The sequence below is a fragment of the Aegilops tauschii genome, chromosome 3, assembly GCF_002575655.3.
Source record: "Aegilops tauschii subsp. strangulata cultivar AL8/78 chromosome 3, Aet v6.0, whole genome shotgun sequence".
Taxonomy (NCBI): domain Eukaryota; kingdom Viridiplantae; phylum Streptophyta; class Magnoliopsida; order Poales; family Poaceae; genus Aegilops; species Aegilops tauschii.
In genome coordinates this window covers 600453821-600525909 of record NC_053037.3, presented here as the reverse complement: position 1 = coordinate 600525909, position 72089 = coordinate 600453821, and the positions used below count along the sequence as shown (strand labels likewise).

General features: G+C 44.2%; 2 protein-coding genes across 4 annotated transcripts; one reads left to right on the top strand and one right to left on the bottom strand.

Moving 5' to 3' along the window:
• Window positions 1-30085: 30085 nt before the first annotated feature.
• LOC120976090 (cell number regulator 11-like) lies at window positions 30086-36108 on the bottom strand. Its single transcript, XM_040402913.1, has 4 exons — window positions 35556-36108; window positions 35324-35430; window positions 35067-35202; window positions 30086-30282 (listed from the first exon to the last, which is right to left on the bottom strand). Exons 1-4 carry the CDS (start codon window positions 35698-35700, stop codon window positions 30086-30088), a joined length of 585 nt encoding a protein of 194 aa, XP_040258847.1. The 5' UTR covers window positions 35701-36108.
• A 14935-nt stretch (window positions 36109-51043) lies between these two features.
• LOC109779191 (uncharacterized) lies at window positions 51044-60998 on the top strand. Of its 3 annotated transcripts, none has more exons than XM_073511261.1 (7): window positions 51044-51553; window positions 51649-51735; window positions 51854-51897; window positions 51965-52011; window positions 52326-52407; window positions 53251-53353; window positions 55141-60998. In XM_073511261.1, exon 7 carries the CDS (start codon window positions 55365-55367, stop codon window positions 57408-57410), a length of 2046 nt encoding a protein of 681 aa, XP_073367362.1. In that variant the 5' UTR covers window positions 51044-51553; window positions 51649-51735; window positions 51854-51897; window positions 51965-52011; window positions 52326-52407; window positions 53251-53353; window positions 55141-55364; the 3' UTR covers window positions 57411-60998. The 3 variants fall into 3 exon arrangements, with proteins under 3 accessions (XP_073367362.1, XP_073367361.1, XP_073367363.1); XM_073511260.1 differs by having other exon boundaries at window positions 53243-53353; XM_073511262.1 differs by lacking the exons at window positions 51044-51553; window positions 51649-51735; window positions 51854-51897; window positions 51965-52011 and having other exon boundaries at window positions 52026-52407; window positions 53243-53353.
• Window positions 60999-72089: the final 11091 nt, after the last annotated feature.

Sequence of the window (72089 nt, the reverse complement as noted above, 5' to 3'; positions counted from 1 at the left end):
TATCGCTCAGGTCATGCGGGTTCAATAGGATTGCCGACCCTGTTTACGGAACATACTGTGGTGGGTTGGATTCATTCATTGCTTCATCGTTGAATTTTACAAATATTAAAAATTAATGATTGTTGCATGAGTAGTATTCTTATGAGGGTTAAGATGGAGACATATCCCATATAGAGAAAAGTAATCTATTGGTGTGGTGTCGTCGGATCGATGAAGAAAAGGGACATGAACAAGATGTTGGTGTTTATCACAATAACATAAATATTTCAATATTTTTGTTTCCTGTTACAAATCATGGGCTCTTTTATACATTAGGAAGATGGATAAATGGGGCAAGTTTCTGAAGTTCAACATCCAATAAAAGCTTCACAAAAGGTGAACAATATAGTATTCAAAGGGATGAAGAATTCATCTTTAATTCCTTTGTAGAGAAATTAACGAGTCAGTATCTGACTGAATAACTTCAAACTAACTACTATATTTTTAAAATACGTGTCATCTCGCAATGGATGATTTGAATATGTGGGGATTTTGAGCCATGCATATTGGGTTAGAGTTTGTGATATCCTCCCGTTGCAACGCACGGGCATTTTTGCTAGTCTATATCTATATCTATACCTACTAATAAAGCAAGGTTCGTTTCGTCAATGTCTTCATCCGTTCACCGTCGACAAGAATTTTTTTCTATCCGAGGTGGTACTAAATAATTATGCGTACGTCTGCTACAAAAAAAAGGCTTTTCAAGAATTTCGTACGTGGGTCGCGCGCTGTGGCCCAGTGAAGCCAGCCCACTTAGTTTTCTATTTTCCGCACAGGGCAACAAATAGTCAAACCTTCGCATAGGACCACTGGTAATGGGCTGGCCCAGTTTCTTTGTTTCTCTGTTTTACTTCTATTTTTATTCTCCTTTCCCTAACTCTTTTTTACCTTCCAACTATAATTTTCTTATAGAATTTTTTCATAACTTCAAAATTCTCATAAAATGTTCAAAATTTAAGAAAAGAAAAATCAAATTATAGAAAATGTTCGGAATTCCAACATTTAGTTGCTATTTTGAAAAATATTCGGAACTTGAAAAAGTTTCCCCTATTTTCAGAAACTTTTATTGTTTTTCAAAATTGTTCAAGATTTCTAAAAAGAAAATGGAATTTTAAAAAATGCTTTAAATTAGAAAAATATTCTTGTTTTAATGAAATTTCCACAATCCAAAATAATGTTAAAAGCTACACATTTTAAAAAATCTTATGAATTTTCAACACATGTTCCCGTGCTAAAAACATGTTCACAACTTTGAATAATGTTCATGTTCTTATAAAAAAAAGTTGGTGTTTTCAAATATGTTTGTGAATTTTCAAAGATTTTCATGTTGCAAATTTTGTTCACGTTTTCTACAATTCAAAATAATATTAAAAGATACACATTTTTGAAAAATCTTATGAATTTTCAACACATGTTCCCGTGCTAAAAAAATGTTCAATAATTCAAATAATGTTCATGTTTTAATAAAAAACTTGGTGTTTTCAAAAAATGTTTGTGAATTTTAAAAGATGTTCCTGTTTCAAATTTTGTTTGCATTTTTTTGAAAGTGTACATAATTTTTGAAAACTGTTCAGGATTTAAAAAATGGTTCATGTTTTCTAATTGAGAAACTTCATACCTTAAAATCTCCTTGATTGAAAGGAAAAGTAGATTGAATAATTCATGGGCTCTTCTGGCGTACGATGACGTAATAAAACTCTTAAATGCCCTCAATCAATGAATGGGAAAGTAGCGGATTGATTACGTCACACCCTGCGAAACCGAGAAGCTAAATGTTCTTTTTTCACTTGCACACAGGGTTTTGCTTGCACATATAATTCTCACTAATTTTAAATGCATGATATTTTTCTCCCGTTGTAACGCACGGGCATATGTGCTATAATAAACAAAGAAAAGTGAAAAGGTTTGACATCATTAGCCATTCGGACACAAACCTTAGTATCCAATGCGCATAACTTGATGAAGAGATCATCAACATGAGCCAATGAGCAAGCAAGCTCAATGACAATGTAGTCCACGTCGCCGAGACTACATCGGATCGAAGGGTGATATTCGCCTTGGATAGCTTGGCGGAATCATCAAGTTTGATTGGCATTGGTAGCCCCACATACTCGAACGCCGTCAGACCCATGGCATGTAAACCATGCTTCCCACGCAACAATCACTAACCAGCAGATACCGCAGGCGGCGCAGCTGCTGGGGTATGTTCAACTCAGGCAAGGAGGAGTGAGCGATGCTTAGCCATTCAAGGCCAGGGCAGTTCGCCAAGAAGACATAGAGGTTTCCCAGACCAGAAACCAAGTGCAGCTCGAGCTTCCTTAGATTTTAGAAGCCGAGAAGGCCAGATGATGCCAGCTTTAAACGCACGAAGCCTAGACGGAGAGACACAATACATGATCCATTTTGGTCATTGAGAAGAAGACTAACCGGAAACTCATATTTGTGTGCTTCGTCACTCTGGTAATGGGCATGAAAAGCTGGGCAGCATCCATTCCTGACAGCAGAGCATTGATGACGGGTGACGGCTGTTCCCCGCTGAGCAGAACTCATACCTGTCAGCTGCTTCGCACTGGTGATGGGCACTCATGTCCGGGTTCAGATCGAGGACGACATGCTTCACCCTCAACGCTGCGGCAAAGCCAACCCATCTACTCACATGATCGGCGTGCCGCTTCCGGAGCGCGACCCTGACCACGAACCTGTTGGCCACCAGACTGTTGTGCCGCTTCACCATGGTGTTGACATTGTTGATGAATCTATCCATGTCGTGTGCTGGAAGTTTGGAACTATGAAAGCAGAGATTGGGGTGGCATGTCCAGCGATCCGTCCACTGAGAAGAGAGTATGCTTGTGCGTCCGGCTTCTTTCAGTGTGAGCTGCGAACCTGCGATATTACACTGTGTAGTACATACAGCAGAGGTGCGAGTTTAACATTACCACTAGAGTTGTTGTTGCATTGCCAAGACCCTGAGTCTGCAAGATCCACATTTGGTAGCGGTCTTCACAAAAATTCCATGGTAAGCACGGAATAAAAGTAACAGGCAAACTGGTTAATAACATATTAAATTCAGGACGTCAATCCCCATAGAACATTCGCTGCAACGCATGGTATTTGTGAACGCGCATGATAGCATTTAGTGTTAGGGGTGGTGGCAGTTTTCGAAAAAAAAAGCATGGCAGTTCTTTATTTTTAGTGCAATTTTCGTCAATAACTACCATCCTTTGAATCTGGATTATTATAGCCTTGAGCGAAAATGCTAGATCTACGAACAGCTGCTACGTACCGCCCCCCCTGATTTCAAGGGTGGGCCCGTGCCCTCAAGTAATGTCGAATCAATAACTGCCAAATCAGCAATTAGGTAGGATACAGAAGACTCCCTACGTAGGTGTAGCATTACTGTAGCCGTGAGTAACACTTTGAGGCTGTGTTCGGGACAAAGGAATATCACAGGAAACGTTGATGTTTTGTTTCCTGTGGTGTTTTTTTCCTTTAGGGGCGTTCGGTGCACAGGAAGCAACTACAGGAAACCATAGGAATTGGACCTTTGGTGTGCCCATTCCAAAGGAATCTGAACATCTACTAGTACCCCATTTCGACTGAAACCCGAAGAAGGCCTGCTTAGCTGACCCTTTTGCATATTAAAAAATTCATACGGGCATGGGCTGGTGCCGCTGCTCTATGTGACAGATAGACACAATGTTTGCATGGTACAGTTGATTAACTCTATAAAATAGTGCAGCTCCAATGATTCTTTTTCCCGTGAACCGAACTGCACAATATTTTTGTTTCCCTTGTTTACAACTCCATAGATTCTGGGTCGACACTCACTCCAATTCCTCTGAAGTTATTATTTCCTTTGCTTTATCTCCCTTCATATCTAACGGGGCCTGAATGTCAGCCAGTTAACATTACCGTAAATTTTGTGGTCATCATACCGCAAGGGGTTTCCATGCGAACTTTCTGGATTATTATAGCCGTGAGTAACACTGGATAGCTAAAATCCCCTAAGCATAAATAATAAGCAACTGGCTGAGGCTAGGACCAATTTTTTCCACAGTTCCACGCGTCATCATCTAGTGTTCTTGAGTGGTACGGAGTACACTTTCCAATGATACCAACAAACAGTGATGGCTAATCAAAGAAAAGAAGAGCATCATCTGTTGGAGATGGAATTAGTGAGGCTGGTCGTAATGGGAGTATTATAGGTAGTATCATGCATGCCAACTAGGTAAATTTGATGAGGTGGCATAGAATTAAATAAAGAAAGAGAGGGTTGAGTATCATATCATGATACCGTATCATATTAAATGTTGTGCAACTATGTGTCATGCATGCTAATAAATGAAGTCATCTATGTACTAACATATGATACTATGCACTACGGATATAGTATCATACACTAGTATCATATGCATGATACTAGTATATGATACTTGCCATTACAACCAGCCTGAGGAAAGTGGTCGATATTGGTACCTCGGGGGGATTCTCCAGCGATAGGCTTTTGGATCTGTGCCTCTTCGAAGTCCGCGATTATCCTGCACGCGAGTACTTAATGCCTCTAATAATCACTTTATTGCTGCGATTGGCGGAGGACCGGTGGTTGTAGAGAGTGGTGCTACCTTGGATCTGAGGCACGAGGTGTTCTCCTCGCCGTGTTCAAGCTTCCGGCGGAGGCGGCAGTCCATGGCCGCGGCTTCGCGTGGGTGGGGTTCGTCGGGTCACCACCTCCCTACCCCTTCCCCTCCCCCTTTAAAAGCAACGAGCCGAACCGGCGAACCGAAGATGGAGTCGGAGCCGGAAGGGAAGCTCGCGAAGTAGCATGGCGTCATCGTCTCTGTCTTCCCCGCCGTGCGCCTCAAATTGTTCTTTTTTCTTTTCTATTTTTTTTTCTTTTCTAGGGGCGCGCCTCAAATTGTCGTTTTGTGGGATTTTTATTTTAAATACAGGGGTAGGGTGTGCGTGTGTGTTCATATGGTTTGAGTGTATGCGCAAAGCTGCATATCAATGATGGAGCCGCGTCCAGCTCGGGTGAGGACGTGATTCGTCATTCTTTTCTTCGGTGACTGCTGTGGTGGTGCCGGAGGTAGGTGACAGACATTGGTGTTAAGCTCAGAGATGTGCTGCCATCTTTTTAGTTTTGTCATGTCGGTCTTTACATGATTTGTACTTTAATCTTTATGATATAAATGAGACACGTATTATCATGCAAAACAAGGGTTTTTATCATTTATGGCACCAGTTGTGTCCCACTACTCAGTTTTACCATTAGAAGCTACAACTGCTAAAAAATACCATCGTTTCGTGAGATGCTTGCTCAAAATGCCATTAGATATCTAAAAAATGCCATCATTCAATTAGATGTTTGCTCAAAAATGCCATTAGACGTCATTATTGTCAGGTCAAACCTATTGACCATGTTATATGACAAAAATACCCCCAGGCCCACATGTCATGTCTCTCTGTCTCACAATGATAAGTATGGGCCCACTTGTCATGAGTAAGCAAGCGAATAATTTTATAGGAAAATAAAAACGTCGTTGGGATCAAGTGGGACCCACACTTTATTGTAGTGAGATAGAGGGAGAGCTAACATATTGGTTGATAGGTATTTTTGTCATTATAACAGGGCAAACGAGATTTGAGCTAACAGTAATGGTGTCCAGTGGCATTTTTGAGCATGCGTCTAACGAAACGATGCATTTTTGCGAAGTTGAAATTCCTAGTCGCATAACTGAGTAGTGAGACATAACCACTGGCATAAATGATAAAAACCAAAAAAAGATGAGTGTATGCGCGTATATATGAGCGCCTGCATTTGTACTGTGTTTAAAAATAATATAAGCAACAAAAACTGATAAATGATACAAGCCCAACAACGCAACGTGTGACAAGATGGCGAACCAACCTATGGTTGGACCCGCTAAAAGAACCTATAATTGGAGTGTCTCAAGAAAACCTATGGTTGAATGGTTAGGAGGATAGTGATATCCCAAATCACTAGGGTTCAAATCCTGATGCTTGCATTTATTTTTATTTTTATTTCAGGTTTTCCAGCGATGTGTGTTCAGTGGGAGAAGATGTTCCCGTCGACTACGAGGCGCCTTTGGTGACTTCGTCAATCTCAAGATTATATGCCAGGTCAGTCTTTCAGATGTACTCATAATGGTAGGGTGTGTATGTGTGTTCATAGGGATGAGTGTATGCACATATATATGAGTGCATGCGTCTGTACTGTGTTAAAAAAACAGGTGACAAGCAGTCTCCCGAATGTGCTTATAGGGGTAGGGTGCGCATGTGTGTTCATAGGGATGAGTGTATGCACGTATATATGAGTGCATGTGACTGTACTGTGTAAGAAAACATGTGACAAGATGAGAAAGTTCATTGCTGACTATTGGTGGGGCGTTGAGGATGGCCGAAAAAAGATGCACTAGCGCAGTTGGGAATGACTATGCACTCAAAAATCCCTTGACGGCATAGGCTTCTATGATTTTGTGCTCTTTAATCAAGCAATGCTGGGGAAGCAAAGTTGGCGCTTACTGACTGACTCGTCGTTGTTGTGTGGGAAGATCCTTAAGGGCTAATATTTTTTGGACTGTTATTTTATGGATGCACGATGCAACATTTTGTTTGGTATAGAGCTGGTTTCGAAAGGCTTGAGTTGGGTGCTGGGTACATGAAACAAAATTAAGTTGTTGGATTATAATTGCCTATTTTCTTAAAACGCAGATGCGCTTTCTTGCTATCTCGAGCGCACGCTCTTGTCCTCCCCCCTTTCCATGTGGTCCCTTATGCATAGTGATATTAAAACCAACCCAATCATAAGGCCCAAGAGGAATTAATGTGTAGGAAAAGCACCTAGTCCCCTGCGTCTCCACGCGCCCTCCCGCCCGTTGCTTTCTCATCTTCTTCTAACACTTTGGCACAATTTTCCGATCCATCGTTTTAAGAAAGACATTATAAAGATAAATTATATGTGGCAACCTCAATTCCATTTTTTTGTAGTTTTCTTTTATAAGACAAACTAGTGATAAAACAAGAAACTAAAAGATTCAATTGTAAGATTTAAAGATATACCTTCAAGCACTCACCTTCCCGGCAACGGCGCCAGAAAAGAGCTTGATGTCTACTACGCAACCTTCTACTTGTAGACTCTTCTTGGGCCTCCAAGCGCAGAGTTTTGTAGGACAGTAGCAATTTCCCCTCAACTGGATGACCTAAAGTTTATCAATCCGTGGGAGGCGTAGGATGAAGATGGTCCCTCTCAAACAACCCTACAACCAAATACAAGAAATCTCTTGTGTCCCCAACACACCCAATACAATGGCAAATTGTATAGGTGCACTAGTTTGACGAAGAGATGGTGATACAAGTGTAGTATGGATAGTAGATATAGGTTTTTGTAATCTGAAAATATAAAACAGGAAGGTAAGTAGTAAAAAAGTGAGCAAAAACGGTATTGCAATGCTTGAAAAAAAAGCCTAGGGTTCATACTTTCACTAGTGCAAAATCTCTCAACAATGATAACATAATTGGATCATATAACAGTCCCTCAACGTGCAACAAAGAATCACTCCAAAGTTTCTATCGAAGAACGTAGGACGAAAAGGTGCATCAACCACTATGCATAGATTACCCCAATGTCACCTCGGGAATCCGCGAGTTGAGTGCCAAAACATACATCAACTGAATCAGTAGAACACCCCATTGTCGTCACGGGTATCCACATACAAGACATACATCAAGTGTTCTCAAAACGAATACTCAATCAAACATAACGAAACCTCAAAGAGCAAGACTCAATTCATCACAAGAAGGTAGAGAGAAAAGAACACCATAAGATCCAAATATATTAACAAAGGTTGCGGTACATCAAGATCATGCCAAATTAAGAACACGAGAGAGAGAGAGAGAGAGAGAGAGATCAAACACATAGCTACTCGCACATACCCTCATTCGTTGACGGTGTAGTTGCACGGCGGTGATTCCGCATTGCAAAGCCTCCTGAACACCAGAGATCGTTGAAGCACGTTGATGTCGTTGTGAGAGTCGGGCATTCCAAAGAAAGCATGCCAAATCCACAAGTCATGTGATGCCACCGCTTCTAGTATGATGGTGTCCTCTTTGGTGTGACCTTGATACATTCCCCGCAGACCTTTGGGGCAGTTCCTCTATTGCCAATTCATGCAATCAATTGATCCGAGCATTCCTAGAAATCCCCTTGCCTCTCCAATAGCCAACAACTTCTCTGTGTCCTGCACATTTGGTTCTCTGAGATACCCAGGTCCAAACACCTCCACCACGGAACGGGCAAATTTGACAGTAGTCTTCAGGCACGTGCTCTCCCCCATCCTGACCATCTCACCAACGGCGTCTGCAGCAGTACCAAGTGCAAGCATCCCCTGAGCAGCCGTGCACTTCTACTTAGCCCAGAAAGAGAGTTGGCCGTAGTAATCCCTTGTGAGTTTGAAGTAGTCTTCGTGTGCCTTCACTCCTTCACAATGTGCAAAAACAATGGTTTCCGCATGCGAAAACGGCGACTAAACCATGGATCATCCGAGAAAGTAGGTTTGGGAGCAAAGTAGTCCTTGTGCAGTAGCTTTGCTCCGACACCCTGTCCCGGTTGATCACTCTTCTCCATTTGATTAAGCCCTTGAAGTTGAGAATATGCTCCACTCGTCGGTCCATTTCCTCTTGCGTGCTCATGAGCACGATCATGTCCACTTCTTCGTACGAATCCGACGAATCAAAGAACTCATCTTGAAACATTTGGTCAAGCTCCGTCGGTCCATACTCCTCGTCCAACAAAGTATCGGAATCCATCGTTTAACCTGACAAAATCACAAAAAATCCGGTCGGACAATGTGTCAAACACATCAAACGCAAGGCTGAGCCGGAGAGTTGCCGGACGTACCACGGTGGCGTCTGGGCCGGCGACGACGTCCCCCGCAGCGAGGACGTGAGGGCTCTTCCGGAGCTGGTGGTGGAGAGCCTAGGAACGGCTGCGGAGCGGGCGCGGCGGCGGAGCCCGAGACGGACGGGCAGAGGAGGAAGAAGAGAGGAGATAGCAAATGGATCCGGCTGGTCTTCGGGGTGGATTTGATGCAATTTGGGATGGGGTCGGACTGTCGGATCCGACATGACGGGCGTGCCCGGGCGCCCCCATATCCGCCCCATATTTGGGCTGGATATGGGGGTGCTGGTCAGCCCAGGCGTTTGAGGGCCATTTAAGGAGCCGGCCGTCTGGGTCAAAAAAACATGACCGGACAGTGACCGGGCGGCCCGCCCGGACGTATGAGGCGAGTTTGAAAGGTCCGGCTGTAGATGCTCTTACACTTACAAGGCTGAAGTTTGAATAGCTATCGTGAAGGTGATGTCCTATGTTCTGGGTTATACTTACATTTTACGCCCATTGTATCATCAATGGCATCTTACTCATTTCACGTGTTATCATTCTTCCTGAAAGCAATGTTCAATCCTTAAGTAATTATCATAGTAGTTTATGTTTTTTTCCTCTCTGTTTTTTATTGGTCATACAACATTGAGAGGTGAGGTCAAAGAGAAGATACATGTATTTGTGTCATAGTTAAGACCATGAAATGCAACTTAAGATTGTACTCCCTCCGTTCTATTATATTTGGGGTATTTATTTTGATAAAATTCCATAATACAAGGTGCATTTTTTTTCTAAATTCTCATAATTTCCCTTTTAGCCCTCAAACAAATATCTCTCTCCCGATTGCATGCATCTCTGCTTGTAGCAAAAGAAGGAAAATCTATCTCTCTCTCTCTCGATTGCATGTATCTCTTACCTTCCTGGACTCACTGACTTACTTGCCACTAACAAACAAATTTGCCAAGAGTAATTTCGTTGTGTGACATCCTTAAAATTATGTGCCTTGGTCACTGTATCAGAAATAATACACCTTACATAAAGTAATGGAGGTACTATGAAATAAGAAAAGCAAAGCCAGTGTAGGCAACATCAAAGAGCAAACTAACACACTTTTCAAGTAACCAGTTGGCGAGATGCATTGTGTGTTTTTCCTGTAACACGCAATCATGAATATATATAAATTTCTATTATTTTTATAATGATTATCTTGGCTTGAATTCCTACGACAACGCGCGGGGTATCATCTAGTTATTTAAGCTTCACAGGGGATTTGAGCTATCCAGTACAGTGTTACTTGCGGCTATAATAATCCAGAAAGTTCACAGGGAAACCCCTTGCAGTTTGATGACCACCAATGAATTTACGGTAATGTTGGCTGGCTGACTTTTTCTAGGGGTGTGATCCCATTGAACGCCCCCAGAGCCACACGATCTAGATTCTAAGCATATGCCAGTTATGGAGGAAAATTGCACTAAATGTAAACAACTACCATGTTTCTTTTTCTGAAAACTGCCACCACCTTTTCGCTTTCGTCGCTCACCAGTTCCCTCCTTCTCACTTCGTCGTTGAGCAGCACACCCACCTCTCCTCTCCCAAATTCGTTCCCCTGCTCCTCCCCACTCCATTGTGCTCCACCGATGCAACTCCTGGACGAAATCGCAGGCACGCCATCGCGGCATTAGGGGGGTCGATCCCCAATGCTTCCGCACGATACTAGTTAATGTTATGATAGCTTAAAGTTGATGCTTCCAAGTTTCAATATCCATGCTTCCTAAGCATGGTACATGCGCTTCTTCAGTCCAGCTTTGTAAGCCTCACGTACGTGCTTCTTTAGTCCAGCTTGTTGCCTCAATTGATGAAAATTAATTTTGACATCACAAATCATCGATGCACAAATGTTGGCACCGTGCATTTCTAATTTACAGTTTCAAAATTCTATGCTTCCAATAGGTATGAGTTACATTGATATAACAATAATTCGATGCTTTGCAATATCTATGATTACTATGCTTTATCTATTTTTCAGTCCATATAGTTTGTGGCAATAGAAAGATGTTTCTAATTTTTTAACTTGTTGCTACATTGTCAAGAGCATTGTTTGTATCTAAAAATTGTCATCATGATTCCTACATTTCTCATATATGTTGCTTAATGATGCATGTCCTCACCTTTTAGATTTTTTTTTTGTTTCCGAATGGGTACAGTCTGGTTGCGAATTTAGTTGTTGACTCGTTGCTTCCTACATTTCTCATATATGTTGCAAAGGATGCATGTCATTCCCTTCCCCATTTTCGAATGACACATTTAGGCTGCCGAATTAGCTTTAAAATTCTTGATATATTACATATGGATTAGCTGTTCTCTGCTACTTTTCCACTCCTATTCTCACACTAACTACATCCCATGTTCATATTAGCTCATGGATTTAAAAATGATCTGGTTTGACTGCATTGAAATCTTACATTTACTCAAATGTAGATTGATGGAATTGGTTTACAAACCATTAGTCTGTTTACCATACTCTTGGTGACAAGCTAGTAACTTTGCATATTCAAATTTCTGTATTAACAGTATATGTATCAACTGTGTCACATATGCATTGTGATATCATTATGATTCTTTTTCTAACTAGATATGCTTCCTTTGTTTATCATATATGCTTCACTTTACATACATTTTGTTTCACACAATGATAATCATACTTTGTTTGTTTGTTACTTATGCTTTTGCTGTACACAGTGACACGCACGCTTTCTTCGTTTATGTGGATTGCTTCTGTACCTGCCAAATATTATTTTACAAAAAAATGCTTGTACTTATGACCATTTAAACATGCTAGGTTCATATATTATAGTACATATATTTCTCTGTTCTTGGTAGTTTGCTTCTATAGTACTAGCATCCATTTTTTTCTTATTGTTTTCGGTTGTTTTTGCCGTTGTAATGTTAACATTTTCTGCTTCATCAGTATTGTATCGTACATGTAGTACCAATTTTTGGTTCCTACCTTTGATACTTACGCATCATGTATTCTTCAGACATTTGTGTGCTGCCTTCATGGCCGAGAGGCATCGAGAAGACAAGTCTATATGGAGCTGACCGGTGCATGCACTAAGAAGAGCGGCGACAGATCTACCTCACAATGAAGATGACCCTCGATATATGAAGGGAAGCAAGTCTATGATCCATAGGAAACATAGATAAGAAGTTAGGAAGCATTGTATTTACGACGCATTATCGCGACTTGAAGGAAGAAATAATTTGTAGTACACCCGAAACATGTTGTATGAATGGATGAAGTGCGAAAACTAACTTATACTATTTGGTTATATGCAAATTACTTTTATCTGTGATGGAAACACTATTTTAGTGCATGGAAGCAAAGTTTTCTTTATAGGACTCAATTTGTTTCCATGTGAAAGAAATAAGTCGCAGACGTGATATTTTGTCACATGGAAGAAAAGTTCTTGAACACAATTTTTTGTTAGGTAAAACCAAATTTCAATTGCAATAGAATAAAAAAAATTATTAGTGCAAGCAAATTTCTGTTGTGTGGGAAACAAAAATAAAGTGTGCACTGGATACAAGTTTTCATCACATTGAAGCAATTAAAGAAAAGTTTACTAGCATCCAAGCAAATTGTTGAATAATCTTTTCCAAAAATAAACAAGTACTATAAAATTTCACTGGTACTATTAGTTGAGCGATGGAAGCGGAAGAAGGAAGTAGGAAGCAAACTCTCGGAGAGTTAACGACACGGCCAGGAGTAGTTACAAGATGCGCATAATGTACGCAGACCGTTGCTAATCTACCCCTCTACCCCTAATAATAAGGCGGCTGCTACAATTCATCCGACTTATTTCCACGGGAAATCAGTCGGGTCTGTAGCCGTGCGATCAGCCCCGTGAAACCGTTAGTGGGTCAACACAAAATCGCTTTCTTCTCTTCCAGATTCAGCGAACGCCAAAATCACGCGCAGAAGCCCGCAGTACCACCATCGCTCCGTCGCAACACCCAGCCCAACACCGACCAATGTGTTACTCCTGCCTGCTACATCATCTCCCTGCCATGCGGTATCGCCAAACTCGTCGCCGGCGGGTGTTGCCTTGCAGCACGGGCTGCCGCCGGCGAGTGTTTGCGTTGAAGCACGGGCGACCGCACCTTTCATCCACGGACCGACCATTGCATTGCAGCTCCGCCGCCCACCGGCGTGTTGCACTGCAGCTCCGTCGCTGGCGGGCAGCTCCATGCCCGTTGCACTGTAGCTCCCCCACCTCCATCCCGCTCACCGGCGTGTTGCACTGCAACTCTGTCGCCCGCCGAGAGCTGCAAGGGCGCGACACACACGCTGCATGGAAGCATCCCCCGCTGGCGACGAGATCCACGGGTTGCAGCGCTTCTCCTTCGCAACACCGGTGACGTTGCATCGATGTGCTCAATAGGATCAAGCGCAGCCTACGATGCCGATGATGTGGCCGCTCCCGCCGTTGCAGCGCCGGCACGGCTGTGTTGCCGGCGAGCTGTGCGGTTGCAATGTCGGCAACATCATCCGCCGTTTAGTTCTACACGAGATTGCAGCAGACCACGCTGTGCTGCGGCCGCCGGTTGTAGCACGCTCGGCGAGATTCTCCGGTTGAGCGCTGCCGCGAGCGGTGCACTCGGGGCCTTGTAGCCGCCGGCGAGATTCAAGAGATAGCTGTGGAGCAGTTTCTGGTCAACTCGCATGGTGTACGGGGAGAAAAAAGACGAGTGGTGAGTGCTTCTCGGTGGGGATAAGGACGATGGGTGGGGGAGCTGTGATGCGCTGGTCCCATCAGGACGCGTGGCGAGCGGTAGACGCGGCTTACCCTCGTAACAAATCAGCCGGTTGATTTTAACACTTTCCCTAATAATAAAGGCGGCTGCTACAAATCCACCGGATGATTTCCTACAGAAATCATCCGCCTCGACAACCCTCCGATCTAACAGATGGTGGCTGTTCGATAGCAACAAACAGAGCCGTCGCCCTTCTTCTCTATTCTTCACCATCATGCGACTACCTTGCAGGACCGGAGCACCAACTACCTCGTCTTTTTTCTCTATTCGATCTGCGTTGACTTCCTCGAAGCACCGGAGCCGCCGGCGAGTGCCTCCGGCGACACTGCATCGCAGCACCGGGGCCGCCGGGGGATTGGAAACACCGGCAAAAAGCTTCAGCGCAACAACTTCCATGGCAGCACAACGTGGCGTGAAGCACTGACGACGCTCCATTGCAGCCCCGCGGCGCTCCATTGCAGCCCCGGTGGTGCTCCATTTTAACCCCGACGGAGATTCAACGACCCCGATGCGCATCATTGCAGCTCCGACAACGCTTCATTGCAGCCCCAGCAGAGCTTGAACGACCCGTCGATGAGCGCTGCATTGCAGCACCGCCGGTCGCCGGTGAGCACCCGTCGTGTTGCACAACAACGCTATCCACTGCAGCACCGCCGGTCGCCGGTGAGCATCCATCGTGTTGCACAACAACGCTAGCGACTGCAGCCTCGCCGTGCTCCGTCATGTTGCACAACATCGTCGGCCAGTGCAGCGTCGATGCCCTCCCTACTGCAGTGGTGCTCGGCGTCGTCTTTTGCAGCGCCGCTCGCCACCCCCACAACACTGCTGTGCAGCCGGGGTAGTTCGCCGGTGGCCCGGGTATGCAACGTCGGCGCGCGTAGATGCTGAGAGCAAGTTGCCCGCGCTGCACCGCCGGCTTCGCAGCCCAAGCCGGCGCTCGCGCATAGGCGGCCGTGACCCCTCGCGCCCCAGGTGGTGACCAGTCCCTGGCATCCTCTGTACCCATGTGCTTGCAAACGGCGACGGTGGTTTGCAGCGGCGATGCAGAACGTCGGTGTTGCAGGAGCAGGGGTTGAAGCAACGGGAGGCGGTAGCGACGCCGGTCTAAGGCGACCGACGATGGCCGCTGGTGCGTGGTGTGCTAATGGAAGAAGAAATAGAGGAGATTCAGCCATGAGGACGAGTGAGGCTAGCAATGCGGGGCGGAGAAGATGGGTGGACCAGGTGAATCGGAAGAGATAAGGCTAGGAGAAGAGCGGTGGGCAGGCCCACGGGTACACGTGTCAGGCAGCAGAGACAGCTTACAAGCAAGGGAAATCAGCCGGTTGAAAATAAACGATTTCCAATAATAAAGGGGTTATTGCTTCTGCTGGCACGTCATTAAAAGTGCCCCAAAGTTACAAATATTAACCACCGATGCCATCTATAAGAGACAGAAAACCGTTTTGCAGGCAATCCCCGTCAGGTCCGGCCCAAAAATAGAGACCTACTATACTACGCTCTGGGCGCTAGGAAGACACCGCACGCTCGTTTGGGCCGGCCCATGTGCTGGCACCTGTTATTTTAGTTTCTATTTTAGTTTTTATTTCTCTGTTCTGTTTTTGCTTTTTTCTACTTTAAATAATTTGTAAATTCAAAAAATATTTGAAATTTCGAAAATATAGAATTTTAAAAACTGAGAATTTTGAAGTAAAATGTTCAAGAAAACGTAAAATGTTTGTGAATTCAAAAAATGCTTATTTCTTAAAAATGCTCGCAATTTTGATTATTTTTGTAAAATCGAAAATAGTCCATGATTTAAAAAAAGTCTGTGTGTTGAACAAGATGTTTGGTAATTCAAAAAAAATCATGCATTTTAAAAATGTCCTAAATTTTTAAAAACAGTTTGTGAATTAGAAAGGTGTTTATTGATTCATAAAATGTTTGCTCATTCAGAAAATGTCATGCATTTCAAAAAAGTTCATGAATTTCGAAAAGAATCCACCAATCTCGAAAAAATGTTCGTCTATTATAGAATTGGTCGCTGATTCAAAAGAAAACACTTAAAAACCGTTCACAATATAAAAAAATGTTTGTAAATACTAAAAATGTTCCTGAATTTTTAAAAATGTTCACGAATGATAGAAGGTATGTAGTTAAACAGTAATGCTTCTGAGTCTTTATGACTATATACCCGCGTAAATTTCGAAGAATTAATTGCCGGGTGGATCGGAATATTATAATATATGTTTTAAATGTTTCTTGAAATTCAGAATAATTCTTTGAATTAGCAAGTTTTTTGACAACCATGATATTTTTTCAAAAATTTGAACATTGCTTCAATTTGTGAATAAATTTTTAAAAATAAACATTTTCTTGCATTCGTGAACAAATTTTCAAAATCGTGCGATGAGATATGAACAAAATGTGGTCATCGCCATTGGAGATTATGATTTTTTTCTCCTGTTGCAACGCACGGGCTCTTTTGCTAGTAAATCTAACGAACCCACTTGCTTCCCGCATAGGATCTGACGTAATGTGTTGCTAATCCCATGGCTGATGGAACGCTAAGGATCAATGGTCTGATCCCTAGTGGCTCCCTATTTTATATCATAGGGTAAAAAAATAATTAGGCACGTTGAGGTTGTTCTCAATGAGAAAAAACAATGTTCTTGTTAACCATGATGATATATCTAATTATTGTTCTATGGCTGTTGGCTTGTACAAGTAAGGGAAACGCTTCCACCTAGTAGTCTAAACCTTTTAAGGCATGTTTAGGTTTGAAGGTTAGTTTTAATAGAAGCGCATTGCACACTAGCCTCGATTTAACTTTTTGTTTATAGTATGTTTAGGTCTCATGTTTGGTGTTAACAGAAGCGCACTGCACACTCAATAGAAAGACGGTGGCTAGTAAGGGCATCTCCAAGACCGTCCCGCAAAAGGACACGGTATTTGTCCGAGAATTGATCCAGATTGGTGTCCGGACACGAATATGGGAGCCATCCATCAAACCCTATACCGCAAATGTTCGTCTTTAAAAAATAGCAACTGTGATTCGAATTTTTTTTAATAGCTAAGCTACTAGTTTCCACCAAATGCTACTCATAAACATTTGGCGGCTTATGCCAATTGAAGCTACTAACCTCTGCCTAATCTAGAATTACCGCATAATAAAGCATAATTAGCACCTTCCGCCAAACGCACAAACGTCTCCACACTACCTTCCGCCAAATGTAATGCAATTAGCACAAAGTCTTCCGCCAAATGCTAGCCATTCTAAGCAGTCACAGAGTAGAAACGGTACGTGGTGCCTTTTGATTGGCCAGACGGATGTCCGAACTACCGCAACCCCCCGCCCCCACCGTTTGGTTCCAATTCGCCGAACAATTATGGCCCGGACCACTTGGCGGACCGATACAATACCGCACTGGATGGCAAACTGCGTCCGGACAGCGTGGTCCAGACGCTTGCAGAAGGTCTGAGGCTCTACCTACGAGATGCCCTAAGAAGGGAAATAAATGAGTTGAAACCGTTTAAGGAAGACGGAATAGGACTTGGTGAGTGACACGTCAGCGCACTAGAGTCTAGGGGAAGGAAACGGACTGCTGCTGCACTAGCTGGCCGTGACTGCGACTCCCACCTCGGGTCCGCCCTCGCCTATATTAATAAAATCAATCCTCCGCCTGTAGCGTCTCACAGCCACCACTCGGCCTCGACCAGTCTCTCTCTCTCTGACTGCTTGTGTACCGACCGTAAGGTACTACGTGAGTCTCTCTCTCTCTCACTCTCATACTGGCGACGAAATTTTATGTGTGTTGGTGCAGAGCGACCACTCCTGTGTGCAGCAGTGCTTTCCTTTGTCTACTTAACGTAAGGTACAACGTGGGTCTCTCTCTGTGTTCCATGCACTCTCTCTGTTCCATGCACTGTCTCTGTGTCTCTCTCTGCATGTGTGCGCTTTGTGACTGACTGCTACTTGATTTGATTTTGATCATGCAGGACAGCATGTCGGTGGGTTATCCCCTCTTCCACATGTACCCGGGCACCTCCCTCTGGGATGAGGCTACCCCGGGGCAGAAGGCGGGTGCAATGTTTGGCGTGGTCGCCTTCAGTGTCGCTGTGATCGTGGCGACATGGTACTTCTGCCGCAAGTCTAGCCAGTACCACCACCCCAGCTGCAGATGTGCCGTCTCGTACCTCGGGTACCACCGCCACCTTCACTGGTACTACACTATTAGTAGCAGTGGCGGAGCTACCTTGAGGGGGGGGGGGGGGGGGGGGGGGGGACTCTCCTGCCTCGGTGAGAAGGCAATGCCTCTGTACCGATTGATGACGAAGTTCGAATGGACTCTTGAAGCCCATGCAGCGTTTGTTGAACTCAAAGCCCTGCTTTCCACCCAGCCGGTGCTTACTGCTCCGAACAACCAAGAGTCATTGCTCTTGTACATTGCGACCACAAGCCAAATTTTCAGCACCGTCCTCACCGTGGAGCGGGAAGAAGAGGGCAAGCCTTACAAAGTTCAACATCCAGTCTACTACATTTCTGAAGTTCTGACTCCATCCAAGCAGAGATATCCTCATTACCAGAAGCTCGTGTATGGTATCTACCTGACTGTGAGGAAGGTAGCTCATTACTTTCAAGAACACACAGTATCAGTCGTCAGCGATGCCCCACTGTCTAAGATCATGAACAACCGGGATGCGACTGGTTGAGTGGCGAAGTGGGCTATGGAGCTCTTACCTCTCGGACAATCGTGGCTAAAGCTTACCGAGCGGGTTTTTACTGGCCACGTGCCAATGAGGCTACTCAACAGATAGTCCAGCGCTGCACTGGCTATCAGTTCTACGCAAATTTGTCACACAAGCCCGCGTCTGCACTGAATACCATTCTACTCGTCTAGCCATTTTGTAGTTTGGGGGCTTGACATGGTCGGCCCTCTTAGGACAGGGGCGAGTGGATTCACTCACTTGTTGGTTGCTGTTGATAAGTTTACCAAGTGGATTGAGGCGAAACCCATCAAGAAGCTAGACTCTCGGACGACGATCAAGTTTTTGAAAGAATTAGTCTTCAGATATGGCGTCCCCCCATAGCATCATCACCGACAACGGCTCGAACTTTGACTCAGAAGAGTTCAGGGCATTCTGCAGCGCCCAAGGCACTCGGGTCGATTACGCCTCTGTGGCACGTCCGCAGTCGAATGGACAAGCCGCAAGAGGAAACAGTTTGATCCTCCAAGGGTTAAAACCAAGCCTCACGCGTGATTTGGAGCACGCTGCTGGAGCCTGGGTCACCGAGTTGTCATCTATTCTGTGGGGCCTGAGAACGACCCCCAATCGGTCTACCGACCGCATTCCCTTTTTCATGGTGTATGGAGCAGAGGCTGTCCTGCTGAGTGATCTACTCCACAATTCACCCCGAGTGGAATTGTACTCCGAGGTCGAGGCGGAGCTGGCACGCAAGTGTAGGGGAACGCAGCAGAAAACAAAAAATTTCCGACCTACGCACCAGCCCAGGACCACTATGGAGACTGCATACATGGTTTGATCTTTTTCGTTACCGACTCGTAGCGCAGCGGGAAGTAGAGTCGATGACGATCGGCGGTGCAGATCCCCGCAGCTAGGATTTACAACCTCCCAACCGCGAGGATGTATACCCTCATCTGCTCCTCAGACAGCCCTCCAGGAGGCGGTCGAACAGCCCCCCGGACGGTGTCGCGGACAGCCCTTCGGGAGGACCTTCGAAACTCGAACGGTCACTCGGACAGCCCTTCGGGAGGACCTTCGAAACTCGGACGGTCACGCGGACAGCCCTTCGGGAGGCACTCACGAACTAAGACCGAAACTACGATCTCTCTACAGAGTTGCACACATACGGTGTCATCTATCCGGCAGGGCTTCGCCGTCCAGAACTAGTTCCTGCCGGAACCCAGACAGCCTTACGGCCCTACGAAACTCTTTTCGTGGGAGGGAGAGAAGAAGCCAGATAATGCATGGCATGTGTATGAGAGCAAGGGATGAGTGTGGAGGGCTGCCCCTCCACCTCTATTTATAGGAAATCCCAAGGGGGTAGGGTAGTTTCACAAAAAACCCAAAATGCACATGAATGAAGTCCTTCCACAAGGACCTAGGAGTGAAACCAAGGAACAAGAGGGTCCCCAAGGGGGGATACCCCATGTGGCCGGCCACACCCTCATGAGGGGCCCAAAAAATGGCTCCTATCCATCCATGTCATCCCCAAGATCTTTTGGAGCAAAGCCCCAAAAGGTGGCTTTCCATAAAGTAACCATAAAGCTGATTTTCACTATTCACGACGACATTTTTCAGCGTCTGATCGAACTGAAAATATTTATGTGGGCTAAGAACATTTCCAGTACCCACTAAAATGATTTTCAACGCGTTCCGAAACAATTCCGGTTTTAGTGATTTTCATCTGCGAAACGCATATGAAGTGGCTCCGGCAGCTCCAGAACATTTCCGGTTTTTATCTCAGAAAATTCCAAAAAGCTTCCAGAATGATTCTGGCATCCTCCAAGAATTATCAGGCATGTGCCGAAACCAATTTGACTTAATGGTGTATCCCGAAACAACTTTTCGGTATCATCGAAACTTATCCGATGACCTCTCTCTGCGGTACGATTCCGCTGTCCGAAACTTTTCGGTGTCCGAAACTTTTTCGGTGATTTTCTCTCAGACTCCCTGTCTAGTATTCAGCAGATAGATGACCCTTAAGTGTGTGACCCTATAGGTTCGGTGAAGTATAGACATGACCCGGAACCCCTTCCGATCAATGATCAACATCGGAGCCGTGGACACCCATATTGACCCCTATACCCACACGAATAAATATTCGAGTGAACCTCCAGTTGTCGTGTGCTATTCCTGTTGCTTCGCGATATGTTACAAATACCCGAGGTGAGACATGTTGGCATTCCCGTGGATCAACAACTTGTCCACTATGCTAGTTACCTCGTTACCGGTATTGTTCTCTTTTCTCGTTATCGTGTTCCGGCATCCCCGTGATCAAATCACAAAGTGTCTGGCCAGACGATGATGGATACCGTAACACCGAGAGGGCCCAGAGATATCTCTCCATCGTCGGAGGAGCAAATCCCAATCTTGAGCTATCAAGTTACTTGACACACTTTTCCATGAACCCGTAAGCCGCCGTAATAGCCACCCATTTACGGATGACGTTTAACAAACCCCAAAGTTCATGAAGCAAGCATGAAGAAACTCGATACTCTCATGGTCTAAGGAATCATGCAAACGTTAACCATCTCTGTGTTATGTACCAATAAACTTGTGACGAATGAATCTTATAGCATAACATCATGCCGGGTCGATTCAACACAAATGTTCTCTTAACATTATGCCCTCAAGGTTGCTGACATAGACATGCCCATGATCAGGAAAACATAACCATCATGCAACACTTGAGCTAGTCTTAGAGGCCAGACTAGGAATACATTTTACCGTTTATTATTCCACACGTGCATATGAGTCTTCCTCCGAGCCTCGTGGTTATTGCAGACTCGGGAACCATAGCAGTTATAGCATGGAACATAAACATAATTATGAACTCGGAGATAAATAATATCATTTATTATTGCCTCTAGGGCATATCTCCTACAGACTCCCACTTGCACTAGAGTCAATAATCTAGTTAATGCTAATGCACTTTACACCTGTGGCACACCGGTGTAAATATGCTTCGCTTGTGGTATAGCCTGATGTCCAACGGATCTGACGACTTCAGTTCCGTGTGTATCTTTGCATGTCCTCGCGTTTTCACGTTTTCACAAAAAATCATATTTTGTGTGGACTTGGCTTTGTATGTATGTGAATCACAGGTCGAACCTGGATTCCTCAGACTGAGTTATGGAGCAACTACCTGCAGTAGTGTCCCATTGTCAAAAGCCATCTTGGAACTATACTAAGTTCATGAATGAACTATATGATTCAACATCTTCTTTGTCGCTTCTAAAGCGTCAACATACTTAGCCCTTGTTATAGAATTCGCCACAGTAACTAGTTTGAACAAATTCCAACTAACTGTGCCACCACATTGTGTGTTACACAAAACCCTTAACTTAAATCGAAAATCGCACGGTGAAAAGATGAAGACTATCGATGTAACATTTTACAACGAACTCTTCATGATCTCCGCTTGCAAGAAAACATATCATCAGTACTTACTCTAGTACTCAATGACATCTTTCACTGTTGCCCCACGATCAGTACTTTGATCACTTTAGTATCCATACTCGCAACACCTTGGGAGTATCGGACATATCTGGTTGTTTTACATACCATGGAATACATGATTAATCCAAACACAAAAGTGTGTGGAATCTGCATCATGTATTTTACTCATCAGTGTTTTGGGACACCGAGTCTTGCAAAAACTCCTTCCATGTGACTTTGGCAAGAATCACTCCTTGGCGTTTTAAATGCTAAAAGGTTTTAGCATCTTGTCAATATGTATTCATTGCTTAGCCCCATTAGGTAAATCTATCTCCATAGATCATCATGCCTAATATTGAGGCTATTTAGCCTAAGCACTTCATCGAAAAACCATTTTCAAATGAAGTCCTAATTCGTGTCAGGAAATTTATTTCCAATTACCAATGTGCCAAGCACATAAGGTTTTTAGAAATATTATTACGCTCCCACTTACTTTCTTGAATTACAAGCATCTTCGTTACCCATTGATGAACTCAAAACCCCTTTGACCCTTTCATCAAAACACGAAGATTCCAACTCCATTTTGCTCTCTTCTGTCCATTGCTGGAACTCTGAAGTTTGCATACCTACTAGCATCCTCTAGATCGACAAATTACTTTGGACTGTATCATATACAAGTCCTAGCTTTCATTTCCATCAGATGGAAATCCTTTTATCATCCATGTTTCATATCTCATGATTGAAATATGTGTTAATTGCTAGTTCAACCCGAACCGACTTTAAGCATCGCTACGATGAAAACAACCTCATCGTAGTCAACTCTTGAACTTGTTATTTCAACAAGTCGAGCTTTATGGATAAAACTTTTTATCCATATCAGTTTTAAGTTCCATAAATATTCGTTAGACTCTAAGTCTTCCGAAAGGTGTATCAAGCTTTTAATCTTGAATCACTTATATGGAAACTAACTTGGGTTGTATTGGCATTTAGCCAATTCCGGAGTCAGGGCCCATCAACGCTTCCTTGTGTATCGTAGGTATAATGTTGTCTAACAACAATATCTCGTTTGCGCACCTGAGAGGTTTGCACGAGCCTTGCCTACGTGGTTCAGCTGCAAGTTCGACCGAAGTTCATACATTTTATTGTAGAAACTTCCGTATCAGTCGCAGTAGGAAACTCTGGAATTACTTCGAAGGTCTCTTTCCTTTGATCTGATGACTTAGATACTGTTTATCTCGTCGAGTTGCACTATTCTCCCACTCACCTTTTTGAAAGAACCATTCTCTTTAAAAGCACACCGTTTCACGGCAAAACTATTTGCCTCGGTATAGTGAGGGAGGAATACCCAACATTTTGGTATAACCTACAAAGTAGCACTGGTCTGATTTGGAATAGGTTTGTAACCTTTTACACAAGCCCCATATTCCAAATGTTAAGAAAAGATATAACATGGTTGGGCGTACCATACCATGGCTTCATTTCAACAGACCCGATGTAGCTCTTTTCAGTGTAAAAGCCGCAGTCTCTAAAGCATCACTTTAAAAAGGATAATGGCAAATTTATTTATGTCATCTTTGACCTTACCATGTCATAAATGGTTAGATTACATCTCGACGGACTTTTCACTTGCAGTGGTGTTCCGGGAGGTGCAAGTTATGAAACCCCTTTCACAACTCATCAGACATTCGCTAAACATGTAACTCAAATATTCCTTTGTGCAATCAATTTGCAGAAACATAATTTTCTTGTTACAATAACTTCTACTTCATTTTTGAAAACCTTTCGAATGATTTCAAAAGATCCAGACTTACGTCTCATCAAGTAAATATCCATATATCTACTTGAGTCATTTCTGAAGATAAATAAATCCACCACTAACAACACTTATCGGACTACACACATCAAATGTATGATCACTAATAAGTTTGTTGTTCGTTCCTTATTGCCTGTGAACGGTATTTTAGTCACATCACTTTTCGGAGGAAAGTTGCAAGTGTCAGATGATTCAAAATCAAAAAGACTTCAAAATCCATCATAATGGAATTTTCCATGCGGGTTTCTCCAATGTGACCAAATGTAGTGCCACACTTGTGTGGTATTCTTTTAGTCTTGCGACATTTAGCGTCAGTGTTATGGATGTATCATATTACCCTCAATATTCATAACATACGTCCCATCTTGGATGGAAGCATGGCCCTTCATTTTATTCATAATACTTAACAACAATTGTTGTTTTTATGAACAACTCTTTTGCAACATACATTGTGCAATGGGCTAGAGTGTATGAAACTCTAAAATGAATTATGAAAGTAAACCCAGAGGTATTGTATTATTATCAATATTCATAACATACATCTCATTCATAATGAAAGTATGGCCCTTGTGTTATTCATAACATCGAACATAAAAGGTTCTCTTATGAACAACCTTCTTGCAAGATACCTTATGCAATGGGCTAGAGTTTGTAAAACTCTAAATGAATTATGAAAATAAATACAGACGGCAATACACCGATGGAAGGTATAGTAACATTTACTATGTTCCCTGTGTATACCTTAACCTCATTTCTGGCTAGTCCTTTTAGGCCACAGTAGCTCTTACAGTGATTCGCAATTGAATGCAATCGAGCGGGTATCTTTGTGATTAACTCACAATACCCAAGAATTAGTGATTAACATGTTTAACCATAATTCCCAAGAACTATATCTTTGACCAGCCTACTATACAACAAAAACTTGTATGACATTCATACATGAGCTGGATATTCCAGTCATCTTTCTTTCTGCCTTTTTACTTCTAACAGTTTAACTTTTAGTATTTCTCCTACTCGCAAAAGAAGCACCCAACTTAAGAGTGGCGTTAGCCCCGGACTTCCTAGGCGTGTAAGTCATACTAACACCCTTTGGACACTTCCTTTCTCTTTAAGTTGTTGTTTTATTCACCTTTCATTATATGACAGGCGTTCTTCTGGATCCCTTTCCCAACAGTCAAATGCATAATAAACACTTTTACTAATACTTGCAAACAAACATTGCTTTGTTTGTATCTGAAAATAATTTTCAGTTCCACGAATATCATATAACTATCCCAACTTTCGAAGTTTGGGTTTCATGGAAGCAAACATATTGCACTTGACTGAAACAGAATTATAGCTTTTGGATCGAAGGACGAGAGTCACATGATCCATAGCTTTAGCGGGAGGATACGGAAAGCATGCGATAGGACAAAGTCCTTCTCGGCACTTTTGAGGACAATCCTCATATTACGTTACCAATCGTAAAGTTTTAACCAGATATTTAACAGTTATTCAATTTTAATAGGGAAGGTGGAAACGCGAACCATTATTCTACAACTATTTTGCAAGAAACACTTAGACAGTGTTCATAATTAATTGCACTGAGAATTAAACATGTTAATTCAACAGTGCGCTCCCACTCAAATCAATATCTCTCACAATTAATTTTGAGTGATACAAGATCCAGACTTCAATTCATCGCCATAGAATCATCATCTCATAACGGGAATTTTAATCGGTAGGCCAACTTGCCGATCACATCTCTATGTGACTCTTGCTCATCTTTCGATGCGTGTGTTCCGAGCTCAGGACGATCCTGCCATGAACGTCAAGACAACCAAGTGATCTTGCTGCGAGGTCTGACCTCACCCGCCTCACACTTCTCTAATCGTTCGTACCCATGCATCCATGGCGCACCCCGAAAAGATAGGTGCCGTGACGGTGCTACACTTGGGAGAACACTAACTACTTGATATTTTAAGTGAGAGATCACCCTAATAAAAGCGACTACGGCGCAATCAAGAAGGGTGCATCATAAGGGATAAACATCTCAGGCAATTCATAATAGCATGATATGGTATAGCCCTTTCTGACGGAGAAGTATTTCATTTCTTCGTCTTCGGCATTCGCGTCGGTGGTCACCTTCACGAAGATTGCCACCACCTTGTCGATGCACCAGATAATACTGCTATCTCTATAGCTAACAAAATAATGCATTACAACAAGGTTGACACGCAGGTCATTAAAATGCAATCATATGGCTCCAGCCATCATGCCGAATCATGACACGCAGGTCATGTTAATCAAATTACATCATATAGTCATCTCATACATAATCGAATTAGTATGAGCACTGCTATACCACATCACATGCACATCCTGCAAAACCAAGTTAGACGCCTCTAATAGGTTTATGCAAAATTTTATTTTACGTGGCTTCTAAGGTTTTGACTTAAACCGCAGCTACCAACGTTTTATCATCAAGTATGATTATTCAGGTTGCTAGATTAACATCTCGGGGTGTATGAAACACGGGATAATTAAATCTCGAGCCCCATACTAAACTTCGTCATACGCATGACCCCCGTGCAGATCATATCTGCAATGCCCTTTCATCTACGAATTTCATCTTTCTTTTGACTACGGCAGAACCCAAAGAACTGATAGCACTTCCATGATCAATCAGGATCACGGATTGCCAGAACTTTGTCAAATTCCACCATGCTGTCTCGAGATTGAGCAAACGCAAATTCTAGGGAAGCAACAAGAACCTCGGGTAACAGATTTCATCTGTCACCCGCATAAATAATTTTCAGCAATAGATCTCATCTACTACCTAATTATATTATGCAATACCCATACATCTCCATGTATTCTAGATCGAAACCTGCATCTACGCATAGCACGGCTCTTGATGCCACTGTAGGGGAACGCAACAGAAAACAAAAAATTTCCGACCTACGCACCAGCCCAGGACCACTATGGAGACTGCATACATGGTTTGATCTTTTTCGTTACCGACTCGTAGCGCAGCGGGAAGTAGAGTCGATGACGATCGGCGGTGCAGATCCCCGCAGCTAGGATTTACAACCTCCCAACCGCGAGGATGTATACCCTCATCTACTCCTCAGACAGCCCTCCAGGAGGCGGTCGAACAGCCCCCCGGACGGTGTCGCGGACAGCCCTTCGGGAGGACCTTCGAAACTCGAACGGTCACTCGGACAGCCCTTCGGGAGGACCTTCGAAACTCGGACGGTCACGCGGACAGCCCTTCGGGAGGCACTCACGAACTAAGACCGAAACTACGATCTCTCTACAGAGTTGCACACATACGGTGTCATCTATCCGGCAGGGCTTCGCCGTCCAGAACTAGTTCCTGCCGGAACCCAGACAGCCTTACGGCCCTACGAAACTCTTTTCGTGGGAGGGAGAGAAGAAGCCAGATAATGCATGGCATGTGTATGAGAGCAAGGGATGAGTGTGGAGGGCTGCCCCTCCACCTCTATTTATAGGAAATCCCAAGGGGGTAGGGTAGTTTCACAAAAAACCCAAAATGCACATGAATGAAGTCCTTCCACAAGGACCTAGGAGTGAAACCAAGGAACAAGAGGGTCCCCAAGGGGGGATACCCCATGTGGCCGGCCACACCCTCATGAGGGGCCCAAAAAATGGCTCCTATCCATCCATGTCATCCCCAAGATCTTTTGGAGCAAAGCCCCAAAAGGTGGCTTTCCATAAAGTAACCATAAAGCTGATTTTCACTATTCACGACGACATTTTTCAGCGTCTGATCGAACTGAAAATATTTATGTGGGCTAAGAACATTTCCAGTACCCACTAAAATGATTTTCAACGCGTTCCGAAACAATTCCGGTTTTAGTGATTTTCATCTGCGAAACGCATATGAAGTGGCTCCGGCAGCTCCAGAACATTTCCGGTTTTTATCTCAGAAAATTCCAAAAAGCTTCCAGAATGATTCTGGCATCCTCCAAGAATTATCAGGCATGTGCCGAAACCAATTTGACTTAATGGTGTATCCCGAAACAACTTTTCGGTATCATCGAAACTTATCCGATGACCTCTCTCTGCGGTACGATTCCGCTGTCCGAAACTTTTCGGTGTCCGAAACTTTTTCGGTGATTTTCTCTCAGACTCCCTGTCTAGTATTCAGCAGATAGATGACCCTTAAGTGTGTGACCCTATAGGTTCGGTGAAGTATAGACATGACCCGGAACCCCTTCCGATCAATGATCAACATCGGAGCCGTGGACACCCATATTGACTCCTATACCCACACGAATAAATATTCGAGTGAACCTCCAGTTGTCGTGTGCTATTCCTGTTGCTTCGCGATATGTTACAAATACCCGAGGTGAGACATGTTGGCATTCCCGTGGATCAACAACTTGTCCACTATGCTAGTTACCTCGTTACCGGTATTGTTCTCTTTTCTCGTTATCGTGTTCCGGCATCCCCGTGATCAAATCACAAAGTGTCTGGCCAGACGATGATGGATACCGTAACACCGAGAGGGCCCAGAGATATCTCTCCATCGTCGGAGGAGCAAATCCCAATCTTGAGCTATCAAGTTACTTGACACACTTTTCCATGAACCCGTAAGCCGCCGTAATAGCCACCCATTTACGGATGACGTTTAACAAACCCCAAAGTTCATGAAGCAAGCATGAAGAAACTCGATACTCTCATGGTCTAAGGAATCATGCAAACGTTAACCATCTCTGTGTTATGTACCAATAAACTTGTGACGAATGAATCTTATAGCATAACATCATGCCGGGTCGATTCAACACAAATGTTCTCTTAACATTATGCCCTCAAGGTTGCTGACATAGACATGCCCATGATCAGGAAAACATAACCATCATGCAACACTTGAGCTAGTCTTAGAGGCCAGACTAGGAATACATTTTACCGTTTATTATTCCACACGTGCATATGAGTCTTCCTCCGAGCCTCGTGGTTATTGCAGACTCGGGAACCATAGCAGTTATAGCATGGAACATAAACATAATTATGAACTCGGAGATAAATAATATCATTTATTATTGCCTCTAGGGCATATCTCCTACAGCAAGGATGGCGTCGACCTCCTAGAAGAAGAGAGCGAAATGTCCCTCATCCACTCGGCCACATATCAACAGGACCTCCGACGCTTCCATGACAGACACATCAGGGGTCGGGCCTTTCAGGAAGGCGATCCTGTGCTCCAAGTGGATCAACAGAGGCCGCATAAACTCCCTCCCGCGTGGGAAGGCCCCTTTATCATCTCAAAGGTTCTGCATAACGGAGCGTACATGCTCTACAACCTCCTGAAGATTATAGATGAGTCCCACGCTTGGAATGCCGACCTGCTTCAGCGGTTTTATAGTTAACGTTGGCATGATGAGATGTAATAAAAGCACTTGAGTGATATTTGATGAATAAAAGCATATGTCTTTTCCGGTACTTCATTGAGTTCACCTTTACACACTTGAGCCAAACCTCTTGTGGGTGAAAGATCGTCCGAATGAAGCATCCCCTCTTATTCGGAGGCTTAGTTGCGAACCAGCTAAGCCTAAGTCAAACAACCACTCTGAGTGATGGACTTCCCTCTCACTCGGGCTTAGCTGCGAACCAGCTTTCGTCTAAGTTAAAACAACCACTCCGAGTGATGAACTCCCCTCTCACTCGGGGGCTTAGCGGCGATCCATCTTTCACCTAAGTTAAAAACTACTCCGAGTGACGAACTTCCCTCTCACTCGGGGGCTTAGCTACGAAGCCGTTTTCGCCGAAGTCAAAAACTACTCTGAGTGACGAATTTCCCTCTCACTTGGGGGCTTAGCCGCGAACTAGCTTTCGCCTAAGTTAAAAACTACTCCGAGTGACAACTTCCCTCACTCGGGGGCTTAGCTACAAACTAGCTTTCGCCGAAGTTAAAAACTACCCTGAGTGACAAACTTCCCTCTCACTCGGGGGCTTAGCCGCGACCAGCTTTCACCTAACTTAAAAAAAATTACTCCGAGTGTCGAACTTCCCTCTCAGGCGGGGGCTTAGCTGCGAACCAGTTTTCGCCTAAGTTAAAAAAACTACTCCGAGTGACGAACTTCCCTCTCACTCAGGGGCTTAGCTGTGAACCAGCTTTCGCCTAAGTTAAAACAAACACTCCGAGTGAAGGCTTCCCTCTCACTCGAGGGGTTAGATGTGAACCAGCTTTCGTGTAAGTCAAAGACATTCAAGAACTCGAAGGAAAGCATTCGAAATAACTCTAGTAGTTCAAAAGCAAATGAAAGTACAGGGGCCCAAGACCCGAAAGAGTTTAAGGCATACAAATTCACTCGGCATACCAAGGCGAATGTTTAAGGCTTAAAGTTTTCTCACGCATCTGTGGGACTGGCAAGCTCAACGAAGGTGTCCAGATCAATGCCATCAACAATCCGAGTGGCTGCCTCGATGAACATCTCCATGAAGTCCTTGAACTTGAGCTTCTTCGTGTTGGCGACCTTGAGAGACTTCAGCTTCTCCTCGTTCACGTCTTTCCAGTGGACGCGGACGACGGAGATCACCACACCGGCTTTGCAGCGAGCAATAGACTTCTTCCATGCTTACACTCGGCGGGGGAGCTCGTTCAGGTGAGCCATCATCGCCTCCAGATCACTCTGGAGAGTCTCCTCCAGTCACAACTCCTTTTCGATCCTTATTCACAAATCTAAGCTGATGCCACATGCTGATGGTCCTTTTAAGGTGTTAGATAAAATAAATGATAATGCATATAAACTTGAGCTGCCTGCGGATTTTGGGTTAGTCCCACTTTTAACATTGCATATTTGAAGCCTTATGTGGGTGAGGAATATGAACTTCCGTCGAGGACGACTTCAATTCAAGAAGTGAAGGATGATGAGGATATCACTACTACTGTTACACCCACAACCCCTGCTGCTACACATATTGGGCCCAATACTAAAGCTCGCTCACGCCAATTGAAATACTAGGTACTTCCGTTTCTTGGTAACGATTCTAGTGTTCATGAGAATATGATGTTGCCTAAATTGGACACATTTGTTTTTCTTACAAATGAAGGGCCTAGCATGGACAAGAAGGATGAACACTGGAGCATGGACAAGCATGGACAAGACGAGCGCAAAGGCAACAAGAACGGAGTTTGCAGTGGAGATTTCAGCACTTTGAAGCCACCATGATTACATATAAGAAGATGGATGAAATATAAAAGATGCCCTTTCATAAATTTCGTCCTTACCTTTGTTTAGGTGTTGCGCCACCTTATTTCTGGGCCAGGCCCATGTAATTTTGAAATAACTCTTTTTAGGCTGTTTTTAGAGTCTGTATTGTAGGTGAAACGACTCAGGAGATGTTTTAGTCCCATCTTGCCAAGGGTAAATGAAATCCCCTCCCTTTCCCCTATAATTACAGCCTTTAAGGCACCGTTAAGACTTGGGTTTTGTTTAGATTAAAGTTCACCATAGCTGCAACTCGCGTCCTTTCTTTGTGTTCAACGACCAGACCAAGACATCACAGAACACCACTTTCATCAATAAAGCTTCCCTCTTAAGATTGCAATCTCAGTTTCTTACTTGTTCTCCGTTTGCATGCAGGAAATAGACACCCGTGGCCAGGTTGATCGTGCTCCGACGTGATCAAAGACCTCTCGGAGTTGGTTTAGCGATTGATAAGGCGCGACGTCGCACACTCGTAGTCGGATCGTCAAAGTTGACTTCCACCAAAAAAGATAGCTACCTCTCATCGAAACATCGGGACACCTTCGCCTCTATCACTATAAGGAGATGTCATGTCATCTATAGGCACTCATATAATAATGTGGGCTATAAGATTGGCTATTACATTAATATTTTTTCCATCTTCTCTCTATCTCTTTCTTCATATTTATTGCATTTACATAGCAATGCGTATATAGCTAGGCTGTTGCATGAGAGCCCATTCCCCTTAGTTTTTCACATCTCTCTCTTTCACATAGACAAAAGTTTGGGCAATGGTTAAGGGGCATGTTGGTTTATGAAACAATCAACACGTCTTAAGGACTCGGGAATTAGGAATTATATGCACTTCTGCATCATTTTTGAATTTCTTAATAGAGTTATTCTATGTTATACTAGAAATATTTATATTGACCCACCATATATATATATATATATATATATATATATATATATATATATATATATATATATACTTACTAATAAAGTACGGATTACTTCCGCCCGTTCTTCTTCAGCATTTTAATAGAAAACCCCCTTTGTTTTCAGGCAAATAACCTGCCATCCACATTTAAGTGAGAAAACGAGCTGTTTTTTTACTGTTTTACAGAAAACCTCCTCCCTTTTTTTGGTAAATAACCAGCAGTTCACCATTAAATGAAAATGAATCGTTTTTGCGTTTTAGCGGAAAACCCCTTGCTATTCAAAAGTTAACCCACAGTCCATCTAGAACAAATAGTATTGTTTTTAAAATATCAATATCTTTTAAACTTCAACTCCAATTTTGACATGTTATATATGAAATTTGATTAGAAAAATATGTAGAACATGAATGTGACGTTATTTTACATGTTAACTATTTTTAAAATGCCATTTATGTTGCAACCTTAATCAATAGCGCATGATCCATCTTTCTTTCATACCGACACCGGCCGGGATTGCAATGAACACCTCTTCAAAGCCAAATTGGAGATGAAATTACCCTTGTCTAATTCGTAGATTAGCGGCAAGTAAATCATTTAGGCTAGGAACGGAAGAGATACACGCAATCGGGATAGAGATAATTTCCTTTTCTTTCTCTACAAGGAGAGATACATGCAATCATGGGAGAGATACTTTCCTTTTTCTGGACGGCCAATATCGGAATTATGAGAAATTAGAACAAATGCACCTTACATTGTGGAATTTTATCAAAAAATAAATACACCTTATATAAAGGAACGGAGGGAGTACCTGCTAACTATACCTGGCCATCCGTCGGGCCGGGGCGGGCTTCGGACCGGGCCTACCAAGCGCGAAGCAAACAACCTAGGCCCAGGTTTGGTCTGGCCCGGCCGTAGGGCCTAGAATCTAGGCCCAAGCCCGGCTCATCAACGAAAAAGTCCGTCGGGCCTTGGCCAAGCCTCTTCACTGAATCACAAATATGGCGGGCCTGGGCCCAGCTCGGCCCGACCTTCGGCTCAAAACCTCGGCTCAGGCCCGGCCCATGGGCAAGGTTGGGCCAGGTCGGGTCGGGCTTTTTCAGGCCCAGTATCCCATGGCCAAGTATACTCCTAACCAATCCCTCCCCCCTATTTACAGGGTTGGCCCTGCTGCCATTTGTTTTCCAATTACACCACTGCTGCTTTGGCCAGACCTCTTCGCCGGCGAAGGTCCCGCAGGGAGCTCTGATTCAGCCACACCAAGCGTATGTCGGGCTCGTCGACGTATAGGTGCCCACCGCGCAATGCCGCCGAGCTCTAGCTGCTCCGTTGCGTCCCCTCCTGTTAGGAATAAACTACAACTCGCCGTGATGACCAGCGTGTGTGTCTAGGTCTAGGGCGAGTTTGGGCGCCGGTGCGTGGCCACGTCGGTGTTCGTGTCCGTGGCCGTGGAGGGTGTGCCCAGAGTGAGTGTATGCGCGTCTGTGTCGCGGTGGTGCGCGAGGTTGTGCTCACGTACGAGTCCACCACGTAGGTGTATAGCTCCGGTCAATGGCCGTTGGAGACGGCAGTGGGATTGATCGTTACGATCTCGATCGGTTGTACCTGGCCGCGTGTTGAGCGCGTACGATCGCGTGGTGCGCACGAGGCCGGGGCAAGCGGATCGCCAGCGTCGTGGTGTGAGTGCACCTGGGCATAAAAAGCCCTCCCCTATACAGTTCGTGTGTACGTGGTTTGTGCCACACAGTTTGTGCTCAATGGAGGCCGTTTGAGCGGCCGGGTGTTCGTCGCCGGAAATCCACTGTCCAGCTTGTCGTCGTCTACCTTCGTCCATGCGTGTGTATGTGTGTGTGTGTGTGTGTGTGTGTGTGTGTGAGAGAGAGAGAGAGAGAGAGAGAGAGAGAGAGAGAGAGAGAGAGAGAGAGAGAGAGAGAGAGAGAGAGAGTCCCTCCCGCGGTTCACCTGTTCGCGGCCACCCTAGGCCAAGCTAGAGCGTTTCTCTTTCAGATGGGAGTTTGGCCTGCCGGAGGACACCGCTGGGATGAGCATCTGTGCCTCTTTGATGTGTCGAACCGGTACAAGATTCACACGGTGGTGCTCTGTGGTAGTCGGGGAGCTGATGCAGGAAGGTCTGCACGAATTTAACCAGCAGCGACGTCCTGCAAATTATGAGAAGAGGAGAAAAGGCGAGGTTGATGTGAATGAGGGAGGAAACATGATGCAGGGGCACACTTGAATAGCATGGAGGAGGGAGGAAACATGGAATCAGCTGACAACGTGTGTGATAAAGATCGAAAGATCTGCAGAACTTGCAAGTGAAATGCCAATGCAGATTGGTCTTATATCCTCAGAGAGAACGGAACCCATGAGCAACAAATGTTGCAGCCATGCATGTGCAATTGACTAGCTGCAAATCAGAGGACCATGATATTGTTTGATCTTTGAGCACAATTTGAATCATGGCCTTCTAGTGGAGTATGCTTTGTATAGCAAGTAAGAAATGGAGGAGGAGCATATTTGAGGTACAATACAATTCCCCTGGACTAAACCTTTTCCTGGGTGTTTCTTTTGTTTATTAGGACAATGCTTTGTTATAGTTGAATTCCTGTGTGCACTTTTGGCATTGCAGTAATCAGGCTTTGTGGATAGCATAACTTTACAAAAATTCATTTATGTTCTGTCGATTGTTTAAATTGCACTGGGATGATGTCTTATCCTTAAGTAAGCACTTATTTACTTATGCCAGTTTGCCACTGAGAGCTGAACTAATGAGTCATTACATTTCGGAATGAGCAAATATATTTTTTACATCACAATGCAAAAACAATTTTATAGCTAGCTCACTGAATAGCAATTTATATTGCATATATTCCTGCTGGTGTTCTACACAAATAGAAGTAGAAAATTAAACCGAAACACAAGGTTACATAAAAAGGAGATTTAACAACTGAAACCCAAATGTGGCTTGGATTAAGATAGGGAAATGAAGATTAACAGAGAACTGTTGAAGACGGGTGCCAACCATCACAGCCATCAAATTCTGGATTTATTCGCGGTCTAAAAGTGCATCCATCCCTTGTTTTTCTGGTGCTGCCATGCTTTCCGTCATCTTTCCTGCGAGTATTTTAGTCATCAACGCATGTATTGTGAACATCAATGTTTTGTCTTATACAGTATCTTGTATCAGCAAGAAGGAGAGATACCTTTGGACATGTTGAAGCCGCGATTTTCCAGCTCTTTGTACTCTTGGCATAGCGCGCACCTCTCACAGCACAGATGAACAAGGCAGTCCATGTAGGGTGACCCTGGGAAGTTGTATTGCGCCCGCATTGAGGAGCGCTTGGTACAAGAATACAACCAGTTCCAGCCTACGGACCCTAGCAAAAGATACAGGGTCCCATGCATGCAGCATGCTGGAAACAAGGGTAGTTAGCCAACAAGATATGGGCATTTTTTATGCTTGATCCCCAGCGCAAAATATAAGGAAGCACATACATGATGAACCTCCGTCCACAACCTCGGCAATGCGTCCAAATGTAATGCAGGGGCACCAACAAGTCAAGCAGCCTGTAACATTAGCGATTTTTTTTTTAATGGAGCATCGAGATGTAAGTGAAATGAAGTCTTATAAACCCCACAATGCCTATGCCATAAGGACGCGTGAGAAGAGCATGAGGGATAGTTCTCCGTACAGGTGCCGGAATCGCCGAAGCAGTCACAAAGCCCAACTGACCACTTCCCCAACATGTTGTTGATTTCTTGGGATTGTGGGATCTGTGGAATGTTGAAACAAATGCTGTGTAGCTGTGCCTTTGTGTGCAGGAATGTCTTGATCATGTTGGTACTTATAAAGTAGCAACAACGCGTATCAATGCCCTTTGTTTACAGGTATCTGCTCAGATTAGATTCCAGCGCACAATATTTGTTGTCTGGTGTGCTTTCTCTTATCAATGACCAAATTCAGAAGTATCTTCTCATAGTGGATTCCAGTGCACCATTTTTGTTGTTTTGTGGGTTTTCTCCTTCTACTTGCACTTAAGATTGTGTGTTGTGTTTACAGGTTTTGCTGTGATTGGTCCTTCCGGGGCACATAGGGCTCACTCAGCTTGTTCTGCTGGATTGTTCCTTCGGTAAATCCTATGCTCGATCAGCATTTGACAAGTGGCAGCTACTTGGAACTTCCAGTTTTGGTGGTACAGTTGATCCTTTTTCTTATTTTCCTTAATTCATTGTTTGGCAAGTAACATCTGCTCACCATGTTGATTGGAATTGACGAGCTGATGAAGATATATGCAATTGGAATCATCGGCTTGTTCTCTCTCTACATGTTGTTTAAAATGTTTGTTACTAATCATTGGGGTGCCACCTTTTGCCAAAACTATTATTGTGAAAATAAAAGAAAATAATTCTTTTTCCCATCGATTAATCTGGAAGATGGCTTGTTTTTTTTAGAAAAGGAGGATGCACTCTGGCCTCTGCATCTGGACGATGCATACGGCCACTTTATTAATTATTAAGCACAAAAAACCTTACAAAATAGTACATCAGTAACCCTGAAGCCACCATCTAGGCAACATTTGTCGCTACTCCTACCCCCTTGATGCAGTGGTGCCGAATGTCCGAGCCTAATACCAAACCGACGTCGCACCAAATCCTAACATCTCATGCCGGATGCCCCATCCTAGCCACATACCAGGACTGGGTCACACGCCGGTCCGGTGCACTCACCGAGGCTGCCGCCACCTTCTTCCACCGATCCATCTCCAGAGCAGGTACTGACGCACAGACCTTGCCAGGCCTGCCGTCGACGCCACCATGGCGCCAGACAGCTCGACCACCCTGCGCTCGTCCATCCAGCCGCATCCATCGTCGATATGCAGCTGCACCATGCCGCCACCACTCGTCGTCAATGACGCGGTAGATACAACGCCGCACCACCTGACAACCTCCACACCATCGCCACTGCTGGAGCCACTCGGAGCCCACCATCCACAACATCTCTCCCCCGAACAGCAGTTCCTCCCAAGACGCCGCCTCCATGGAGGATACGACGCGCAGGACGTCGCCGCCGCCCAATCCAGACTGAATTTTGGACTTTCGTCCGGGAGGGGTTCGGGGGTGGATAGGGGGGACCTCGGCTTCGCCTCCAGGAAGGGTAACGGCGTCAAGTGACGTCGCCGATGCCGGGCCGAACACGCCGACCAAAGTTTCCTCCGGTCCCCATCCTATGCCACCAAACCTCCGTGTACTCCGGATCCGGCACGCCACCACTAGTAGAAAAAGGGCCTATTGTCCCGGTTGGTAAGGGCCTTTTGTCCCGGTTTTTGAACCGGGACTAAAGGGTCGTTACTAATGCCCTAACCCTTTAGTCCTGGTTCTTACACGAACCGGGACAGATGGGCCTCCACGTGGCCGGTGCGGCGAGCCCAGGCAGGAGGGCCTTTGGTCCCGGTTGGTGGCACTAACCGGGACCAATAGGCATCCACGCGTCAGCATTTCAGTGGCTGGGGTTTTTGTTTTTTTTGAAAGGGGGGGTGGGGTTGGGGGTTTTGGGGGGTTAATTTAGGTGTTTCATATATTGTGTTAGCTAGCTAATTAATAGAGAGAAGTGTCCTCTCTTATCTCCGTGCTTGGTCGACGCTACGTACTATATATGTATGAAGAGGACTAGACACGCTAGCTAGTAATCAAATGAAGGAAACAGAAGATCGTCATGAACATATGCATACAGAGAGAAGTGATATCGACCACCTCTCCTTCTCCGAGAGATTGGTCGAACAACAAGTTCTCGTATATCTTTCCGACACTACCGGCTACATATATACAATAATTATCTCTTACAATATAATCTCCTAATTAAATTGTAAGAACACAGGGTCCACATAGTATTCTCCGTTTTCAGCGATCACGTGGTCAAGGAAGAATGCCGCCAATTCCTCTTGAATTGCTCGCATACGATCTGGTGCTAGGAGTTCATCCCGCTTCCGAAACATCTAATTTGAAGAAGGGGGTCAATACATATATATATGAATAAATGAAACTCAACACAAATGATGGTAATAAAATAAAATTGTGAATATTATTGCTTACGCACTTCATATTGTTCGTCAGAGTAGCCCCGCTCACAGGTCGTGTAGCGGATGGACTCGCAAATGTAGTATCCACAGTAATTATTCCCGGGTTCCTGCCACAACCACTTTACAAGAAATAGAGGTCAATCAAACTGATAAGTAAGCATGCTAAATGGTATTGATGAAACTAGCGCTTGAATCATTAGGAGATGCGCGGAACATGCTACTATAGTACTTACTTTCGGGTGTTTAAATTGCAGCTTCTTCGGCAGTCTCGGAGCTTTTTTGGTGAATTTTCTCCAAACCCTGCCAGACAAAGAAAACAATTACTTGATATCAGGAAATGAACAAAGTTGCTGATATGGTGGATAATGATCGATTTAACTTACTTCTCGAGCATTTGAGTCATGTCCGCATAGTCCCGGGGATCTTTTCGTCTCGAGTCTAAGACGGTTACTAGTCCCCGCTCAAGCTTAATCTCTAGGAGAATATACTGAAAGCTGCGCACGCATGCATAAGTCATAAATTACATTACTATAACCTGGACTAATAAGGGAAACCGAATATGCACAAGACAGTAACACTCACTTGAAGTTGTAAGGAAAGAGTATTATATCTTTGTTTTCATTTATTACCAACGATCGTAGCAAGTTGGCCTCGGTATTTTTTGCATGATATTTAACTTGAGTTGCATCTATGAGATTTGTGTTAATGAACCCAATATCACCGATTTGTCTTTTCTTTAATTCGGCGATCTTCAATCTGCATAATATAGTGAGGATAATTATAAATACATGCAATGAAAGAGCTGACCTATATAGAGAGACTTAATGACAGAAGTAGTACTACTTACAGACGGTAGCAAGTGATCGTTGATTTATCGAGGGCCTTTTGATTGAAAAACTGGAAGACATCCTCAAATGGAACATTCAACAGTTCAATTCCAACGAGGTCATGCTCCGGTTTAACTCTCAGCGTCAAAGTATCCCTCCCCCAGACTCTCTGCAGGTTTTCATGTACCAATCATGTAATCTTCGCATCATCGTTGTTAGAGATCTTTCATCTTTGACGAGAGGCCTCCCGTAATGGTATTTGTGTTCGTCCACCTCCAAGATATCATAATGTACATCGTCGGGAAGGTAATCTCCAAGATTGCTATAACCGGGCACCATCCTCGGATCATTAGCGACGATGTCGCTAGACACCTTGAGCGGGGGGCACGATTGGTTCGCTTGTTCGCCGAGCTGGGAATTTTTTTCCCAGCTCGTCGTTCTTTTAACCTTTGATCACTGACAGTACTTCCCGACCGCTCCGCTTCGGCAAATGTCTTTGCAATAATGCGCTCATAGTTGCCTCTCGGCGGAGACTTTGGTAGTTTTGTCAGGGCAGCCAGAGTGCGCTTCGCTTTCACCGGATCTACCTTCTCCTCCGGAGGTGGATGTTTATTTGCTTTCACCCCTTCAAAGAAGTTCGTCACTTCGGCTCGCACGATCTTCGTGTTGGAAATATGCCCTAGAGGCAATAATAAATGATTATTATTATATTTCATTGTTCATGGTAATTGTCTATTGTTCATGCTATAATTGTGTTATCCGGAAATCGTAATACATGTGTGAACACATAGACCACAACGTGTCCCTAGTAAGCCTCTAGTTGACTAGCTCGTTGATCAACAGATAGTCATGATTTCCTGGCTATGGACATGGGATGTCATTGATAATGGGATCACATCATTAGGAGAATGACGTGATGGACAAGACCCAATCCTAAGCATAGCTCAAAGATCGTGTAGTTCGTTTGCTAGAGCTTTTCCAATGTCAAGTATCTTTTCCTTAGACCATGAGATCGTGCAACTCCCGGATACCGTAGGAGTACTTTGGGTGTGCCAAACGTCACAACGTAACTGGGTGACTATAAAGGTGCACTACGGGTATCTCCGAAAGTGTCTGTTGGGTTGGCACGGATCGAGACTGGGATTTGTCACTCCGTATGACGGAGAGGTATCTCTGGGCCCACTCGGTAATGCATCATCATAATGAGCTCAATGTGACTAAGGAGTTAGTCACGGGATCATGCATTGCGGTACGAGTAAAGAGACTTGCCGGTAACGAGATTGAACAAGGTATTGGGATACCGACGATCGAATCTCGGGCAAGTAACATACCGATTGACGAAGGGAATTGTATACGGGATTGATTGAATCCTCGACATCGTGGTTCATCCGATGAGATCATCGTGGAACATGTGGGAGCCAACATGGGTATCCAGATCCCGCTGTTGGTTATTGACCGGAGAGGCGTCTCGGTCATGTCTGCATGTCTCCCGAACCCGTAGGGTCTACACATTAAGGTTCGGTGACGCTAGGGTTGTAGAGATATGAGTATGCGGAAACCCGAAAGTTGTTCGGAGTCCCGGATGAGATCCCGGACGTCACGAGGAGTTCCGGAATGGTCCGGAGGTGAAGAGTTATATATAGGAAGTCAAGTTTCAGCTACCGGGAAAGTTTCGGGGGTCACCGGTATTGTACTGGGACCACCGGAAGGGTCCCGGGGGTCCACCGGGTGGGGCCACCTATCCCGGAGGGCCCCATGGGCTGAAGTGGGAAGGGAACCAGCCCTTAGTGTGCTGGAGCGCCCCCCATGGGCCTCCCCCCTGCGCCTAGGGTTGGAAACCCTAGGGTGGGGGGGCGCCCCACTTGCCTTGGGGGGCAAGTCTCCCCCCTGGCCGCCGCCCCCCCCCCCCCCATGCAGATGGGTTCCTGGCCGGCGCCCCCCCTCCCAGGGGGCCTATATAAAGGGGGGAGGGAGGGCAGCAGTACTACAGCCTTGGGCGCCTCTCTCCGCCCCTGCTACACCTCTCCCTCTCGCAGAAGCTCGGCGAAGCCCTGCCGAGATCCCGCTACATCCACCACCACGCCGTCGTGCTGCTGGATCTCCATCAACCTCTCCTTCCCCCTTGCTGGATCAAGAAGGAGGAGACGTCGCTGCACCGTACGTGTGTTGAACGCGGAGGTGTCGTCCGTTCGGCACTCGGTCATCGGTGATTTGGATCACGGCGAGTACGACTCCATCAACCACGTTCAATGGAACGCTTCCGCTCACGATCTACAAGGGTATGTAGATGCACTCCTTTCCCCTCGTTGCTAGTATACTCCATAGATGGATCTTGGTGAGCGTAGGAAAATTTTAAAATTCTGCTACGATCCCCAACACTTCGTGGTTTCCTCCTCGGTCCTCTCGTATGGTAACTTCTCTGGAGTCTTCAGAGAAGGACCAAATCTATATTGCCTCCCGCCTCTGGCTGTACTGCTAGACGCCGGCAGAGCAGACGGAGCAGCTGCGGCTGTCTTCTTTCCTTGCTTACGAGGCGAAGGAGAAGGACTACGACGCGCCGGAGCAGCCGGAGCGGCGGCTGGTCTCTTCCGCCCTTGCTGACGAGGCGGAGAAGGAGGAGGCCGGCTGCTCTGGCGCGCCGGTGCAGGCGGAGAAGGAGGCCGAGTGCCGCCACGCGCCGGAGAAGGAGGCTGAGTGCCCTGATCACTATCCGGAGGAGGAGGCGGAGGAGGAGGCGGAGGAGGAGGCGGAGTGCCGCCACGCGCCGGAGAAGGAGGCTGAGTGCCCTGATCACTCGGCGGAGGAGGAGGCGGAGTGCCCTTACTCGCTGGAGGCGTCCAGTTCGGAATGTTGATGAGCTCCTTCCGCCATAGGCATGGAGTCTTCTGAGCAGAACCTAGCCGAGTCTCCCCTTCACCGGTAGGGTGGTCAAGCCGGAGGTCCTCAAATCCCTCCGTTATTTCATCCACCATCACCCTAGCATATCCTTCTGGAATCGGCCGGCAGTGGTAGGTTGCACCGGGTTCAGGAGGTAAAACAGAGCCAACAACCGCCTTGACTTTGAAGTTCTGCCATTGCGTCATAAGGTGGCAATGTTGAGACTCCGTGATAGCATCCACGGGGTAGCTAGCAGGAGCCGTCAAGACATGCTCCGGCTGAAGCAGCTCGGTGGAAGCCACGCTGCTTCTCCGCTGAGATGGCCGGGTAGCTTCGGGGGTAGTTTCGGCATGTCAATTGTCGTCTCGTTCCTCTAGCGCTTGAACCCTTTCGTGTAGCTTCTGAATTTGGGTCTGTCCACTTTTTTCCTCCTCTCCTGGCTTTTGTAACCACCTGCGTCCGGAAAACCAGCCTTCCACGGAACGGAGCCTGGCGTGCCTCGTGTCCGTCCAGGGTGCTCAGGATTCCCGAGGGTCATTGTGAGCTCATCGTTCTCTCTGTCTGGAACGAACGTCCCTTCCTGCACTGCATCGATATACTGCTGAAGCCTCTTGACTGGTATTCTCAAAATCTCGTCCGTCCAAACGCACCTCCCTGATACAGGGTCCAATTTTCTGCCAGCCCCGAAGAACCAAGTCCGGCAACGGTCTGGCCAGTTCATTGTCTGTGGTTCGATCCCTTTATCAAGCAGATCATTCTCAGCCTTGGCCCACTTAGGCCGGGCTTTGAGGTAGCCACCTGACCCCGTGCGATGGTGAAGCTTCTTCTTCACAGCATTCTTCTTGTTTGTCGCTGACATCTTCTTACTCTTTTCCGATGTCTTGTGGGCCACAAATGCGGGCCAGTGATCTCTGATCTTCTCATACCGGCCGATGAATTCTGGTGTCTCTTCTTTGTCGACAAACGTTTTCAGCTCATTCTTCCACCTCCTGAATAGGTCTGCCATCTTCTTAAGAGCATGAGACTTGATTAATTGCTCTTTAACTGGCTTCTTCGGATCCTCCTCTGGCGGTAGGGTGAAATTTGCCTTCAGCTCAGTCCAAAGATCATCTTTCTGCATATCATTGACATAAGACACCTCAGGGTCTTCCTTCTTAGGCTTATACCATTGGTGGATGCTGATCGGGATCTTGTCCCTAACTAGAACCCCGCACTGAGCAGCAAATGCATCCTTTGTCCGGATGGGTTCAATCGGTTGGCCGTCGCGCGCGATTGCTGTTATCTCAAACCTTTCATCCGAGCGCAACTTTCTCTTCGGGCCTCGTCTCTTTACCGAAGTTGTGCTCGATCTGGAGGGCTAGAAAAAAGAAGAAACACGAGTGTTAATTAATATGTCTACATACCAAAACAATGAATGCATCAATTAGCTAGTCAGCACAGGCTTAACTAATATATTTACCTGGCCGGACTCTGTTCGGTCACCGGAGCCGTCACCACGGGCTCCTTCTTGCACCAGCATTGGGTCACTGGAGCCATCATAATCATGTCTTTCCTCCTCCACTCTTCGATCACCGTAGCCTGCTTCTTCACCCTGTTCTTCCATACCATCATTGTCGTTAAGATACGACAAGATATCACCTCCGGCTAACATTATGTCCCCCAACACCTCTTCTGCTTGCTCGTCTCGTCCGTGCTCCATTGTTTCTGCAAATATTACAACATGGCAATTTTTACACAAACATGACAGCAGGTGGATATATTAGTGCAAACGTAGACCTAGCTTATTCCGGGTTTGGGGTGGCCTCGGCAACGCTTCAAGGGTAGGGGCGAGGCGGGAGGGGGTAGGAGACCGACATCGTGTTTTTCTAGGGTTTGGGTGTCCTTGAGAGTTTTGGTCGAGCGAGGGGGCCGGGGGGTGCTCCCGTGGTATAAGTTATCACGGTCGAGAGGGGGTATAAATATCGACCGTCCATCATGTCAAAGTTATCTGGGAGGGAGTTATATATATCGACAACGACGACATACATACATGGGAAAATAATGTTATCGGGGAGGGGGTATATCGACAACGATATACCCGATAAAAAATAAGAAGACGAAGAAGAAATAAAAAGAGGAGAAGAAGAAAGGAATAGAGGAGAAGATCGAAGAAAAAAAGAAGAAAAAGAATATCTATTTTTTCTTCTTCTCCTCTATTCCTTTCTTCTTCTCCTCTTCTTTTTCTTCTTTTTTCCTCTTATTTATTTCTCCTCTTCTTCCTCTCCTCTTCTTCTCCTTTCTTCCTCTTCTTATTTTTGTTTTTCCTCTCCTTCTTTTTCTTCTTCTTCCTTTCCTAGCTAGATACATAAAACTTTTCTAAAAATGTAAATTTTGCATATATAAAAATTTCCTAACTCTTTTACAACCACAAAAATTACTCCAACTTCATGACAGTACCCACACTCCATTTCACCAAAAACCTTCTGATCCATAGTTCAAAATTTTCAAATTTCATTCAAATGAAATTTGAACCAGATTCAAATTCCTTGCTGAAAACCTATTCAAATTCCTTTCTAAAAATCTAACTTTTGCATATATGTATTTTTAAAACATCATTACAGTTGAAAAAATACATACATACATACATACAAAAACATGTAAAAAATACATACATACATATATGGACATACATAAAAAATACATATATCTAAAAAATATATTTATTACATCATTACAGTCGGCGACGGCGAGGGCGCGGGCGACGGCGACGGGCGAGGGCGCGTCGACGGCGAGGGCGCGGGGAAGGGGCGGCGCGCGTCGGGGCAGGGACGGCGCGCGGCGACGGCGACGACGGGCGCGTGCGACGGCGACGGGCGAGGGCGCGGCGACGGCGAGGGCGCGGCGACGGCGAGGGCGGCGGGCGGCGAGGACGCAGGCGAGGGCGACGACGGGCGCGGGCGACGGCGACGGCGGGGGCGGCGGGCGGCGTCGATGTTGTCGAGGGGTCGTCAGGGGCAACTGCGAGATGAAGATGAAAATTTTCACAAGTGTTGGTTATATACCAAGAGCTTTGGTCCCGGTTCGTGGCACCAACCGGGACCAATGCACCCTTTAGTCCCGGTTGGTTCCACCAACCGGGACCAAAGGTCTCTTTTCAGCAGCCCAAAGGGCGGGAAGCAGCGGCCTTTGGTCCCGGTTGGTGGCACCAACCGGGACTAAAGGGGGTGCATTGGTACCGGTTCGTGGCACCAACTGGGACCAATACACCACCAAAGGACATGTGATGCCCGCGTCGCGGCCAAAGTTTAGTCCCACCTCGCTAGTTGAGAGAGCCCGAGAGTGGTTTATAAGCGCTGCTGCGCCAACCCTCTCGAGCTCCTCTCCATTGCAGGCTTACGGGCCTAATCTTGCACTGCTATGCCTGTGGGCCTGCTGGGCCTTCTGCGGGCCTGAATCCTGGCCCATTGATGGGTTTCTAGTCGTATTCAGGCCGTGGTGGCCGAGTAGGTGGCATTTTTTTATTTTTTCCCAGTTTTTTTGTTTTCTTTTTTGCTTTATTTATTTTATTTTGTTTCTACTTACAACAAAATACTTATTTATTTTATTTTATTTTGTTTCTAATTACTTATTTATTTTACTTTATGATAATTCTTTTTGCTATTAAAGTTTCTATCAAAAAAAGTTTTTTATGAAAATTCTTTTTGCTTTTAATGATTTTGAATAGAAAATACTTCGATAATTTTAGTTGCATCAATTTTATATGATTTTAGTTTCAATAATACTAGAGGTTTCTTATAATGTTTTGAACAGAAAATACTTTGTTAATTTTAGTTTCATAAATTTTATTAAAGTTTATTTTATTTTGTTTCTACTTATATATTTTAATAAAGTTTATATTATTTTGTTTCTAATTACTTATTTATTTTATTTGTTATTTTTCATGCACCATTTTTCATGCATTTACTAATTATTTTGAGCTATAAGACCCTAAAATTGAAAAGCATTTCAAATGAACTCTGAAAAGGTTGAAAGTTGGCATGGTATCATCGTTTCATCCACATAGCATGTGCAAGAAAGTTGAGAGGGTTACGGCAAAAACTAGATGCACTTCGTGTACAAAACGGACAATGGTATCATACTCGTCTGTTACAAAGTTGGCATGGTATCATCATAATAGTTGCGGGAGAAAGTCTTCACTTTTTCTTCGCTTGTGTCATTTGCTTATTGCGCCGTAACCATGGATAATCTTCATCGTTTATCAGGATGCTTGGGTCAGCCTTGACTTTGAAGGAAGGAATTTCATGAAACTTTTCATAATCTTCAGACATGTCTGTCTTGCCCTCCACTCCCACAATGTCCCTTTTTCCTGAAAGAACTATGTGGCGCTTTGGCTCATCGTATGATGTATTCGCTTCCTTATCTTTCCTTTTTCTCGGTCTGGTAGACATGTCCTTCACATAGATAACTTGTGCCACATCATTGGCTAGGACGAACGGTTCGTCAGTGTACCCAAGAGTGTTCAGATCCACTGTTGTCATTCCGTACTGTGGGTCTACCTGTACCCCGCCTCTTGACAGATTGACCCATTTGCACTTAAACAAAGGGACCTTAAAATCATGTCCGTAGTCATGTTCCCATATGTCCATTATGTAACCATAATACGTGTCCTTTCCCCTCTCGGTTGCTGCATCAAAGCGGACACCGCTGTTTTGGTTGGTGCTCTTTTGATCTTGGGCGATCGTGTAAAATGTATTCCCATTTATCTCGTATCCTTTGTAAGTCAATACAGTCGAAGATGACCCCGTGGACAACGAGTACAACTCATCACAAACAGTGGTGTCACCTCTGAGACGTGTTTCCAACCAACTGCTGAAAGTCCTGATGTGTTCACATGTAATCCAGTCGTCACACTGCTCCGGGTGTTTGGAGCGCAGACTGTTCTTGTGTTCATCGACATACGGGGTCACCAAGGTAGAGTTCTGTAGAACTGTGTAGTGTGCTTGAGTCCGCTCCTAGCGTGCCTTTTCCAGTCAGTCTCCCCTCATACCGCGATTTAGGGAGACCTATCTTCTTAAGGCCAGGAATGAAGTCAACACAAAACCCAATGACATCCTCTATTTGATGGCCCATGGAGATGCTTCCTTCTGACCTAGCGCGGTTACGGACATATTTCTTTAGGACTCCCATGAACCTCTCAAAGGGGAACATATTGTGTAGAATTACGGGCCCCAGAATGACAATCTCGTCGACTAGATGAACTAGGACGTGCGTCATGATATTGAAGAAGGATGGTGGGAACACCAGCTCGAAACTGACAAGACATTGTGCCACATCACTCCTTAGCCTTGGTATGATTTCTGGATCGATCACCTTCTAAGAGATTGCATTGAGGAATGCACATAGCTTCACAATGGCTAATCGGATGTTTTCCGGTAGAAGCCCCCTCAATGCAACCGGAAGCAGTTGCGTCATAATCACGTGGCAGTTTAGGTTCTGGAACTTTTTCTCTGGCATATTTATTATTCCCTTTATATTCGACGAGAAGCCAGTCGGGACCTTCATAATGAGCAGGCATTCAAAGAAGATTTATTTCTCTTCTTTCGTAAGAGCGTAGCTGGCAGGACCTTGCTACTGCTTCGGAGGCATGCCGTCTTTTTCGTGCAAACGTTGCAGGTCCTCCCGTGCCTCAGGTGTATCTTTTGTCTTCCCATACACGCCCAAGAAGCCTAACAGGTTCACGCAAAGGTTCTTCGTCACGTGCATCACGTCGATTGAAGAGCGGACCTCTAGGTCTTTCCAGTAGGGTAGGTCCCAAAATATAGATTTCTTCTTCCACATGGGTGCGTGTCCCTCAGCGTCATTCGGAACAGCTAGTCCGCCGGGACCCTTTCCAAAGATTATGTGTAAATCATTGACCATAGCAAGTACGTGATCACCGGTACGCATGGCGGGCTTCTTCCGGTGATCTGCCTCGCCTTTGAAATGCTTGCCTTTCTTTCGACATTGATGGTTGGTCGGAAGAAATCGACGATGGCCCAGGTACACATTCTTCCTGCATTTGTCCAGGTATATACTTTCAGTGTCATCTAAATAGTGCGTGCATGCGTGGTATCCCTTGTTTTGTCTGTCCTGAAAGGTTACTGAGAGCGGGCCAATCGTTGATGGTTACAAACAGCAACGCGTGCAGGTTAAATTCCTCCTGTTTGTGCTCATCCCACGTACGTACACAGTTTCCATTCCACAGCTGTAAAAGTTCTTCAACTAATGGCCTTAGGTACACATCAATGTCGTTGCCGGGTTGCTTAGGGCCTTGGATGAGAACTGGCATCATAATGAACTTCCGCTTCATGCACATCCAAGGAGGAAGGTTATACATACATAGAGTCACGGGCCAGGTGATGTGATTGTTGCTCTACTCCCCGAAAGGATTAATGCCATCCGCGCTTAAACCAAACCATACGTTCCTTGGGTCAGCTGCAAACTCAGCCCAGTACTTTCTCTCGATTTTTCTCCACTGCGACCCGTCAGCGGGTGCTCTCAACTACCCGTCTTTCTTACGGTCCTCACTGTGCCATCGCATCAACTTGGCATGCTCTTCGTTTCTGAACAGATGTTTCAACCGTGGTATTATAGGAGCATACCACATCACCTTCGCAGGAACCCTCTTCCTGGGGGGCTCGCCGTCAACATCACCAGGGTCATCTCGTCTGATCTTATACCCCAATGCACCGCATACCGGGCATGCGTTCATATCCTTGTACGCACCGCGGTAGAGGATGCAGTCATTAGGGCATGCATGTATCTTCTGCACCTCCAATCCTAGAGGGCATACGACCTTCTTTACTGCGTATGTACTGTCGGGCAATTGGTTATCCTTTGGAAGCTTCTTCTTCAATATTTTCAATAGCTTCTCAAATCCTTTGTCAGGCACAACATTCTCTGCCTTCCACTGCAGCAATTCCAGTACGGTACCGAGCTTTGTGTTGCCATCTTCGCAATTGGGGTACAACCCTTTTTTGTGATCCTCTAACATGCGATCGAACTTCAGCTTCTCCTTTTGACTTTCGCATTGCGTCCTTGCATCGACAATGACCCGGTGGAGATCATCATCATCGGGCACTGGTTCCTCTTCATCTTCAGCAGCTTCCCCCCTTGCAGCATCATTGGGCACATCGTCTGGTTCCTCTTGATCTTCAGCAGCTTCCCCCGTTGCAGCATCACCGTATTCAGGGGGCACATAGTTGTCATCGTCCTCTTCGTCTTCGCCGTCTTCCATCATAACCCCTATTTCTCCGTGCCTCGTCCAAACATTATAGTGTGGCATGAAACCCTTGTAAAGCAGGTGGGTGTGAAGGATTTTCCGGTCAGAGTAAGACTTCGTATTCCCACATGTAGGGCATGGACAACACATAAAACCATTCTGCTTGTTTGCCTCAGCCACTTCGAGAAAATCATGCACGCCCTTAATGTACTCGGAGGTGTGTCTGTCACCGTACATCCATTGCCGGTTCATCTGCGTGCATTATATATAATTAAGTGTGTCAAAAACCATTACAGAACATCATGAATAGATAATTAAGTGACCAAATTAATAGAAGTTCATCATCACATTAAAACCAAAGTACATACATAGTTCTCATCTAACAACATATAGCTCTCGAGAGCATCTAATTAATTAAACCATACATTGAAACTATGTAAAACATTTCAATGCGAAAACAAATGCGATCATAATCGCAACCAAGGTAATAATTGATTCAACGGCATAATGATACCAAGCCTCGGTATGAATGGCATATTTTCTAATCTTTCTAATCTTCAAGCGCATTGCATCCATCTTGATCTTGTGATCATCGACGACATCCGCAACATGCAACTCCAATATCATCTTCTCCTCCTCAATTTTTTTTTGTTTTCTTCTTCAACTAAATTTAACCTCTCGACAATAGGGCCGGTTGGAATTTCCGGTTCACATACCTTCTAGATAAATAAAATCTATGTCACGTTGGTCGGCATAATTTTCATAAACAATAAATGAACCAATAATTATAAAGATAATATATACCACATCCGAATCATAGACAGGACGAGGGCCGACGGGGGCGGATACCAAAACCATCGCACTATATAATAACAAGCAATAAAATAGTAAGAAAATTAGACAAGTATCTATCTAAAGTAAGAATTTTTTTCTTTCAGAAAGAAGATAAGAACAAGAGGCTCACCACGGTGGTGCCGGCGACGAGATCGGCGCGGGCGATCGACGGCGGGGAAGACGGGAATGGGACGTGACGGGCCGCTAAACCTAGACAAATCTCGAGGAAAATGGAGCTTTGAGGTCGAGCTTCGAGACGAGAAAGCTTAACTAGTGTGGCTCGGGCATTTCATCGAACACCTCATGTGCATAGGAGGTGAGGTAGAGCACCACAAAGCCCTCCCCTCGCCGGCCAGAGAAAAACAGAGCACTGGAGTGCTCTGCTCGCGGGTGAGGGGTATATATAGGCACCTCATTGGTCCCGGTTCGTGGCATGAACCGGGACTAAAGGGCAGCCTGTGGTCCCGGTTCAAGCCACCAACCGGGACCAATGGTGGTGGGCAAGGAGCGAGGCCCATTGGTCCCGGTTCGTCCCACCAACCGGGACCAAAGGAGCCAGACGAACCGGGACCAATGCCCCCACGAGGCCCGGCAGGCCCCTGGCCTCACGAACCGGGACCAGTGCCTCCATGGGTCCCGGTTCTGGACTGAACCGGGACTAATGGGCTGACCCGGCCTGAACCAAAGCCCTCTTTTCTACTAGTGCCAGGAGCTCATCAGTTACCAATAGACAATGTTAGTCATAAGGTACGTACACTAAACACGTACGTCCCAGCGTCGCGGCCGTCCACGTGCATACCAGGTTTCTCGTCGACTTGTTGCTTCTGCTTTACTTGGTCACTATGGGCATCTTCCTCTCCCACGAAAGATCTTAACAACATAGGACCTGCTATGCGTTGTCTGCTGTCTGCTTCTGCTTTTGAAGCGGCACGGTTCCAATCTTGCATCCATGGCAGAGGATCCCTGACGTTATCCAGGAGGAAGAAATCATGCAGTGATCGGCTGAACGTGAGAGCGACGACGGCTGCATGCGTGAGAGTAGGAGAGATCGCCGTAGCCATGGGATTTTGGCGGCGGCGTGCGAGAGAGGAGGAGCTTGTAGCTGTTCTTTTTGTCTTCTTTCAACGATGGATGGACTCATTGAACATATAAATCCTCAAGAATTCATAGGCAGGACCAAGCCGTCCATGTCGCCCATAATTCGCTATGAACAGTGCTGCTGCCACCGCCTGTAAATTGTGTGCCCCGCCGAGGGCATTTTGGTAATTTCGCGTGCAGGGTTATAAATCACAAACCCTAGCTTCCCAAGGCCCAAGCGCCACCCTTCTCCCTCCTCCTCCATCCGTCCTCATGAGCCGCCGCCGCCATTCCGCCTCCCTCCTCTCTGTCCGACGACCACGCCACCCGGAGGAAACCGCCGCCCAAGAAGGTCCGGGGACGCCCGTTGGCGGGAGGACTACGCCGCCGCTGGGAGAAAAGAGGAAGAGGAGGTGGCACGGGGGAGACCAGCGGCGGCTACGCCTCTCCCATCCTCGAGCCCCTAGGCACTCATCTTTCCCTCCACCTCGTCCCGTCTCCCATCCTCCTCAACCCTCCGCCTCATGGCCTCAGCGGTGGCGCCGCCACGTTCTCGATCCGGCTGGATCGGTCGTAGGTTGCCCCCATCTGGTGTCGTGCGCTGTGATTCCGGATCGGCCGTACATCGCGTCCAAGAGAGCTGGAGTGGTTGAGGGCATCAGGGGAACCCATCCTGCTCGACCCCCCACTCCTGGCAGCTATCTGTAGAGAGGAGAGCTGGAGGATTGCTCCCAGTTCATCGAGGAGACGCCCGACACGTGAGCTCTTTCTTCATCGTTTCCTCATATTTCCATGGTGACCTATGCTCATCCCTCTAATTCATGACTACTTATATTTTTGTGTTCCTATGCAGATAGGGTTAGCGAGGAGGAGGCTTCCTTCTATGACGATGCGCAGAGGAGAAGACACAAGGATATGTGCTGCTAGATCTGACATGGAGGTCTCTGTCCACTCCTTCCATTCCACGAACCTCCAACTGGTTCTTCTTTTCAGTAGGATATGCAGTCCATGTTCTGGCCTCTTTTTGATATGTGCATTACCGCGATTTCTTCCTGCAGGTGCTATTCAATCCATCAGTTGCTCGCAGCCTGCTGTGATTAAGGTTTGCTCCCTTCCACTGCTATATCGCTTGGTTTCATGGGCCATTCTTAGATCCCTTTGTTCTGCAGGAGGCCATGTTATTTTGGTGTGCGAGAGAGATCTTGCAGGCTGGCAGGTACGCCTCCAACTTTATTGGTTCAATATATGTTTGCTATATTGACTATCTCTAAGTGGTTGTTGTTATATGCGTTTCCCGTCCGCATGGTAGTTTTTTCCATTTGATCTATCTCTAGGTGGTTGATGTTACATGTGTTTCTACTGTGCTAAATTTCAGTCTTATTACAGTAGCACATAGGATTTCTGTATTATTTGCATTTACTCCTGCTAAGAACATGTGCTTAATTTTTGTCTTATTTGCCCCAATTTACTGCTGATAAGAACATGTACAGAAAATCTTCTTTTACTGTTTCTTCTTGATGTTGAGAACAGATGCTTTGAACATGAGCATGTGGGCAATTAGTAGTCTGAAGAAGAGACAAAGAAAACAATCTCAACATGATGGTTGTGCTAGGTGAGTTCCTCTTTGATGACATGTTGCCGTGTTGTAAAGTTATCATTGTTGAACTATGTGTCCCTGGTGCCGAGCTCCCCCAAATCAACATTTTGAAGCTTTTTGTGTATGGGAAAAAGTGGAAAAAGAATTTTACCTTAGTGATAATCTCTCTACTGAAATTCTTGATGCGTGGATACAGGTATATGAGCAAGAATTCTGAGAATTATATTTTCCAATGTAAACATTTACCAAGAAAAAAATCCCTTAAATATTCTGCGATAAGCAATGTTGACGACAGTGAATATCTAATCATGCCTGAGTGTTTTGCCTTGCGATGTTCAGCTTGTTCTTATTTCTTAAATTTTTTGTTAGCTTACTTTGTTAAGCTCCTTTTATGGCTGGTGGGAGGATCATTCAGCTGACCAAGTAGAGTATGATGGTAATATCAAATCTGAGATTATTAAAGCATCTTTTGTGTAGGTATCGTAAACAAACTTAGCGCTGTAGTATCTTTCAGAATCATTGTTAGGTTAATGATGATGCAAGTTTCCCTTTGACATATTTCTCAAGCATTGGCAATGCTGAGGTAACGGAGAGTGTCAGCAACTACAATTAATTCATTTATCCATTGAATTGCGATAACAAGAGGGTAAAATGGCATGCATGATCACTCTTTTAGAATGTAAAAAGTCTTAACTGGAATTTAAGAAAGTTGACACCGCATTTCTGGTTCATTCAATGAAATTTTCTGCTCTTCAGTTTAACTTTCTATGCATGTTTGTGATAGTGAAGGTCGATATTTTGATCTCTAATGGAATGTACATCTTCCTGATTTTCCTCTATCTATGTGGAGGTCTCAAGAAAGAGAAAAGAACTTGTGGTTCAAGCAGCAAGAAGATAGCCAGCCAAAATGAATCAAAACAAGAACAAGCGTCGGGAACTTACAAATGAGGAAGTGCAGCTGGTATGGCATCTCTGTTTTACCAGAGGAAAAACTGCTGGACAATCATCTTCTTGCCATTTTATAGTTGACTTCCTGCCATGATTTGCTTCCTAAAAGAAATAGCAGTCAACTTGAAATAAGTAATTTATCTAGCTACAAATGCTTATTCTAGAGTGATTATGTTTCTTCCAATTGCGGACAATGTTTTTTAGTTGACACTTTAGTCTACATATCTGCTAAATATTTACATGTTTGCATGGCTAGAAAAAATCAGATACTGTACTTAAGCATTAGTGGTGGGTTAGTTATTCTACTTCTTTGGGCTAAATGTTTAGCAAGGACTGCACATCTGAAACAACTAACTGGCCTTGCTTTTGGTAGATTTTCCTTGTATATAACTCGCTTTTCTATTTCTCGAGGACAAGAACACCATATAGAGATTTTAGAGGTTGGCCCTGGTTTCAGATACAATGCGCGTGATGGTTTAAATTTATTCTGCTTCTTACATGAGGGTCTATGCTACTTTCAAACTTGAGCGAAGATTTTACTGTATGATATAAATTAAATCATTTGTTTCTACTACTCCCTCCGTCCCAAAATTCTTGTCCTAGATTTGTCTAAATATGGATGTATCAAGTCACGTTTTAGTATTAGATACATCTGTATCTATACTAATCCAAGACAAGAATTTTGGGACGGAGGGAGTACATGTTAAAGGTGTTGGGGAACGCAGTAATTTCAAAATTTTCCTACGCACACGCAAGATCATGGTGATGCATAGCAACGAGAGGGGAGAGTGTAGTCCACGTACCCTCGTAGACCGTAAGCGGAAGTGTTATGACAACGCGGTTGATGTAGTTGTACATCTTCATGATCAACCGACCTAGTACCAAAAGTACGGCACCTCCGCGATCTGCACACGTTCGGCTCGGTGACGTCGCACGAACTCATCGGGAGAGGGCAATCTCCATCAACATCTTCACCAGCACCATCTCCTCTCGAACCCTAGTTCATCTCTTGTATCCAATTCTTGTCTCCAAGTCTGGGATTGGTACCTGTAGGTTGCTAGTAGTGTTGATTACTCCTTGTAGTTGATGTCAGTTGGTTTATTTGGTGGAAGATCATATGTTCAGATCCTTTATGCATATTAATACTCCTCTGATTATGAACATGAATATGCTTTGTGAGTAGTTACGTTTGTTCCCGAGGACATGGGAGAAGTCTTGCTATTAGTAGTCATGTGAATTTGGTATTCGTTCGATATTTTGATGAGATGTATGTTGTCCATCCTCTAGTGGTGTTATGTGAACGTCGACTACATAACACTTCACCATTATTTGGGCCTAGAGGAAGGCATTGGGAAGTAATAAGTAGATGATGGGTTGCTAGAGTGACAGAAACTTAAACCCTAGTTTATGCGTTGCTTCGTAAGGGGCTGATTTGGATCCATATGTTTCATGCTATGGTTAGGTTTACCTTAATACTTTTGTTGTAGTTGCGGATGCTTGCAATAGAGGTTAATCATAAGTGGGACGCTTGTTCAAGTAAGAACAGCACCCAAGCACCGGTCCACCCACATATCAAATTATCAAAGTACCGAACGTGAATCATATGAACGTGATGAAAACTAGCTTGACGATAATTCCCATGTGTCCTCAGGAGCGCTTTTCTCCATATAAGAGTTTGTCCAGGCTTGTCCTTTGCTACAAAAAGGATTGGGCCACCTTGCTGCACTTTATTTACTTTTGTTACTTGTTGCTCGTTACAAATTATCTTATCACAAAACTATCTGTTACCTATAATTTCAGTGCTTGCAGAGAATACCTTGCTGAAAACCGCTTATCATTTCCTTCTGCTCCTCGTTGGGTTCGACACTCTTACTTATCGAAAGGACTACGATAGATCCCCTATACTTGTGGGTCATCAAAACTCTTTTCTGGCGCCGTTGCCGGGGAGTGAAGCGCCTTTGGTAGGTGGAATTTGGTAAGGAAAAATTTATATAGTGTGCTGAAATTTACTGTCACTTGTTATTATGGAAAGTAATCCTCTGAGGGGCTTGTTCGGGGTATCTTCACCCCGACCAGTAGAGCAAAGAGTTGCTCCTCAACCTACTGAACCTACCGAAGATGAAAATGTTTACTTTGAAATTCCTTCGGGTATGTTAGAAAAACTGCTAGCTAATCCTTTTGCAGGAGACGGAACAAAGCACCCTGATGAGCACCTAATCTATGTGGATGAAGTTTGTGGATTATTTAAGCTTGCAGGTGTGCCCGGTGATGTTATTAAGAAGAAGGTCTTCCCTTTATCTTTGAAGGGAGAAGCATTGATATGGTATAGGCTATGTGATGATACGGGATCATGGAACTACAAACGATTGAAATTGGAATTTCATCAGAAGTTTTATCCTATGCATCTTGTTCATCGTGATCGCAATTATATATATAATTTCTGGCCTCGCGAAGGAGAAAGCATTGCTCAAGCTTGGGGGAGGCTTAAATCAATGTTATATTCATGCCCCAATCATGAGCTCCCAAGAGAAATAATTATTCAAAGTTTTTATGCTCGGCTTTCTGATAACAATCGCACCATGCTCGATACTTCTTGTGCTGGCTCTTTTATGATGAAGACTATTGAATTCAAATGGGATTTATTGGAAAGAATTAAACGCAACTCTGAATATTGGGATCTCGACGAAGGTAAGGAGTCAGGTATGACACCTAAGTTTGATTGTGTTAAATCTTTTATGGATACCGATGTTTTCCGTAAGTTTAGCACTAAATATGGACTTGACTCTGAGATAGTAGCTTCTTTCTGTGAATCTTTTGCTACTTACGTTGATCTTCCCAAGGAGAAGTGGTTTAAATATCATCCTCCCATAGAAGTAAAAGTAGCTGCACCTATTAAAGTTGAAGAAAAGACTGTCACTTATAATGATCCTATTGTTCCTACTTCTTATGTTGAGAAACCACCCTTCCCTGTTAGGATAAAGGATCATGCTAAAGCTTCAACTGTGGTTCATAAAAGCAATATTAGAACTTATACACCTCCTGAGCAAATCAAAGTTGAACCTAATGTTGCTATTGTTAAAGATCTCTTGGCTGATAATATTGATGGGCATGTTATTCATTTCCGTGATGAAACTGCTAGAATTGCCAAACCTTGTGATAAAGATAAACATAGACCTGTGGTAGGCATGCCTGTTATGTCTGTTAAAATAGGATATCATTGTTATCATGGGTTATGTGATATGGATGCTAGTGCTAGTGCAATACCTATTGACTTATACAAAGGAATTAAGCATGATATTGCACCTACTGAGTTAGAAGATATTCATGTCACAATTAAACTTGCCAATAGAGATACTATTTCACCAATGGAAATTGTTAGAGATATTGAAGTCTTGTGTGGGAAAACTAAATATCCTGCTGATTTTCTTGTTCTTGGTTCCCCACAAGATAGCTTTTGTCCCATTATATTTGGTAGACCCTTCTTGAACACCGTTAATGCTAGGATAGACTGCGAAAAGGATGTTGTTACTATTGGTTTAGGTGATATGTCTCATGAGTTCAACTTTTCTAAATTTCATAGACAACACCGTGAAGAGGAATTACCTAGTAAGGTTGAAATTATTGGTCTTGCTTCTATTGCCGTACCTCCTAGTGATCCTTTAGAACAATATTTGCTGGACCATGAAAATGATATGTTCATGAATGAAAGAAGGGAAATAGATGAAGTATTCTTCAAACAGGAACCCATCCTGCAACACAATTTGCCTGTTGAAATCCTAGGGGATCCTCCTCCACCCAAGGGTGATCCCGTGTTTGAGCTCAAACCGTTGCCTGATACTCTTAAATATGCTTATCTTGATGAGAAAAAGATATACCCTGTTATTATTAGTGCTAACCTTTCAGAGCATGAAGAAGAGAGATTATTGAAAACTCTAAAGAAGCACCGTGCTGCTATTGCATATATTCTTGATGATCTTAAGGGCATTAGTCCCACTTTATGCCAACACAAGATAAATTTGGAGAAAGATGCCAAACCAGTTCGTGATCACCAACGACGACTCCTAAGATGAAAGAAGTGGTAAGAAAGGAAATACTAAAGCTCCTTGAGGCAGGTATTATTTATCCCGTTGCTGATAGTCAGTGGGTAAGTCATGTCCATTGTGTCCCTAAGAAGGGAGGTATTACTGTCGTTCCTAATGATAAAGATGAATTGATTCCGCAAAGAATTATTACAGGTTATAGGATTGTAATTTATTTCCGCAAATTAAATAAAGCTACTAAAAAGGATCATTACCCCTTACCTTTTATCGATCAAATGCTAGAAAGATTATCTAAACATACACATTTTTGCTTTCTAGATGGTTATTTTGGTTTCTCTCAAATACCTGTGTCAGCCGATGATCAATCAAAGACCACTTTTACTTGCCCTTTCGGTACTTTTGCTTATAGACGTATGCCTTTTGGTTTATGTAATGCACCTTCTACCTTTCAAAGATGCATGATGGCTATATTCTCTGACTTTTGTGAAAATATTTGTGAGGTTTTCATGGACGATTTTTCCGTCTATGGATCCTCTTTTGATGATTGCTTAAGCAACCTTGATCGAGTTTTGCAGAGATGTGAAGAAACTAATCTTGTCTTGAATTGGGAAAAGTGCCACTTTATGGTTAATGAAGGTATTGTCTTGGGGCATAAAGTTTCTGAAAGAGGTATTGAGGTTGATAAAGCCAAGGTTGATGCTATTGAAAAGATGCCATGTCCCAAGGACATCAAAGGTATAAGAAGTTTCCTTGGTCACACCGGTTTCTATAGGAGGTTCATTAAGGACTTCACAAAAATTTCTCGGCCTCTGACTAATTTATTACAAAAAGATATACCATTTGTCTTCGATGATGATTGTGTAGAAGCATTTGAAATACTTAAGAAAGCATTGATCTCTGCACCTATTGTTCAGCCACCTGATTGGAATTTACCCTTTGAAATCATGTGTGATGCTAGTGATTATGCTGTAGGTGCTGTTCTAGGGCAAAGAGTTGATAAGAAATTAAATGTTATTCAATATGCTAGTAAAACTCTAGACAATGCTCAGAGAAATTATGCTACTACTGAAAAAGAATTCTTAGCAGTCGTATTTGCTTGTGATAAGTTCAGACCTTATATTGTTGATTCTAAAGTAACTATTCACACGGATCATGCTGCTATTAATACCTTATGAAAAAGAAAGATGCTAAGCCTAGACTTATTAGATGGGTTCTCTTGCTACAAGAATTTGATTTGCATATTGTTGATAGAAAGGGAGCTGAGAACCCCGTTGCAGACAACTTGTCTAGGCTAGAAAATGTTCTTGATGACCCACTCCCTATTGATGATAGCTTTCCTGATGAACAATTAAATGTCATAAATGCTTCTCGTACTGCTCCATGGTATGCTGATTATGCTAATTATATTGTTGCTAAATTCATACCACCCAGCAAAAGAAAAAGTTTTTCTATGATTTGAGGCATTACTTTTGGGATGACCCACATCTTTATAAACAAGGAGTAGATGGTGTTATTAGACGTTGTGTACCTAAGCATGAACAGGAACAGATCCTACGCAAGTGTCACTCCGAGGCTTATGGGGGACACCACGCTGGAGATAGAACTGCACATAAGGTATTGCAATCCGGTTTTTATTGGCCTACTCTCTTCAAGGATGCCCGTAAGTTTGTTTTGTCTTGTGATGAATGTCAAAGAATTCGTAATGTTAGTAGACATCAAGAGATGCCTATGAATTATTCACTTGTTATTGAACCATTTGATGTTTGGGGCTTTGATTATATGGGACCTTTTCCTGCCTCCAATGGATACACACATATTTTAGTCGCTGTTGATTACGTTACTAAGTGGGTAGAAGCTATTCCAACTAGTAGTGCTGATCATAACACTTCTATTAAGATGCTTAAAGAAGTTATTTTTCTGAGGTTTGGAGTCCCTAGATATTTAATGACTGATGGTGGTTCACATTTTATTCATGGTGCTTTTCGTAAAATGCTTGCTAAGTATGATGTTAATCATAGAATTGCATCTCCTTATCACCCACAGTCTAGTGGTCAAGTAGAATTGAGTAATAGAGAGCTCAAATTAATTTTGCAAAAGACTGTTAATAGATCTAGAAAGAATTGGTCCAAGAAACTTGATGATGCATTATGGGCCTATAGAACTGCATATAAAAATCATATGGGTATGTCTCCGTATAAAATGGTTTATGGAAAAGCATGTCACTTACCTCTAGAACTAGAACATAATGCATATTGGGCTATTAAAGAGCTCAATTATGATTTCAAACTTCCCGGTGAGAATAGGTTATTTGACATTAGCTCACTAGATGAATGGAGAACCCAAGCCTACGAAAATGCCAAGTTGTTTAAAGAAAAAGTTAAAAGATGGCATGACAAAAGAATACAAAAGCGTGAGTTTAATGTAGGTGATTATGTATTGCTATACAACTCTCGTTTAAGATTTTTTGCAGGAAAACTTCTCTCTAAATGTGAAGGCCCTTACGTTATCGAGGAGGTCTATCATTCCGGTGCTATAAAAATCAAAAACTTCGAAGGCACAAATCCGAAGGTGGTGAACGGTCAAATAATTAAACATTATATCTCAGGTAATCCCATAAACGTTGAAACCAATGTTATTGAAACCGTAACCCCGGAGGAATACATAAGGGACACTTTCCGGAACGTTTCAGACTCCGAAAAGGAATAAGTATGTGGTACGGTAAGTAAACCGACTCCAAAACAGTTTTTATGGCAATATTTCTCTGTTTTGGAATATTTAGAAAAATAGAAAAATAAGAAGCAGTCCGGGAAGGACACGAGGCCTCCACGAGGGTGGAGGACGCGCCCCCCTACCTCGTGGGCACCTCGTGTGCTCTCCGGACTCCGTTTTCTTGCACGATACGTATTTTGGTGGGTAAAAATTCATTATATATTCTCCCGAAGGTTTTGACTCCTGTATCACGCAATTACCTCTGTTCTTGTTTCGAGCTGTTTTCTGTCAGGATTGTCAAGGCCAGGCATCATGTCGTCTCCCTCCTCCAACAATGGTGACAACGATGCTTAGCTAATGAAGATAGAGCTGAAGAGGGAGGAACCCGTGGAGATCAACAAGGATGAAGGGATCAAGAAGGCCACGGAGGACCAAGCTCCGGCAGCAGAAGACACCCTTCAACTTGATCACAATCTTCTTACCCCAACTGAGATCGAAGCTTTCAAGATGATTGAGTTAGCTTGTATACAAAACAATTATCTCACACATGAAAATATTTTGTTGAAGGAGCATATCATCGCACTCAAGAGCATTATCCGCAAGTTGGAGGACCTCTTACGCGCGATGTGCGATTACCCATCACCAACAACTCCACCATCTTCTTCACCAGCAAAGGAGACATAATCACATGGGTATGGGCACTCCCCTTGGCAACTGCCAAGCTTGGGGGAGGTGCCCCGGTATCGTATCACCATCACACTCCTATCTTTACCTTTTTCTTAGTTTGATCCTTTAAGTAGTATCTTGATCTAGTAGAATAAAGTTTTGGTATGATATAGTTTTGAGTTTTGCTTTATGATCCCTCTATGTAATCGAGTCCGTGAGCTATATAATAAAGATTAGTGTTGAGTCCGTGAGCTATATAATAAAGATTAGTGTTGAGTCAAGGGCTTGATTATTTTGCCATGATCTTGAGGGAATAAAAGAAAAGAGAAAAGAGTAAAAAGAAACAAAGAGATCATATTGATCTTATGGAGAGTAATGACTTCACATAGAAAAAGTATGATGATTAAAAATTGTTGAGAGTTGACAAACATAGCTTTGGTCATCGTTGCAATTAATAGGAAGTAATAAAGAAAGAGAGGTTTCACATATAAATATACTATCTTGGACATCTTTTATGATTGGGAGCACTCATTAAAATATGACATGCTAAAGAGTTGATGTTGGACAAGGAAGACAACGTAATGGGTTATGTTTTCTTATATCTGAGATAAAGTATATTGTCATGGATCATCCAACATGTTGAGCTTGCCTTTCCCCCTAATGCTAGCCAAATTCTTTGCACCAAGTAGAGATACTACTTGTGCTTCCAAAAACCCTTAAACCAGTTTTGCCATGAGAGTCCACCATACCTACCTATGGATTGAGTAAGATCCTTCAAGTAAGTTGTCATCGGTGCAAGCAATAAAAATTGCTCTCTAAATATGGATTGATTGGTGTGGAGGAAATAAGCTTTATACGATCTTGTGATGTGGAAGAAATAAAAGCGATGGACTGCATAATAAAGGTTCATATCACAAGTGGCAATATAAAGTGACGTTCTTTCGCATTAAGATTTTGTGCATCCAACCGTGAAAGCGCATGGGAACCTCTGCTTCCCTCTGCGAAGGGCCTATCTTTTATTATTATCTTCTACCTTATGCAAGAGTCATGGTGATCTTCACCTTTCCTTTTTACATTTTATCCCTTGGCAAGCACAGGATGTTGGAAAGATCATGATATATATATCTAATTGGATATAGGGTAGCATGAGTTATTATTGTTGACATTACCCTTGAGGTAAAAGGTTGGGAGGCGAAACTATAAGCCCCTATCTTTCTCTGTGTCCGGTTGAAACTCCGTAACCACAAGTATTGCATGAGTGTTAGCAATTATGAAGGACTAAATGATAGTTGAGTATGTGGACTTGCTAGAAAGCTCTGACATAGACTCTTTCTGATGTTATGATAAATTGCAATTGCCTCAATGACTGAGATTATAGTTTGTTAGTTCTCAATAAAGTTTCTGATTCATACTTTGCATTCTGAATAGATTATTACTTGAGCATAAGAAATCATATGACAATATTCACATATGTTGCTGTTATGAGAATAATCATGATGCCCTCATGTCCGTATTTTGTTTTATCGACACCTCTACCTCTAAACATGTGGACATATTTATCGTTATCAGCTTCCGCTTGAGGACAAGCGAGGTCTAAGCTTGGGGGAATTGATACGTCCATTTTGCATCATGCTTTTATATCGATATTTATTGCATTATGGGCTGTTATTACACATTATGTCACAATACTTATGCCTATTCTCTCTTATTTTACAAGGTTTACATAAGGAGGGAGAATGCCGGCAGCTGGAATTCTGGGCTGGAAAAGGAGCAAATATTAGAGACCTATTCTGCACAACTCCAAAAGTGTTGAAACTCCACGAAAAGTTATTTTTGGAAATAATAAAAAATACTGAGCGGAAGAAATACTTGAGGGGGCCCACACCCTGGCCATGAGGGTGGGGAGCGCGCCCTACCCCCCTGGGCGCGCCCCCTGCCTCGTGGGCCCCCTGTTGGCCCGCCGGTGCCCATCTTCTGCTATATGAAGTCTTTCGTCCAAAGAAAAATCATAAGAAAGCTTTCGGGACGAGACTCCGCCGCCACGAGGCGGAACCAATCTAGGGCTCCGGCAGAGCTGTTCTGCCGGGGACACTTCCCTCCGGGAAGGGAAATCATCGCCATCGTCATCACCAACGCTCCTCTCATCGGGAGAGGGCAATCTCCATCAACATCTTCACCAGCACCATCTCCTCTCAAACCCTAGTTCATCTCTTGTATCCAATTCTTGTCTCCAAGTCTGGGATTGGTACCTGTAGGTTGCTAGTAGTGTTGATTACTCCTTGTAGTTGATGCTAGTTGGTTTATTTGGTGGAAGATCATATGTTCAGATCCTTTATGCATATTAATACTCCTCTGATTATGAACATGAATATGCTTTGTGAGTAGTTACGTTTGTTCCTGAGGACATGGGAGAAGTCTTGCTATTAGTAGTCATGTGAATTTGGTATTCGTTCGATATTTTGATGAGATGTATGTTGTCTATCCTCTAGTGGTGTTATGTGAACGTCGACTACATAACACTTCACCATTATTTGGGCCTAGAAGAAGGCATTGGGAAGTAATAAGTAGATGATGGGTTGCTAGAGTGACAGAAGCTTAAACCCTAGTTTATGCGTTGCTTCGTAAGGGGCTGATTTGGATCCATATGTTTCATGCTATGGTTAGGTTTACCTTAATACGTTCGTTGTAGTTGCGGATGCTTGCAATAGAGGTTAATCATAAGTGGGATGCTTGTTCAAGTAAGAACAGCACCCAAGCACCGGTCCACCCACATATCAAATTATCAAAGTACCGAACGCGAATCAAATGAACGTGATGAAAACTAGCTTGACGATAATTCCCATGTGTCCTCAGGAGCGCTTTTCTCCATATAAGAGTTTGTCCAGGCTTGTCCTTTGCTACAAAAAGGATTGGGCCACCTTGCTGCACTTTATTTACTTTTGTTACTTGTTGCTCATTACAAATTATCTTATCACAAAACTATCAGTTACCTATAATTTCAGTGCTTGCAGAGAATACCTTGCTGAAAACCGCTTATCATTTCCTTCTGCTCCTCGTTGGGTTCGACACTCTTACTTATCGAAAGGACTATGATAGATCCCCTATACTTGTGGGTCATCATGCCCCCATATATAAAGGAGCAAGGGGGGAGGTCGGCGGCCCTTGGGGCGCGCCAAGGAGGGGAGGAGTCCTCCTCCTAGTAGGAGTAGGACTCCCCCTTTCCTAGTCCAACTAGGAGGAGGAAGGGGAAAGGCAGGAAGAGGAAGAGGAGAAGGAAAGGGGGGCGCGCCCCCCCTCCCTAGTCCAATTCAGACTCCCTATACGGAGGGGGCGCGGCTACCCCTTGTGGGCTACCTCCCCTCTTCCCTATGGCCCATGTAGGCCCAACTTTCCCCCGGGGGGGTTCCGGTAACCCTCCGGCACTCCGGTTTTCTCCGAAACCACCCGGAACACTTCCGGTGTCCGAATATAGCCGTCCAATATATCAATCTTTATGTCTCGGCCATTTCGAGACTCCTCGTCATGTCCGTGATCACATCCGGGACTCCGAACTACATTCGGTACATCAAAACACATAAACTCGTAATACCGATCGTCACCGAACGTTAAGCGTGCGGACCCTACGGGTTCGAGAACTATGTAGACATGACCGAGACACGTCTCCGGTCAATAAACAACAACGGAACCTGGATGTTCATATTGGCTCCCACATATTCTACAAAGATCTTTATCGGTCAAACCGCATAACGATATACGTTGTTCCCTTTGTCATCGGTATGTTACTTGCCCGAGATTCGATCGTCGGTATCTCAATACCTAGTTCAATCTCGTTACCGGAAAGTCTCTTTACTCGTTCCATAATGCATCATCCCACAACTAACTCATTAGTCACATTGCTTGCAAGGCTTATAGTGATGTGCATTACCGAGAGGGCCCAGAGATACCTCTCCGACAATCGGAGTGACAAATCCTAATCTCGATCTATGCCAACTCAACAAGTACCATCGGAGACAACTGTAGAGGACCTTTATATTCACCCAGTTACGTTGTGACGTTTGGTGGCACACAAAGTGTTCCTCCGGTATTCGGGAGCTGCATAATCTCATAGTCATAGGAACATGTATAAGTCATGAAGAAAGCAATAGCAACATACTAAACGATCAAGTGCTAAGCTAACGTAATGGGTCAAGTCAATCACATCCTTCTCTAATGATGTGATCCCATTAATCAAATGACAACTCATGTCTATGGCTAGGAAACTTAACCATCTTTGATTCAGCGAGCTAGTCAAGTAGAGGCATACTAGTGACACTCTGTTTGTCTATGTATTCACACATGTACTAAGTTTCTGGTTAATACAATTCTAGCATGAATAATAACATTTATCATGATATAAGGAAATATAAATAACAACTTTATTATTGCCTCTAGGGCATATTTCCTTCAGTCTCCCACTTGCACTAAAGGCAATAATCTAGATTACACAGTAATGATTCTAACACCCATGGAGTCTTGGTGCTGATCATGTTTTGCTCATGAGAGAGGCTTAGTCAACGGGTCTACAACATTCAGATCCGTATGTATCTTGCAAATCTCTGAGTCTCCCTCCTTGACTTGATTGCGGATGGAATTGAAGCGTCTCTTGATGTGCTTGGTTCTCTTGTGAAATCTGGATTCCTTTGCCAAGGCATTTTCACCAGTATTGTCACAAAAGATTTTCATTGGACCCGATGCACTAGGTATGACACCTAGATCGGATATGAACTCCTTCATCCAGACTCCTTCATTTGCTGCTTCTGAAGCAGCTATGTACTCCGCTTCACACGTAGATCCCGCCACGACGCTTTGCTTAGAACTGCACCAACTGACAGCTCCACCGTTCAATATAAACACGTATCCGGTTTGTGACTTTGAGTCATTCGGATCAGTGTCAAAGCTTGCATCGATGTAACCATTTACGACGAGCTCTTTGTCACCTCCATAAATGAGAAACATATCCTTAGTCCTTTTCAGGTATTTCAGGATGTTCTTGACCGCTGTCCAGTGATCCACTCCTGGATTACTTTGGTACCTCCCTGCTAAAATGATAGCAAGGCACACATCACGTCTGGTACACAGCATTGCATACATGATAGAGCCTATGGCTGAAGCATAGGGAACACCTTTCATTTTCTCTCTATCTTCTGAAGTGGTCAGGCATTGAGTCTGACTCAACTTCACACCTTGTAACACAGGCAAGAACCCATTCTTTGCTTGATCCATTTTGAACTTCATCAAAACTTTATCAAGGTATGTGCTTTGTGAAAGTCCAATTAAGCGTCTTGATCTATCTCTATAGATCTTGATGCCTAATATATAAGCAGCCTCACCAAGGTCTTTCATTGAAAAACTCTTGTTCAAGTATCCTTTTATGCTATCCAGAAATTCTATATCATTTCCAATCAACAATATGTCATCCACATATAATATTAGAAATCCTACAGAGCTCCCACTCACTTTCTTGTAAATACAGGCTTCTCCAAAAGTCTGTATAAAACCATATGCATTGATCACACTATCAAAACGTTTATTCCAACTCCGAGATGCTTGCACCAGTCCATAAATGGATCGCTGGAGCTTGCACACTTTGTTAGTATCCTTTGGATCGATAAAACCTTCAGGTTGCATCATATAAAACTCTTCTTCTAGAAATCCATTCAGGAATGTAGTCTTTACATCCATTTGCCAAATTTCATAATCATAAAATGCAGCAATTGCTAACATGATTCGGACGGACATAAGCATCGCTACGGGTGAGAAAGTCTCATCGTAGTCAACTCCTTGTACTTGTCGAAGACCTTTCGCAACAAGTCGAGCTTGGTAGACAGTAACATTACCGTCAGCGTCAGTCTTCTTCTTGAAGATCCATTTATTCTCGATGGCTTGCCGATCAACGGGCAAGTCAACCAAAGTTGTTCTCATACATGGATCCCATCTCAGATTTCATGGCCTCATGCCATTTCGCGGAATTTGGGCTCATCATCGCTTCCTCATAGTTCGTAGGTTCGTCATGGTCAAGTAACATAACCTCCAGAACAGGATTACTGTACCACTCTGGTGCGGATCTTACTCTGGTTCACCAACGAGGTTCGGTAGTAACTTGATCTAAAGTTACATGATCATCATCATTAGCTTCCACACTAATTGGTGTAGGAGTCACAGGAACAGATTTCTGTGATGAACTACTTTCCAATAAGGGAGCAGGTACAGTTACCTCATCAAGTTCTACTTTCCTCCCACTCACTTCTTTCGAGAGAAACTCCTTCTCTAGAAAGGATCCATTCTTAGCAACGAATGTCTTGCCTTCGGATCTATGATAGAAGGTCTACCCAACAGTCTCCTTTAGGTATCGTATGAAGACACATTTCTCCGATTTGGGTTCGAGCTTATCAGGTTGAAGTTTTTTCACATAAGCATCGCAGCCCCAAATTTTAAGAAATGACAACTTGGGTTTCTTGCCAAACCACGGTTCATAAGGTGTCATCTCAACGGATTTAGATGGTGCCCTATTTAACGTGAATGCAGCCATCTCTAAAGCATAACCCCAAAACGATAGCGGTAAATCAGTAAGAGATATCATAGATCGCACCATATCCAGTAAAGTACGATTACGACGTTCGGACACACCATTACGTTGTGGTGTTCCTGGTGGCATGTGTTGCGAAACTATTCCGCATTGTTTCAAATGAAGACCAAACTTGTAACTCAAATATTCTCCTCCACGATCAGATTGTAGAAATTTTATTTTCTAGTTATGATGATTTTCCACTTCACTCTGAAATTCTTTGAACTTTTCAAATGTTTCAGACTTATGTTTCATCAAGTAGATATACCCATATCTGTTCAAATCATCTGTGAAGGTGAGAAAATAACGATACCCGCCGTGAGCCTCAATATTCATCGGACCACATACATCAGTATGTATGATTTCTAACAAATCTGTTGCTCGCTCCATTGTTCCGGAGAACGTAGTTTTAGCCATCTTGCCCATGAGGCATGGTTCGAGAGTACCAAGTGATTCATAATCAAGTGATTCCAAAAGTCCATCAGAATGGAGTTTCTTCATGCGCTTTACACCAATATGACCCAAACGGCAGTGCCACAAATAAGTTGCACTATCATTATCAACTCTGCATCTTTTGCCTTCAATATTATGAATATGTGTATCATTACTATCGAGATTCAATGAAAATAGACCACTCTTCAAGGGTGCATGACCATAAAAGATATTACTCATATAAATAGAACAACCATTATTCTCTGATTTAAATGAATAACCGTCTCGCAACAAACAAGATCCAGATATAATGTTCATGCTTAACGCTGGCACCAAATAACAATTATTCAGGTCTAAAACTAATCCCGAAGGTAGATGTAGAGGTAGCGTGCCGACTGCGATCACATCGACTTTGGAACCATTTCCCACGCGTATCGTCACCTTGTCCTTAGCCAATCTTCGCTTAATCTGTAGTCCCTGTTTCGAGTTGCAAATATTAGCAACAGAACCAGTATCAAATACTCAGGTGCTACTGCGAGCATTAGTAAGGTACACATCAATAACATGTATATCACATATACCTTTGTTCACCTTGCCATCCTTCTTATCCGCGAAATACTTGGGGCAGTTCCGCTTCCAGTGACCAGTCCCTTTGCAGTAGAAGCACTCAGTCTCAGGCTTAGGTCCAGACTTGGGCTTCTTCACTTGAGCAGCAACTTGCTTGCCGTTCTTCTTGAAGTTCCCCTTCTTCCCTTTACCCTTTTTTCTTGAAACTGGTGGTCTTGTTGACAATCAGCACTTGATGCTCCTTCTTGATTTCTACCTCCGCAGCCTTTAGCATTGCGAAGAGCTCGAGAATTGTCTTATCCACCCCTTGCATGTTATAGTTCATCACGAAGCTCTTGTAGCTTGGTGGCAGTGATTGAAGAATTCTGTCAATGACACTATCATCAGGAAGATTAACTCCCAGTTGAATCAAGTGATTGTTATACCCAGACATTTTGAGTATATGCTCACTGACAGAACTATTCTCCTCCATCATGCAGCTGCAGAACTTATTGGAGACTACATATCTCTCAATCCAGGCATTTGCTTGAAATATTAACTTCAACTCCTGGAACATCTCATATGCTCCATGACGTTCAAAACATCGTTGAAGTCCCGGTTCTAAGCCGTAAAGCATGGCACACTGAACTATCGAGTAGTCATCAGCTTTGCTCTGCCAGATGTTCATAACATCTGGTGTTGCTCCTGCAGCGGGTTTGGCACCTAGCGGTGCTTCCAGGACGTAATTCTTCTGTGCAGCAATGAGGATAATCCTCAAGTTACGGACCCAGTCCGTGTAGTTGCTACCGTCATATTTCAACTTAGCTTTCTCTAGGAACGCATTAAAATTCAACGGAACAACAGCACGGGCCATCTATCTACAACAACATAGACATGCAAAATACTATCAGGTACTAAGTTCATGATAAATTAAAGTTCAATTAATCATATTACTAAAGAACTCCCACTTAGATAGACATCCCTCTAATCATCTAAGTGATCACATGATCCATATCAACTAAACCATGTCCGATCTTCACGTGAGATGGAGTAGTTTTCAATGGTGAACATGACTATGTTGATCATATCTACTATATGATTCACGCTCGACCTTTCGGTCTCAGTGTTCCGAGGCCATATCTGCATATGCTAGGCTCGTCAAGTTTAACCCGAGTATTCTGCGTGTGCAAAACTGGCTTGCACCCATTGTATGTGAACCTAGAGCTTACCACACCCGATCATCACGTGGTGTCTCGGCATGACGAACTTTCGCAACGGTGCATACTCAGGAAGAACACTTGTACCTTGAAATTTAGTGAGAGATCATCTTATAATGCTACCGTCGAACTAAGCAAAATAAGATGCATAAAGGATAAACATTACATGCAATCAATATAAGTGATATGATACAATATGGCCATCATCATCTTGTGCCTTTGATCTCCATCTCCAAAGCACCGTCATGATCACCATCGTCACCGGCGCGACACCTTGATCTCCATCGTAGCATCGTTGTCCTCTCGCCAACTATTGCTTCTACGACTATCGCTACCGCTTAGTGATAAAGTAAAGCAATTACATGGCGATTGCATTTCATACAATAAAGCGACAACCATATGGCTCCTACCAGTTGCCGATAACTCTGTTACAAAACATGATCATCTCATACAATAAAATTTAGCATCATGTCTTGACCATATCAAATCACAACATGCCCTACAAAAACAAGTTAGACGTCCTCTACTTTGTTGTTGCAAGTTTTACGTGGCTGCTACGGGCTGAGCAAGAACCGTTCTTACCTACGCATCAAAATTACAACGATTTTTCATCAAGTATGTGTTGTTTCAACCTTCAACAAGGACCGGGCGTAGCCACACTCGATTCAACTAAAGTTGGAGAAACTGACACCCGCCAGCCACCTGTGTGCGAAGCACGTCGGTAGAACCAGTCTCGCGTAAGCGTACGCGTAATGTAGGTATGGGCCGCTTCATCCAACAATACCGCCGAATCAAAGTATGACATGCTGTTAGCAGTATGACTATTATCGCCCACAACTCACTTGTGTTCTACTCATGCATATAACATCTACGCATAAACCTGGCTCTGATACCACTGTTGGGGAACGCAGTAATTTCAAAAATTTCCTACGCACGCAAGATCATGGTGATGCATAGCAACGAGAGGGGAGAGTGTAGTCCACGTACCCTCGTAGACCGTAAGCGGAAGCGTTATGACAATGCGGTTGATGTAGTCGTACGTCTTCACGATCGACCGATCCTAGTACCGAAAGTACGGCACCTCCGCGATCTGCACACGTTCGGCTCGGTGACGTCCCACGAACTCACGATCCAGCAGAGTGTCGAGGGAGCTTTGTCAGCACGACGGCGTGATGACGGTGATGATGAAGCTACCAGCGCAGGGCTTCTCCTAAGCACTGCAACGATATGACCGAGGTGGATTATGGTGGAGGGGGCCACCGCACACGGCTAAGAGATCAATGATCAACTTGTGTGTTCTAGGGTGCCCCCATGCCCCCATATATAAAGGAGCAAGGGGGAGCGCGGCCGGCCCTTGGGGCGCGCTAAGGAGGGGAGGAGTCCTCCTCCTAGTAGGAGTAGGACTCCCCCTTTCTTAGTCCAACTAGGAGGAGGAAGGGGAAAGGAAGGAAGAGGAAAAGGAGAAGGAAAGGGAGGGCGCGCCCCCCTCCCTAGTCCAATTCAGACTCCCTATAGGGAGGGGGTGCGGCTGCCCCTTGTGGGCTGCCTCCCCTCTTCCCTACGGCCCATGTAGGCCCAACTTTCCCTGGGGGGGTTCCGGTAACCCTCCGGCACTCCGGTTTTCTCCGAAACCACCCGGAACACTTCCAGTGTCCGAATATAGCCGTCCAATATATCAATCTTAATGTATTGACCATTTCGAGACTCCTCGTCATGTCCGTGATCACATCCGGGACTCCGAACTACCTTCGGTACATCAAAACACATAAACTCGTAATACCGATCGTCACCGAACATTAAGCGTGCGGACCCTACGGGTTCGAGAACTATGTAGACATGACCGAGACACGTCTCCGGTCAATAACCAATAGCGGAACCTGGATGTTCATATTGGCTCCCACATATTCTACAATGATCTTTATCGGTCAAACCGCATAACGATATACGTTGTTCCCTTTGTCATCGGTATGTTACTTGCCCGAGATTCGATCGTCGGTATCTCAATACCTAGTTCAATCTCGTTACCGGCAAGTCTCTTTACTCGTTCCGTAATGCATCATCCCACAACTAACTCATTAGTCACATTGCTTGCAAGGCTTATAGTGATGTGCATTACCGAGAGGGCCCAGAGATACCTCTCCGACAATCGGAGTGACAAATCCTAATCTCGATCTATGCCAACTCAACCAGTACCATCGGAGACAACTGTAGAGCACCTTTATATTCACCCAGTTACGTTGTGACGTTTGGTGGCACACAAAGTGTTCCTCCGGTATTCGGGAGCTGCATAATCTCATAGTCATAGGAACATGTATAAGTCATGAAGAAAGCAATAGCAACATACTAAACGATCAAGTGCTAAGCTAACGTAATGGGTCAAGTCAATCACATCCTTCTCTAATGATGTGATCCCGTTAATCAAATGACAACTCATGTCTATGGCTAGGAAACTTAACCATCTTTGATTCAGCGAGCTAGTCAAGTAGAGGCATACTAGTGACACTCTATTTGTCTATGTATTCACACATGTACTAA

What these genes read in the sequence shown, in the direction of transcription:
- LOC120976090 (XM_040402913.1), bottom strand. Translation starts at nt 35,700, where the DNA reads ATGATCAAGACATTCCTGCACACAAAGGCACAGCTACACAGCATTTGT. An exon ending in CTTCGGCGATTCCGGCACCT is followed by an intron (nt 35,431 to 35,555) that starts GTACGGAGAACT and finishes CTAATGTTACAG; the next exon opens with GCTGCTTGACTTGTTGGTGC. An exon ending in CGGCTTCAACATGTCCAAAG is followed by an intron (nt 30,283 to 35,066) that starts GTATCTCTCCTT and finishes CTCGCTGCAAAG; the next exon opens with CCGGTGTGGTGATCTCCGTC.
- LOC109779191 (XM_073511261.1), top strand. Translation starts at nt 55,365, where the DNA reads ATGGAAAGTAATCCTCTGAGGGGCTTGTTCGGGGTATCTTCACCCCGA.